Source organism: Vigna umbellata, chromosome 5, assembly GCF_029865625.1.
Source record: "Vigna umbellata cultivar VRB3 chromosome 5, Vumbellata_1.0, whole genome shotgun sequence".
In the NCBI taxonomy this organism is placed as follows: Eukaryota; Viridiplantae; Streptophyta; class Magnoliopsida; order Fabales; family Fabaceae; genus Vigna; species Vigna umbellata.
Window position 1 is genome coordinate 34,235,311 of NC_142169.1, and position 72,089 is coordinate 34,307,399.

General features: G+C 33.0%; 6 protein-coding genes across 7 annotated transcripts; 4 read left to right on the plus strand and 2 right to left on the minus strand.

Annotated features, from left to right (window-relative positions):
- Nucleotides 1-535: 535 nt before the first annotated feature.
- PXN (Mitochondrial substrate carrier family protein) lies at nucleotides 536-5,890 on the minus strand. Of its 2 annotated transcripts, none has more exons than XM_088115000.1 (11): nucleotides 5,482-5,890; nucleotides 5,305-5,382; nucleotides 5,133-5,207; nucleotides 4,095-4,225; nucleotides 3,738-3,792; nucleotides 2,619-2,726; nucleotides 2,249-2,317; nucleotides 2,091-2,183; nucleotides 1,905-1,973; nucleotides 1,167-1,221; nucleotides 536-965 (listed from the first exon to the last, which is right to left on the minus strand). In XM_088115000.1, exons 1-11 carry the CDS (start codon nucleotides 5,482-5,484, stop codon nucleotides 772-774), a joined length of 930 nt encoding a protein of 309 aa, XP_087971126.1. In that variant the 5' UTR covers nucleotides 5,485-5,890; the 3' UTR covers nucleotides 536-771. The 2 variants fall into 2 exon arrangements, with proteins under 2 accessions (XP_087971126.1, XP_047176434.1); XM_047320478.2 differs by having other exon boundaries at nucleotides 5,493-5,889.
- Nucleotides 5,891-9,794: 3,904 nt separating this feature from the next.
- On the plus strand, nucleotides 9,795-11,048 carry LOC124843672 (Calcium-dependent lipid-binding (CaLB domain) family protein). The gene has a single exon (XM_047320475.2). The coding sequence runs from the start codon at nucleotides 9,888-9,890 to the stop codon at nucleotides 10,794-10,796; it is 909 nt and encodes a 302-aa protein (XP_047176431.1). The 5' UTR covers nucleotides 9,795-9,887; the 3' UTR covers nucleotides 10,797-11,048.
- Nucleotides 11,049-13,613: 2,565 nt separating this feature from the next.
- PSY1 (plant peptide containing sulfated tyrosine 1) lies at nucleotides 13,614-15,576 on the minus strand. The gene is made up of 3 exons (XM_047320473.2): nucleotides 15,466-15,576; nucleotides 14,091-14,171; nucleotides 13,614-13,860 (listed from the first exon to the last, which is right to left on the minus strand). The coding sequence occupies exons 1-3, from the start codon at nucleotides 15,548-15,550 to the stop codon at nucleotides 13,802-13,804; spliced, it is 225 nt and encodes a 74-aa protein (XP_047176429.1). The 5' UTR covers nucleotides 15,551-15,576; the 3' UTR covers nucleotides 13,614-13,801.
- Nucleotides 15,577-44,216: 28,640 nt separating this feature from the next.
- Nucleotides 44,217-46,122, plus strand: LOC124828481 (putative acetyltransferase At3g50280). Its single transcript, XM_047301786.2, has 2 exons — nucleotides 44,217-44,974; nucleotides 45,312-46,122. The coding sequence occupies exons 1-2, from the start codon at nucleotides 44,230-44,232 to the stop codon at nucleotides 46,043-46,045; spliced, it is 1,479 nt and encodes a 492-aa protein (XP_047157742.2). The 5' UTR covers nucleotides 44,217-44,229; the 3' UTR covers nucleotides 46,046-46,122.
- An 11,898-nt stretch (nucleotides 46,123-58,020) lies between these two features.
- Nucleotides 58,021-59,977, plus strand: LOC124828482 (putative acetyltransferase At3g50280). Its single transcript, XM_088091664.1, has 2 exons — nucleotides 58,021-58,764; nucleotides 58,983-59,977. The coding sequence occupies exons 1-2, from the start codon at nucleotides 58,038-58,040 to the stop codon at nucleotides 59,774-59,776; spliced, it is 1,521 nt and encodes a 506-aa protein (XP_087947790.1). The 5' UTR covers nucleotides 58,021-58,037; the 3' UTR covers nucleotides 59,777-59,977.
- Nucleotides 59,978-68,904: 8,927 nt separating this feature from the next.
- LOC124843526 (putative acetyltransferase At3g50280) lies at nucleotides 68,905-70,974 on the plus strand. Its single transcript, XM_088091732.1, has 2 exons — nucleotides 68,905-69,567; nucleotides 70,121-70,974. Exons 1-2 carry the CDS (start codon nucleotides 68,931-68,933, stop codon nucleotides 70,882-70,884), a joined length of 1,401 nt encoding a protein of 466 aa, XP_087947858.1. The 5' UTR covers nucleotides 68,905-68,930; the 3' UTR covers nucleotides 70,885-70,974.
- Nucleotides 70,975-72,089: the final 1,115 nt, after the last annotated feature.

Here is a 72,089-nt window from a genome sequence, read left to right on the forward strand (position 1 = left end):
TGCTTACTGGTTAGTATAGTTAAGGTTCTCAAACATTAAATTATATTCAAGAGGAATAGAAAATGTATCCAATTAAAGATTATATAGAATGGTCAGATGTTTCATGTAAAATATGTTACGCGAAGGAAATAATTAGAAAATTTTCATGGTTAAATATTAATGTTAGGATTTTATTTTACATCCCCAAACACAAAATCCCTTTAAGCAATTTCAACAATGTTAATCAATGGCAAAAGTCAAAATTTAAGAATTTGACATTAGAATCAATCACCACACATCTAAAGTATTATTCACTTTAAAACGTAAAACTTCGTCAAAATTTTGTTTTTTAAAACTTGTTGAATCTTAAAAGAAGAGGATATTGATGAACTCAATAAGTTTTAAAGAGGCAGAAATAAAATTGCACTTCAACATTTATTTTCCATCCATAGTGTCAACCATATTGTTATCTGATAATGAAAAAGAATAGTAATTTTGGTTTCAGTTGAATTGAATTTTGAAAAAAAAAAGTTCAAAAACTCAACTACCAAGGAAATCAACAAACGCTGATACTCATTAGTAAAAGGAATACTTGTTCCAGCAGCATACTTCAAACCCACAAGCCTGCTTTGTTCATAAAATGAACCAATGCTTTGTGATAAAAATAATGAAGATGCAGATATTTTAACATACTGTTTGAATCACTTTAGTTCTCCAACTACCATTTTAAAACTAATTTTCTAACTGAAGATGGTAAACGAAATATTGAAGAGGCCAGCGACCTCGAATCAATCAGACAGGCTTTAGCTTTACAGTTTTGGCAGCTTGCTTGGCAAGCAAGAAGTGAACCCCCCTAACCAGTTCTTCTTTCATGGTGAATATAACAGCAGCAGCAAGCACACTCTGTACAATTTTTGTGCCCATACCTTTGTAAAACCCATTCAACCCTTCATAGCGGATCATTTTAATAATAGCATCCCTGGTACCTGAATTCAAACAAAATTATGCAACTTTATACAGGAAGGACCAAGACTAAAATTTCTAAATTTCAAACTTGGTTTTCTATTAACTTGTATCACAACATAGTGGATGTTTTCTTTTTTCACGGATAAAATCCACAATAAATACTATATGTGGATACACGTTCTTGATAAACAAGGTAAAACAAATATCATCACAACTTATACCTTTGTAATGGTGCCTCCTGTCTCCTGTTTTATCCTGCCTAGCCTGGAGCCTCGCCTGGGGGAACAAAATAACATGTAAGAAATTGAGAAAGGCGTTTCTCACTGATAATATTTTCAGTCCTCCCCATTCATTACATCTACTGAATAATATAAATCATTGTGACAGATCAACAACATGCTAACACAATTTTAAAAATAAGGCCTTTAGTATTTGTAACAAATCTTCTGGCATATTTGAAACAAGTTATCTGAATTAAATTTAAAAATAACGTGACAGATTATTACAATGCCAGACAGATTAAATGATCTGAAGCTCATCACCGCTAAAATATGCATACGAATGGCATAAACAACCTCTAACAGCAAAAACTTGCAGATAAAACCATCTATTCACTGAAAATAGATAGTTAAACAGATATCCATTGGATAGTGAGGTGTGCATACCCACGTATAATCACACCTTATAATTACTTAAATGTCATTAATCATATAAAGTAAAGGCCTAAACATACTTTCGGTCCCTAATAAATTACTGAATTTGTTTTCAGTTCATAAAGGCTTAAGAAAGCTAATATAAACATGTCAGATATCCGTTTGCAACAATGCCAACTAAACTATATGATATCTTTGTCATTCACGTTGAAAGCAAGTTTAGATCATTTCAGCTTATAATCAATAACACTATAGGATAATGCTTTCACAATCACAACCAAGAGAGAAAACGCTAGTATGGTATACCTTTACAACAAGGAGTGGATAAGTTACAACAGTAGCTCCAAGCTTAGCCAAAGCCCCAAGAAAAAATATCTAGCGTCATAGGGAAGTTTCAATAACAATATAGCAACAATGCAATATAAGAGAATATATATGGAAAGGACATCATTGAAAAGAGTTTTTATGTAGAGTGGCCAAATGACATAATACCTCTAAAGCAGTTACCCTGTTGCTGTTACGTCTTTTTCTTAACTTTGACAACATGGCTTCATACAGCATGAACTGTATGGAAGGATTGCTTACCTGAGTTAAACAACAACTGATTAGTAATACTCCCTCAGCATGAAAGATATTCACTTTCAACATACCATGATCAGTGATGGTAATACACCTTTCCAGAAACCCCGAATACCAGCTTCATCAAAGATTTCTTGAATCTGCAAAATTGTAAAAATTACACATAAAGGAAACAAGAGGGTTTGAAAAGTATAAAGCATCATCAGAATCCCCAAGCATTATCAGGACTAGTAAAACTCTGCATATTATAGGAGGGGGGAGGGGCGAGAATCATCAATCAATTTGTGTGAATATTTTCAGACAATCTATTCTAACTGGAATATGAAAACCGGTATATGAAACAAGACTGTAAGATGAGTTTTTCAAAGATATCACATCAGAAAAGCCAAGCTGGCATAACTTCTCTAAATTACGTAAGATTCCAATATAGACTTTACTTACCACACGGCTAGTTCCGTAAGGAAGAAGCTCAACTGCAGAAATAGTTTCTTGCTCAGTGGAAACTAACAAACCTTGATCCGGTGCATGGTTCGACTCTTTTCTATGTGCCTGAACAGTAAAAAAGGTTTTTGACATAAAATAGCAAAGTCAGAATCCAAGACTTACTAGCTAACGTTGGCAGGAGAAAATCAAAGGAGAGACAGACAGCTTTTGTTTATCATTTATTATTCTAAATTACAAGAGAACACAATTTTGATTACTATGAGAAATACAAAATAGTAAAACGAAATCAGTGACAGACCATGTATTATATAGGTTTAATGTCTCGGTAGGTCCCTATTTTCGGCGTGAATCTCAAATAGGTCCCTTTTCTTTTCGGCGTCTCAATTGGGTCCCCATTTTTGTAAAATTGTAACAATTAGGGGTCTGCCGTCAAATTGGACAAACGGCCGTTTAATTGTTTCTTACGTGGCATGAACAGTGTTTTCAGTAATGACACGTGGCATGATTCCCATCTGACACGTAAGAAACAATTAAACGGCCGTTTGTCCAATTTGACGGCAGACCCCTAATTGTTACAATTTTACAAAAATGGGGACCCAATTGAGACGCCGAAAAGAAAAGGGACCTATTTGAGATTCACGCCGAAAATAGGGACCTACCGAGACATTAAACCTATTATATATTATATACTGAAACAATTTAAAGCAACAAAATAATCTTTTGTGCGTGATACAATATTCCCAAATAGTTCCCAAATCCATGAAAGCTCTAAACTATGTGAAATCGAGACCAACATTCAAAAGTATCTTTGACAACTGCTTTTCGAAGTTTATCTACTTACAATTTTGATTACTTATGAAAATGTTTTAGCTTACTAGAAAGGAAATAAAATCCTCAATAATAGTCTTAATAATTTATTTACATTCTAATAACCACATGCAAAAAACAAAAAAATTCGGAGAAAAGGAAGTTCTCCCAGGAGTTAATCAGTATTAACTATTTCACTATAATTAGTGTATACCAAGAAACAAGACAAAAAAGGGCTAGGAAAAGCAACAAGAGAAAGGAAAGCATTAAAAACAGAGAACAATAAATGAATAACAAAAAGCAAATTACCTGCATACGAGTAACAACTACCCATATGGGATTTGTCAAGAGCACGTTAACACACCTACACAAAGATTTATCTAGCAATTAGGTAATACCACTAAACATGAGTACGGAGACAGTGAGACAATTCATAATCATTTCTACCAACATAATCGGCATTTAACAGTTTGCTCTTTTATTAGAGAAATGTCAGTTCAGCAGTTCTTTTTGAAAGTCAAATTTGAGAAATGTCGAAATAGAGCCTTCAGAACTAAACGATGATGTTAATATGAAAAATCAACTGCCATAGCTGAAAGAAAAGCTTAACAAGAACGTAGCATAGTAGAACCAAATGGGTTTGTACACTAAGACAAAGTAAACTACCCGGATAAAGCAGCAGTGAGAAGAGAGGAGAGCATCCCAACTGATCCATCACTGACACCCATTTTCTTTTTCTGTAGCGCAGCTGCTTCAGCCATGTTCCTGAATATTTGATAGAAATAATAGTAAACACCCTGTACAATAAAATTGTGAGATATTAAAACATTGAAACCTAAGTCAGAACATTGCAGAAGCAAGTTACCAGAGAGTATATCACGCAGGAACCAAGGATGGAAAACTTCCATCATTTTTTAAAAAGATAGCAAGCAACACTCCAGACCATCAACATCAAACAATAGGATTTTGGTTTACAGCAATAATCAATTTCCCATGCAGTGGCATATGCTTAAATGTAGAATTCGTGGCTGAGATTAATTTGGACGCACGTTTCAATCATATCCAACGGATTAAAATTAATGCTATCAAAATCAATTGTACCATAGATCTGAAACAAATGGGCGTGAATTCTATTAGTCAATATTATACGAGATAGTTGATGGTTGAAGAAATAACTAGTTTTTACGTGCCTGTACTATCAAGCCTCCAAACAATCAAACCCGGTGTTTGACAACTCTATAGAGAGAAAGTCAGAAGAATAAGAACTACAAAAGTATGAATCCTCTGAATCTATGACTGACTCCCCTGTTGGCTTCCCATTACATGATTACATCAAAGTTTCGAACACAATTAAACCGCTTTCAAATTTATTTGTTTGGCATTAACCATCAAGGTTTCAAATTTTGGTCACAATCACAGTTTTGATCATGATCCTTGACATTGCAGCAAATGCAGTCACAATATGGTCGCAAAGAGCTCAAAAACATAAAAAGTTGCAGCCAAAATCAAAGTCAAATACAGATGTTCAAGACCTTGTTAATCTTGCTGTCATCTTGGTTGTAAACACATGTGTTGACGATAACATCCTCAAAATAAATCCACTTCAATCGTTCATAATTTTAGTTTACTCACGAATTCAGCAATCAAATCCAGAACCACAAAAAAAAATAGCAATATTCCAAACACGAACTAAAAGGAGCTCACCTGAGACGCAGCGGTACCCACTAGAGACGGCATCAAGCCTCCATACAACCGTTCCCACCCTTCTTCTTTTACAACCTATACATAAACACCATCACAATGACCTTCTCTCTTTCCATCACAACAGAAAAACCAAAATTAAATTCATCTAAACAATCGTGTGATCCTTGCTAACCTGGCACATTCGTTCGAGGGCACCTTGGCTGCTTGTCTCTCTCTTCGGATCACGCTCGGTTTGTTGACGAGTGTTTACCTATAGATCACGTCAGACAAATTAAATCTTGGGATCCTTACACGACGACCCTGACGAAATTTTTTCAAAGAAAAGGTAAAAAAATCCTATTTTTTACACCATATTCGTACAGTTGAAAGTGGGTACGTGATGAGCTGAGCAATGATCCCGCCTCCAGCTCCGGCCAATCCATTGATCAAAGCGTCCGACATGTTTTTCTTCCTCTCTTTTTTTTTCTGTTTTCCCCACTGGGGGGGAAACGAAAATCTGGGTTTTAGTGTTAAGGGGTTTACACTTTAACTGCGGTCTCAGGGAAGAAGCAGGAAATGCACCCACTCCCTCCTCGTGTTTGCTACTTCTTGTCTGTGTTGTAGTAATGGCGATCTCGCCGTTGGCACATGAAAAATGGTGTTGGATTGGTACCAATCAATGAAAATGAATGTGATGTCCACCACGACACGATTCGACTCAACTACAAAGTTTCACTTTGGTTGTTGCGTCTGGGAAAGAAAATGTCAAAATTGTGAAATATGCACAGACCATTCTACCCTTCACTCACTTAAACCTATTTATTATTACCGGTATATCCACTTCATCTTCTTCAAATGCCTATCATTGCTAGTCTCTTTCGCGCATTTTTCTTATAGTTTATTTAGTTAACAAAATTAAAGTTTTATTATATATAGAGAGAGTAATTTAGTATATTACTTTAAAAAATGTTAAATTACAATAAATTAAATTTAATTATTACTTTTTTGATAGTGTAAAAGGCCACGAGTATCATGTGCTTCGTCATAATATCGTTTGGTCATATTTAAAATGATAAAAAATTATGAATAATTGAATTGGAAATCAAACTAAAAAATAAAATCATAAATTATTAGAAACTAAAACACTTAAATTTGGAGAAATAGATTAAAAACTAAAATTACACATTCTATAAAATTATAAGAAAAATCTTTTTGATCTCAACTTCATTGAAATTACATTTATAGTCTAATTAAATTAAAATCATTCCTAAAACTTGGTATATGAGTATTACAAGCTACTTATATAATAAAATTTATTAAAACTCAAAAATATCTACTTAAATGTTAAATCAAAATCATGTAGCATATTTCATGGATCCAACTCATATAATGTTTACTTAACACCTTAAATTAAAGTTATTGTTAAACCAAAATTATTCGATGACTACGTAAAATATATTAAATCAAAGTTATTTAACGTGTTACATTAATCAAATTAAAGCAACTTAAGTTAAAAATGTAGAGATCATTTTAAAATAGATGGTCTCTTAACTAGGTGAAAGTAATTCTCAAAAGTTATTTTAAAAATACAATTAATTATCTGTGTTGAAACTTTATGCCTAATAAAACTTGATAATTCATTAATTCGAACCACCTGCACCTAATTTATAAATTTCGAACTTATGAAATTATATTTGAGATATTCATAGATATATTTGTGACAAATTATTTGTCAAGTAATTTTAATATATGTGTGTAAAGGATACATATTATAATATAAGATATATTGGTTATAATTAAATGACAGGTACTTAATAATGAATTTATCTCATATTTGTTTTTGATTAATTCTTTACTTTTATTTAAGGATCAAAGAAATTTATTAGCATATATTTTTCTATGTTAGTAAAGGGGAAAATCTAATCAAGTATTCAAAATTGTGATCATCTCCTTTACTTTCAAAATCCTCTTTATCTTAATTATATTGGGTCTCTTCCTCTCCTTTAAACATTGTCTAGTTAAAAGGTAAAGTTTGATTAGCTAAAGCATTCAAAATTATAATTTCCTTCCTTTACTTTCAAACTCCTCTCTATCTTTATTCTCGTGAGTCTCTTAAGTTAACTCCTTCCGTAACCACCAAGACAATGAGTTAATGATATGTAAAACATATACCGTCTCCTCATGAATAATCTAATTTGTATCATCACACAACCCCCAACCTCTAGCTATTCAGAGCACGAGACTAGAAAAATATACGACCAACTTATCTTGTTGGGTATCAAGTCTATCACAATAAAATCAATGGAGAGATTTTCATTACTGGATGATCGTTATATTCCATCAGAAGGCAACCAAACTTTGAACTAGAAATGTTAAAAATATTAATTTTAAGATTTTAGAAACTGCACTTCTTTATAAGATCTTACATGCTCTCAATGTGGTGCTTTTTATAGGAAGTGACGATCGCATAAGGCATCAACATGATGTAATTTGAGAACTGAGTTAGAGAATATGAATCAATGACACGTGATAGTATAAGGCGTGAACTCTACACCTTACAACCTAATTGATTGTGATAATATGTATTGGAAAAGTAAAAATTTGAGTATGGATAAGTGTTTTACCAATATCTTATAGTGAACACTAAAATGTTTTAGCCAAAAGATAAAAAATTGATGAGTTAAAGCATTCAAAGTTACAATCCTCGTCATTTATTTCAAAAGCTCTCTTTATCTTTATTGTCTCTAGATATCTTAAGTTTTTCTCCTCTTTATAAAATGTTATAACCAAAAAGTAAAAATTGAATTAGAATATTCAAAGTTGTGATCCTCATTCTTTACTTCTAAAGTTCTTTTTGTCTTAATGATTACAGGTCGCTTAAGTTTTCTCTCTATAATGTTTTCTTTACTCTTATTTTTGTCTTTAATGTGTTGTTTTTAGGCTTAAATGCTTACTTGATTCCTGAGTTTAAGTATTTTTTTTTAGTTTAGTACCTGGTTTTAAAAGTGCATGCATTGAATCCCAAAGTTATAAAAATTGTATAAATCATGTCCTTTGCGTGGGCAGAAACGGAGTTAACTTCCAGTGATGGAGAAATCTACATTTTTTCTTTTCTTTCCTCTACTTTTTTGTAATGTCCCATCTTTTTCTCTTTCTATATTAGTTATTTTCATAATAGGTATGACATCTCTTTTTCTTTTTCTGTTTTTCATAATTGATTTTTTAGTACAATCTGAAAAAAAAAAATTATTATATTATTTCGGAATGTGACAATATTTATATGTTATTATTATTATCATAAACATAAAGTATTATATTTAATCTATTATGATTATTTATAAGTTATTGTTATCAGTGTAAACATAAATACGAAGAGTATCATCTTTATATATAACTATTTTCTAATTTTACTTCTAATAAGTATTTTTATTTAATTAAAATAATTATTTTTTAAAATTTAAGTATTTTCACTTTAACTGCTTTTTAAGTTAATTATTTTTTTAAACTAAAATAGTTATTTATAATAATAAATATAAAATTTCTATAATAAAATCTTAAATTTATTTATATGTATTTTTATAATTATAAATTATTACTTTTTATAACCATAGTAAGATGTAAATACACCGTTATAATAATAATGAAATAAAAATATAGCTCATTGAAGATTTTTTTTACATCTTGACTAATGAGATTCCATTGTCAAGCAATTTCAAATTATTTAAATGATTTAATATTTTTGTCAGCTGTGAATTTAAATATGTCTGATCTATTTATGGTGAGTTTAAAATATTTCTTCACCTAATCAATCCACAAAGATTCGAGAATTAAATGGATTAACTCATATAGATCTTATGGGAGTATTAGATTTGTAGAAGCTTTAGTGGGTGACTCAAGGGATTGAAAGGAAATAAGAGAGTTCGAGAAAAGGGAGGATGGGTTTGGTGAAAAAAAAGGAGAGAGTAAAAGAAATTCATAAAGATACAGAAAAAAGAAAAAAAATTCCGACATCACAGAAAAAGCAGAGAAGAAAAAATGTATATTCTTTCGACGCATTAAAATTTTGTTTCTGTGATTTTAATAGAAGAGATTTAATTCATATAATTTTTACAATTTTAGAATCCACTTTTAAAATCAGATACTAAACTAAAATACAACTATTTAACTTAAAAATGAATAAATATTTAAGCTTTGTTTTTATCATTTAATCACTTACTTATTCTAAATAGTGTATCAGTGATAATTAACATTTAAACATTCTCTTCATACATATTTATCAATAGGATCTATCGAAATATTTTATCATTCTATATATATATATATATAACACAGGAAAATAAGATACAGATATTTCATTGATTTATCTCAATAATGCTCTAACGCTCTAACATCGTGAAAAGACAATTCAATTATCCAAAGTCTTATATTTAGTTTCGAAAATATTTCTTCTCAATCTTAGAAAACAAAATTAATAAATTAAAAATAACACGTGAAAAATGTCATTTTTTTTACTTTCTCCGTATTAAGAGACGAGATGATTTTTATACTTTAGTCAACAACATAAAAAAATCCTTTAATTTCAAAATTCGTTCGATGGACCGTTTTATTTGTAAACAATTTTTTTATGTCGAGGAAGCAGCAAGTGGATAAGGAAAGATGGATTAAAAGTTAAAAGGAAAATTACATAACCAATATCATATTTCACAAAAATTAAGTTGTGGTTCTTTTCCGAGTACTGAAAGTTGAGCTATTGAGAAGCGCACAGAAGAAAGGAAGATGGCGTCATCGCGTCCCCCACCGTCGAAATCAGTGGATCTGGACCTCACCATCGTGGCGGCGAAGCACCTCAAGAACGTCAACTGGAAGAACGGCGATCTGAAGCCCTACGTCGTTTTTTGGGTGGACCCCGAGCGGCGTCTGGCCACCAAATCCGACGACTCCGGCAACACCTCCCCCGTCTGGAACGAGCGCTTCGCCCTACCCCTCCCTCTCCCCCTCCACGACTCCTTCCTCACCCTGGAGATCTTCCACTCCAAACCCTCTGACACCCTCAAACCCCTCGTCGCCACCCTCCGCCTCCCTCTCAAGGACCTTCACGACCTCCAGGACTCCACTCGCCTCCGCAAGTTCCCCCTTTCCCGCCCCTCCGGCCGTCCCCACGGTAAGATCCACCTCAAACTTGGCCTCCTTGGCCGCCCCCAATTCCAATCCCTCGACTATCTCAACCCTAACCCTAACCCTAACCCCACCCCCAATCCCAGCCCCAACCATAATAACCCTAATTTCGTCTTCTACAGGGGATATTCCCATTCCCCTTCGCCACCACCATCTCCATACCCCTCGTACCCCTCTTACCCCGATTCCTATAGTTCTTCTTACTACCCTGGTTACTATTCTGGTGCTCTTCCTCCTCCTCCTCCTAGACCCTTCATCGACCGTTACGCTGGGCCCAGTGGTCCTTCCGCTCCGCTGGATTATTCCACCTCCTACGATCCCAAACCCAGGCCTTCCAAAATGGGCCTAGGCGCTGGCCTCGCTGTCGGCGCTGTTGCTGGAGCTCTCGGTGGGCTTGCTCTCGAGGAGGGGCTTAAATACGAAGAAGACAAAATCGCGGATAGGGTCGAGAACGACGTCGCTGCTAGTATTGCGCGTGACGATTACAGCGATTATCGAGTGGATTACTGAACCAAACAACTCCTACTGGCTTGTGTTATCGTAAGGTTTCAAAATTCAAAAGCTATCTCGGTTTGGACTCGCTCTAATGCTATTCCAGTATATATAATAGATATATATAACTATTACATCTCTATGTATATAGTTTGACTGGGTGTTGGATTGATGAATGCATCGGTAATGTTTTACTTGCTGTTTGTCGTGATTTGCTAATGTTCTTGCGGCTTTTTATATTTGAAGTGAAATAAAGCTGATTTCGTCTCATGATAGCAACGGGTTTCTTTCGTTTTCATTCAGATATTCGACGCAGTTCTGTGTTAATTACAAATTTAGCGTTGTGGGTAGCGGATAGGCTTGCAAAGTACTAATATGTTTATTTTTGTTGCATTTTAGTCACTGAATTGGTGAATTTGTAATTTTCGTCTGTCTCTGTGGTTATCTGGATTCGAATAGGTGTGTAGAATTATGTTGCTTTGTTTGTTATATATTTGTTGTTTTATGTTTTGATCGTATCGTCTATTACAACTTGCAAGCATTGTCATCGGGGAAGTAAAAAAATATGCTCTTTTCAGGTTTGTACTGAGTTGAATGGTATATAGAGTAATGCGGGATGGCTTTTAACCCTGTCATGTCTTATTTCACGAACTCAGTTAGTTGTTTCCTTCTGGCCTTCTTTGAATTGAACTTACAAGATAATGAAATTTAAAAATATTAAGTTCATCGGATAAGGACAATTTTATTTTAGTTTATGAGAAGAATTTACTTTTTTTCCCTTTTTTATTTCTGTAAGTGTGTGTAGAAACTGCTTATCCAAACATGGCTTTACTCATCATAAACCTAGAAGTGGATTATCTGGGGTTGATGAGCAAATTATCCCACTACAGAGTATCTTTGTTTAGTGCTATTGGATCAATCATTAGGACCGTGTAAGGGTTGTCAGCATGTACTTATGTTCACCTTATCATTTTTTAAGAAAATTAATAACCCTGTACGAGAATACTTATGTGTTCACCCTAGAAACTAGGTTAGAGACCCGTGATTCTCACGGTTTGAGAGAGAATACCAAAAAAAGAGAAAATACAAGAGAAACTGTAGAGGGGAAAGAAAAAACTAGAAAGAAATGTGTGCTCGTCAGAAAATAACACGGAGTGAAAGTTGTACCCTTTTATATATATATATATATATATATATATATATATATATATATATATATATATATATATAAAACTTCACACACTCCTATTCAGCAGGAAATCGTAGCTGTTGTGATTGATAGTGACGAAGATAGTATTCAAGGAATGTTGTTAATTGTTCACTAATCTTTAGTTATAAAATATTTTCTCCATTTTGTTTTAATTAATGTTTAAGTTTTTTTCCCACGAGAAAAAAAGGTTGTTTCTAGACAAGTGGAAAGGGAAGAAGATGATTCTGGAACAGGGTTTTTCTTTAGTGGAAAGTGAAAATAATGGACAATAGCCCCTCAACATGTACAAATGCTACCCTGATTTTAGAGTTAACATATGAAAAAAAGGTTGGTTTGACACTCCATTTAAAAAAATTCATCTGACACTCTTTTTAATAATATAATAATATATAATATAATTTTAAATTAAAAGATAATATAATTATAATTAAAATATTATTATTTGATAGCGTCAAATGGATGTAATTTGTCCTTTCGCAATTTCAAACTATCACTGCTCATCAATATGCTCCAGCTTCAGTTTCAACAGCCGATTTTTTATAGCACTAGTTCGTGGAGTTGTGATTTCTATAGCACTAGTTCAAAACAAATGCAACGCACTGTTACAGTTCTGTCCTATTTTAGTCGATTAAGGAATAAAAGTGTTTATAAAGTACTCTAAACCATAATTTCTAGTTTTTAAGTGAAGTAAAAACTATTTGTCATAATGTAAAAAGTTAAAATTAACTGCACCTTGGATTTGAATTCAAAACTTCATCTTATAGAACTTACTCACCCCACTGAAGTCTCTTATATAAAGCACTTTGGTACAGAACTAAGGCCTTATTAAGTGATTTATATTCTGTAAAATGGAACTTCAAGTCATAGCTCATAGCAAAAGCGACATAGACCTAGGAGGGTGGAAAGTTAAGACTCTTACAGGGATGTGTGAATATCCAACGGGACTTAATACAGGGATGTGGCTTACCATGGGCTGTCATAACTTTCAACGACACGAGTTAGGGTTAGCTCACATAAGTAGTAGCGAGCCAAAATTTAGCTAACCTGGCTGAACCGACAATATGAATGAGGTAAGGGTCCCCTTAACCTTCTATACCTATGTATCATATATAAACTCATAGGTAATTTGGTAACCACTGAAGAGGAACTCAAAACGAATGGTAAATGTGAGCATTGATTGAATTTTAAAGCATTCAAATCCACTTAGATTAATTGGATTTAATATCTAAATTCACATTTTTTTTAGTTTAAAGGTTGAATATCTAAACCGTGTATGGACAATCATGTAATAGTATGTAAAGGGCAATTTGTCAACAAATTTTTTCATTTGATGGAAAATATCATGGCTACTAAAAAGTATAAATCGATCACATACGTTAATATATGTCCTTCGGACACGTGACAAACAATAAAAAAAGTATCTTTATTATTAAAAGGGAAAAGATAAAATCTCCGTTCTTGTACTTTTGATCGTAACAAGACGAATATAAAAAAGTTTACTTGCTAACTAAACACTACAACTAAAAACTTTCTCGTGCGGTCTATTCCAAAATCTAAATATGAAAAAGAAAATCATGGTTTCAAAAGTTCAATGTTTTTAAATATCGAACTCCGCTAGTAAAGTAACTGTTAAAGCTAAGATGATGTTTTAAATTTTGTACTAGTTTTATTATAATCTATAATTACCTAAATCATGAAGTATAGTAATCTGTTCTCATAAAATGGGTTATTCTATATAATCATGGTGATAATTTAATATCACTATCACTTCATGAAACATGATTACAACTGAATGAGAATTTGGATATTTGTATTAGAGGATAGGTTTCGTTACTTCAAAATCGTCTTCATTGATCTGCATCTTTCCAAAACCTGTAAAAGGATCACCCCAGTTACATCACACTTTTATTTCCTTAGACTAATTATACTATAAAAAAAATGAAATAATATAAGTGAAAGAGAGTTTAGTATGTAAAAAGTCGTGTTTCTAATATTTTTTACTTATTTGTTTGTTTAGGAACGTTAATGTTATGTATGTGTACAAGATATTTCAACTGTTGGATTTGATTACAACATAAAAAGGTAAAAAGAAGAGCACCAACTTGGGGGTGGTGGAGGCTCATGCTTAGGATTGGCCCCTGTGCCTGGATAATCGTCTACTTCGTACTGGCTACTTAGGTCCACTGTTAAAATTAACATAAAATATGTAAATAATAACAGTTATGTTAGTCAAATATATAATATACATCAACAATTTAAATATAAAATAAAACAAGTCAATATATTTGTACATATAAATCAACATATCTCATTCTATCCTTTTTTTTTAATCACCAATACCATTTTCCCTAAATTGATCTATTACCGGGATCAACATGTGCTCTCTAATTAATATATAATCGTTACAGAAATACACTCATATATTGATTTAGTTAAACTAAAACTATAAATATAGAAGGCATTAAAACAGCATAAACAAATAATAAAGTGTTAGATTTTTCTTAAGATTTCGTTCAACTAAGTTTGGTCAGTAATGGGCCAATTTTTTTTCAAACTCGATCTATTTAGTGAAATTTTAATTTGTTTAGTGATTTTTAGGTAATTTTTTTTTCTAATTACACACTGGAGATGAAGCAGAACCACCCAGAATGATTGATCATCCTAAGTCCCAAAAGGCAAGATTCATATTTCAAATTGATATAATTTTTTTATTTCTACTCATTTAATAAAAACAAGAAATCAAGGCAGATAGAGACATATAATTTTGAAAGATCTTATTGCATAAAAATTTTCAAAATAAAAACTAATTTGAGACATATAAAAAAATTGAGATTTTCCTATAAAAAATAAATGAATCACATTATTTAATCTAAATTATTATAATCAAGAAAAGATGATTTTATAATTACATTTAGTTTAATTTACAATGACATCATATAAATAATGTTTTTTAATTTGGAATAGATAGGTGAATTCGATCGATATTCACTTACAATTTTACGCAAGATTAGTGATTCAAATCGATACACGATCATAACAAAAAAAAAAAACATTGTTAGAATTGTTGAATAAAATAGTAAATCGACTCAGTTCAAATGAAATGTAAGTCTAATTAAAATTTCACTATTGTTGTCTTGATCTTTCGTACGGGAGAAAAAAATATTAAAAAATTATCTATAAAAATTAATGCAACTGAATTATTATTTATTCTTATCTATAATCTGTACCACGATTCTACGATTCACTATTCTATGAGTTATTCACTACACTAACTATAATTTCGATATTTTAATTACTTTTACGGCTGTGTTTTTATTAGTTCAAAAAATTGGTTTTAAATTTTCTTTAACATGATAATCCAGATCTATCAAACAAAAAAAAACAGTATATTTTCATTGCAAAAATAAAATAAAAGCACTTTAAAAAAAGTGTTATGTTTTCTCTGATTTATGCAAAAAACTATATAAAAAAAATGACCTTTGGGGTTGTGGATTGCAGAACACATGACTGCAGATGTGAGCAAAAGGAAAAGCAAGCACACGCGTGTCCCGAAAGCCATCATTCTCAAACTATAAAAACTCAATTTTTTGTTGTGTTACTGAATGAACGGCTAAACTATTATATAGACCATAAAATGACTTACTGCATTTATTACTTTGTTTTGTGCCATGAATTCTCTAATCAGTTTTCAGCAATTTATTAATAAAACATTGACCTTTTGATTTGTAACCGTTCTCAGCACATTGTTTTGCATTTGGTACAGAAAACAAGAACAAAAATCTTGCTATTCAGGTTAAGGAATTAATCTTTTATTAAAATCATGCCAGAATGTATTAAAAGATCATCTTTAAAAAATGTTAAAATTAACAAAAAAAATGTGAAAATTTTTGTTATCCCATAAAATAAACTTTGTATTCCAACTTGTTCACCTGTTCCAGCTCAGCCACATTTATGATTTTTAAAATTTTTTAAAAGCTACTAAATTATTTTCTATTTTAAATTTATTGAATATATATCAATGCTATAATTTATTTTTATCATTTAAACTGATATAGTTTTTAAAATAACTATTGTAGAAATTAATTTCTCACACATAATATTTAAAATTAAATGATAGCATAGAACTATTTTATATTGTTAGCATATATAGTTTCTTACTGTTATTATTTTTTAATGAACTACCACTGTACTCCTTAAAGTTTAACACAATTATACATGATACTCTTCATATTATTTATTACTTTCTCATCCTTCGTTGGCCAAAATAGTATATAAGAGATTTACGGAATTTTATATATATGTAGTGGGAAATACGATTAATGTCTGTATAGTAGGCACCGGTCGGGTCAAATTCAGTTTTTTATATAAAACATATTCAACCGGGTTTCATGAAAATGACTTGGTCTAGAAATGACAGATATACTATAAGATACTAAAATTAAATATTAAAATATTTAAATAATGAATGATGATTTTAATATTAAATATTTGTAAATTTATAGGAAAAATATAATAATAATATAAATTTTTTATATAATGGTAAGAGAAAAAAGTAAAATAAGAAAGATTTGGATTCGATTTATCAATTTTTTCCATTTTCTTTTTCATTTTTATTTTTTTCATCTTCAAAAAAGAATTATCCAATTTATTGAGAAGTATAATTTTTTTGGATATATTTTGAAGTCAGAGAAACATATATAAAATTATTATTTTTTAAAACTTATTTATTTATATTTATTTTGTTATTTATTGTAATTAGTGAGATGTTTTTTGCTTTATTTGTTATTTATTTGTCATTATTATTTTTTTATATGTATTTTCTTTAGTGGGTGCTTATAACATTGTTTTTATTTATACTCATTTGTATATTTATTTTAGGCTTAATACCCTATTTTGTTCCCAGTTTCGCTCGAAAATGTCAAATTAGTCAATCCTTTAAAAAATGCGTCAATTACGTCCTCACTTAATAAAATTTGCATCAATAAAATCCCTTCCGTTAAATCCGTACAAACGACGTTACTTAATAAGAGAGAAAAATAATTAACGCCGTTGATACGGATTTAACGGAAGAGATTTCATTGATGCAAATTTTATTAAGTGAGGACGTAATTGACGCATTTTTTAAAGGATGGACTAATTTGACATTTTCGACCGAAACTGGGGACAAAATAGGGTATTAAGCCTTTATTTTATGTAGTGAGATATTTTTAATTTGATTTTTTATTTATCTTTATTATTTATATTTATGTTATTTAGTGAGAGGTTTATAATATTTTTTTAATATTTATTTGTCTCTTGACTTTATTTAGTGAGTTATTTTTAATTTATTCGTCTTTATTATTTAAATTTATTTTAATAGGTGAGGTGTTTATAACATTATTTTATTAGTGAGGTGTGCATTACATTATTTTTAATTATATTTATTTTTTATGTTTATTCTATTTAGTGAGATGTTGGTAACCTAATTTATATTTTCAATTTATTTATTTAATGAGGTGTCTATATATTTATTTCATTTCATTTTTTTATGTGTGAAGTTTTTGAACACAAAGTGAATTTTGTTCATTCCTGAAATGAATTAAGAGGATAACTACTATATTCGTTGGAAAGGTGGGAAACCTTTGAATCGATACAAGGCCTTTTAAGTCCATTTCTTGTAGTCGTCATTCATAGTGATATGACGCAACAATGTAAAATACTATGTTCTTGATGATAATACTTTTAACTCGAAAAGAAAAGTTTAGTCTTAGTTTGAAGAATCAGACTAACATAATTTGAAAATTCTGAAACTGTCAAGTGAAAGGGGTAACTTAAAGTAAAGACTATTCGATAAGTGCTAGAAGGCGTAATACTAACTAAAACTTTTTATTTTTAGAAAATAAGATATAGATTAGTTGTTTTGAAATTGAAGTGTGTTGTGTGACTAAAAATAGCAATAACTATTCTATTGATATATGTTGGATGAATTGTATGAATATGAACATTTCTAAGCAGAAATGTCAATATTTTACAGTATAATATATACATTGGTGTATGGATTCCAGTGTTAAGTTATCTTGAATCTACTCAATTCTCATACTCATATAGAAAAGAGAATTTAGGTGGTAAAAGTTCAAACAAGTTCCTAAACTAGGATATCATTACGAAACAATATTGTGACTTAAAGGAAAAAATGGAACTAACCTTGCTATGGTGATTTTGTGATAAGGATGATGATTTTGGGACGAGAATTGTGGTGTTGAGATTGAAAATTGTTGTTGTTGATGATTGAAATTACTATAGAGAAAAGTTTATGACATGTGCAAGACTTTCATGTTGACAACAAGTCTTTTCTTGATAAACACTTTGTAGTACTTGTCCTTTGAAATTTTGAACAGTACATCGACTATTTATAAACTTTTAGTATTCACCTTTCAACCATACGCAATAAATACAACTACTACTAAAATAATATTAATACACAGCTACTCAACTACTACCAAAATAAAATTAATAATCTTCTAGTCTTACATGCAATGATCATATAAATCTATTATACGTTTATATTATACGTGAGCAAATGAATGGTAAGGTGGATAAACCTTTAGGTTGATAGAAATGAGTAGCAGTACAGATTATGAAATTTGAATATTATATTATATTGTGAATATGAAAATAGAATGTATGTTTTATATCAAACATATTTAAATAATGGGGAATTTCCTAAACATACCAGAATGTTTTTTTCTACAAAACTTTCATATGCAGTGTGTTATGAGATTGATATTATGTAAAATAATTAATGACCATTAAATATAAAATAAACTTGTTTGTAATATATTTATAGCTTTTTTGGTTGTTACATATATCTCTAGTATGGTTAGACTTACGTCTAATTATTAGTGCAAATCAACATGATAATTGCAAGTAAGGTGATTGAGCCATAATTATGTTGGTGGTAATTAAAAGTCTATTATAGTTTATATAAATAAAAAGTCTATGTAAAGTAGTTGATGATATTGATTATTACGTTTGATACTCAAACGCTTGAATCCTGTTTTATTTAAACATATATTTTTGCATGTATCATTTTGAAACAACAACAAACTGACAGAGGAGAATAAGAGAAAAAAAAATCAAGTTATTTGAGTTGTGAGGACTTACCTAGTGTAGAAAAAACAATTTTAATATTTTTTAGATAATGAAATTATTAGTTGAATTGTATAACATCTTGATTGTAAGTTTAAAACCTCTTAATAATAAAATTTACTGACAAGAAGTAAAATTTAAGACATTAAGTTATAAATAAAATCACTTATCATAAAAAGAACTTATAAGTATCAAGAATTAAAGGAAAATATTAATAAGTATGTGTTTTATAAGATTTTTATTAAAATAAACGTGATAAAAAAATTGTATAAACGATGTGATATAGTGAAACCAACCAAAATAAATTAGGTTATCATATTTTTTTAATCTTATAATTTTTTTACTTACCTCGAAAATATACTCCTATTTTATTCCCATATAGCTCAATGGAATCTCCGAACCATTTCTCAATGAATTATGTTTTTCGCTCATCCAACCTATAATTTTTTTTTCTATCATCATTTTAATATAACGTATGAATTTTATATATTTTAAAAATTCAACACGTTTCATAAAATTATTTTCATTATAGCCAATTTAGGTTATACATTTGCATTTTTAAGTTTAAGATTACTTTAATGTATTTAAATAGATTTTTTTTTTACAAATGACTGGTTTTAACAAAATAACCGTACAAAATATTTATTTTTATTTGAAATAATTTATTTTCCATTATCGAAATTTCATTGAAAGCAATAGTACGATATATTTTTTAGATGCATATATATATATATATATATATATATATATATATATATATATATATATATATATATATATATATATATATATATAAAACACTCTTCTTTGCGTGTTTTAATAAAATTTGAGGAAATAGATACAATGAAAATATATTTATGTTTGTATTATTAAGAAATGTGTTAGATGAAGAGCTTATGTATCCAGGGGATCATTAAAGGCCTTTTACATCTACTACCAAGCTGCAGGCCTTAATTCACCCATAAATACAAATTAATAATGAATATGAAAATCATAACCCAAAGAATCGAGGAATTAAGCACTAAATTTTCTAATTTTGTAAATTCAAATAATTTAAAAAATGTTACGATGAAATTAACTAAAATAGGGATGAGAATAGTACGGAGCCCGTTGGGCCGAAGAAAGTTTGAATTTTTGGCTAAGGAAATGTTGAAACCAAAAATCAGAATTCATTTGAGGGAAGAGTCCCATATTTATGCCATACAGTCCCTATCTAATTTCTCTTCACATTTCCTATAATATCTGAAAATATGTTATGGACCATATTATTTCTTATATTTCACTCAAAATTAAATATCTGAACTTTATTTCCCAGCCTTCCTCTTAAAATGGAAAAGGCTTGGTCAAGGAAATAACAATTTTTCAATTCCAGTTCTTATTTGAATTCCCCTTCAGCTGCTATTATCATACGCTTCAAATGCTAGATTCGATGTTGGATTCTATAGCTGTAAAAAAGGTTGCACAACAAAAATACTAGTACATGTTTCTCTTAAAAATAAATTTTTTGTCCAATTTCTTAAAACTTATAATAATACAAATTATTTCCGTTCCTCTTTAGAACTGCTACAACTTTTGCTGTTATTTTAAGGAAGTTAAGCTGATTTAGAGTTTCATTAATATCAATAACCCTTGTATTAAAAGTCAGACATTAAATCAAAGGGTTAATAACTTTGTTATTCTGAATAATATGGATGAAACAAAAAGATGAAAATGAAATAGAGATACAAGCATTACAAAAGAATTTATAAATAATGACTAAATATAGTTATTAGTTTAGATATAAATTTATAAACTAAAAATGATTGGTAATTAAAATAGTTTTTTATTATGAATTGATATATATTATTATTGGACGAGTTCTACGAACAATGTTTTCAAATTTAGTTTTAGACTAAACTTAAATCTTGTTGGACGAGACATATGCTTATGATACATTGCCTCTAGTCTATATTTAGCTAAGTAAGGAGAAAACTATTGTTGAGTGCGGAGTAAATTAAGTACCTCTATTATTTTTATGTTCATTTTTTTTCTAAATTTTCGTGTTCATTAAATGCTATCAAAATACTTTTAAAATCTTAATGGTATCAATAAAATAATACATGATTACCTCTCTTTTCTTATAATTATAAAAAATGAAGAGAAACTTAGAAATTATCTAAAAGTGTTTAAAAATAAATGAAATGAGAAAATATTATACTTAATAAATATAAATAATACCTATCAAATATTAATATTAAAATATTAAAAAAATACTTTTTTTATTTAGAAGTTACATTTTTAAAATTGTTTGTACTTTGAAATTGAAATATATATATATATATATATATATATATATATATATATATATATATATATATATATATATATATATATATGTGTGTGTGTGTGTGTGTGTGTGTGTGTGTATATACATATTTATTTATTTATACACATTAAAGTTTGTCATTTATTATTTTGTTATGTGCCTACAAAATGCCATGACCACTCTGGTGCAGTCTATAAAGACAAAAGCGATTTGAGAATCTCAGAAAGAGAATAATGCTAGCTAGCACACATCATCCTTGAAAGTAGTAGATAATATTTTTGTTTTCCCTTTATTTATGTAGATAAGTTTAAGTTAAACAAGCAGATACGAGAATAAGCCAGGAGTTAAGGGGTTGGATCGAATTTTAGATAAGCATTATATGTAATAGTCCATAAATATATTATACATATGATAGTTTATAAATAAAAGACAGCACAAAAACTATTTATATAGATATATATTCTTGAATAATGTTATAGTACTTTTATGAAGTAAAATCTGCATGCATGGTGCACCAGTGGAAGTGAAGAACAACGTGGAATTCCACAGGGTGGTTGTGGTAGGAGCTAGTCTTAAAAGGTTACCGTACATATGATGGTGTAATCTTTCTCCGATACACCATGTTCTGGCAACATCAGTGGTGGAGATCACATGAAATATTATTAATGGTCCACAGCAACATTTCATTATTCCCACCACAAATACACTTTCCACGTTTTGCAGATATTCTCACTTGATCAAATATTTTTCACATGGAAACAAAATACGAGAAACTATATACTATGATAAAAACGGGGTGTCGGTCTATTATTAATAAAATCTTTTGTATACAAAATGAAATTAGATAATAATTAATATTTTTAACATTCTATTATTTGTTAATTTTGTTATTGATTCTGCAGCTCCACAACACTGAAATAACGTGCTATGTCTGTTTGGTGCAGTTTCCTGTAGGAAATCTGCTGATAATGAGCATTTTGGTGTTTTAAAGAGAGTGAAATGCATGCATCTTGACATTTTTTCCTTAAATTTACTGTTATGTTTTTGTCCTATTATTTGTCGAATCGGTTGTATGGCATCTTATCAGAACAATCGCAATAATAAGAAACATAGTTATAGAGCTGCAGTTTCAGCTTCGCACCTATGCTTGACTAGGAGAAGTAGTTAAGCAATTCTCACCAACTTCACATGCTTTGCTCCTAGACCATTAGATAACACCAGGGATCATTATCATGCATGTAAATTCTATTCTCACACTTTTTATACCTTTTTATTGAGTATTATACACTTGGGAGTCACTATATTTGTACAGGATTATCCTATACGTGACACTCCGATAATCATGGATTCTTTCATCAACAAATCATCATAATCATCATTCTATTTTCCTTAAATTTCTTATATTTTAAATTCTTTTATTTTTCTATTAAAGAGCAACACAAATGCATTGACGTTTTGTTCTTATATTTTAGTATTAGAATAATATAGAATGATTTTTTTTTTGGTTATGGATACTTTTTTATAGTATGGCGTAAGAAATATCACAAATTTAGCTGCATATAATCAAACAAAATAAGCGCAAAACATCATTCGTATTCTAATTCTTCTAATATCAATATCAAGTTTAATATTCAACTGTTACTTTCGAGCTATACTATAAAATTTACAATATTTTTTGTTGTTGTATTTAGAGCTAATTAAAGGAAATCTGTAAGATGAAAGGAAAAAGAGAAGGTAAGAATGAAAAATGTACTAATATGCTTTTATATTTCTTTTCTATACAAATACACTAAATTTTACGTTTACTTCCGTATTTTTTTATATTTTAATCCTGATAAATATGTCACCATGATATCTCATATCATCATTGTAAAGTCAAAAAAAAATGTTATCTATTGTAATAAATAATATCAATTATTTTTTTGTAGTAATAATTTTAAAGGTAGAAAATATAATTAATAATAAAACTTATGATAAGAAAAATTAACAATTTAAGATAAAGGATTGGAGTAATTTTAGAGGTTTTTTTTAAAAAAAAAAAATTAAATTGTGGAAGAGATAAACACTCCACGTAGAATTGAATCATCAGAGATAAGAATTTAGTAAATGGTGATTAAAATAATATTTTTGTAATAGTAAATGAATAGTAAAAAAAATGAATAGTAACATTTTTTGGCTATAAATAGTCAAGGGGGAGGCTGAAAATTTGCACCAAAATTCTAGAAAAATTTGTGAGAGAAGAGAGTTGGAAGAAATTCTAGTTGTAGAGGGAAAATTCTGGAAGTTTTCAGAGGAGGAGATTAAGTCTGGAATAGAGGTAAGGGGAGTTACGTTTAAGTTTTTGTTTTGTATTATCTTGAGTCTTGCATATGTACTATTTTGCTTTTGTTTGATCTTAAATCTTGAATATGAAGTATTTTGTTTCTGTATGATCTTGAATTTGAACGAGAACCTGCTTCTGTGTTTAGATCCAAGTGTGATAGTTGTAAAATGTGATGTTGATTATGTTATGCCATATTAGTTGTTTATTTTTGTATTTTTTGATGGATTAGAAGTTGTCTAACCGGCTCTGCCAGATTCAACTTCTTGTTTCCCCAAACTTTTTATTGCTTTCCTTATTTATTTATATTAAATTTTTGGAAGAATGAGGAGTTGTCTAACCGGCTCAGATTCAACTTTTTGTTTTCCCAAACTTTTTATTGTTTTCCTTTTTCGTTTTTTATTTTTGGAAGGATTAGAAGTTGTCTAACCGGCTCTGCCAGATTCAACTTCTTATTTCCCCAGACCTGTTATTGTTCTTATTATTTAATTACATTGTATTTTTGGAAGGATTAGAAGTTGTCTAATGCCAGATTCAACTTCTTGATTCCCCAAGAATTTTTATATTAGGATTATTTTTGATAATTGTCAAATACTTGATTCTTCTCTGACCATTTATAGTAATATTTCATTTGTTTATAATTATCTTGTATGAATTCTACTATGAATGTATATTGTGATGTTTGATATGAAATTATGCATTTGAGATATAGTATGAGTCTCGGGGAGAGACTCTATAATGGTATGGTATTAGTGTATATGTTGATGTTGAGGGTCCTGTTGTTGGTGGTTATCCTAAAATTCTAATAATTGTTCAGTCTCAATTAGAGAAGGATGTGTTATGTGGTGAGAATAGTAGGAGGTCCTAGTCTATGTTCATAGACGTTCATGGACTAACCTTGTGGGTGATGTGATATATTATATTTGGCCATAACTGTGTTGTAGATGTCACCACAAGTGCATGACCACCCGAGACTTCCATCAACATTATATCCGGATAATAGAGTCTAGTATGATAATTGCATCTTACAAGAATTTATGGTGAATGTATTGCGTATAATAATAGTGTAATGCTTTTCTTTGAATTTTGCATGGTAGCTCACCCTTACTTGTTTGTTTGTGCCGGAAAATCTTATTTTTGCAATGATCGTATAACGTTTATGTTATACGGGAGCAGATGACGGAACAACGTCCGAACTAATACTAGTGAAGGAGGAAGCAGCATAAAAAGGAAGAGTAGTTTAAAATAATTAAATAAATAAATAAATTTAGGAGTGTTTTAATGATGAAAAAAAAATATGTATTTCCAGTATGAACTATGTTACTCCTAAATGGATGATTGTAATATTGTACGATGTTTATATTATTAATTTTGTGTGTGAGATGTTTAATTTTTGGGGTGTTACAATCATTTTTGTAAGAAAAAAAGTAACAATAGAAAACTAAAACAATTTTTTTAAAATTACAATTAAAAATATAAAAATAAAAACATGAAAAAAGTTATATAAAATTCCAAACATATTGAACTATCAATTACTAGTAAAGTTAATTATAAAGGACCAACTCATGGATACAAAGTTTTTAATGTTAGCTCAGTTAAGGACAAAAGAAAAATAGGAGAAGTTGATCTCTCTCTTAGTGATGTTCAAAGTGTTTTTTAGTCATCATCATAAAAAGCCTTGTCAAATGGCAATGAAAGATAAGCATGTTTTTATAAATTAAATTGAACTAGATAAAGCCATAAAATCAATCATAGCTTAAAAATATGACATCTTTACGTTTGATCGTACAAGAGAAAATCAAATAGAAGAAGTATTCACATTGAATCGATTATATCTAATCGATTAGGTCTGTGTTTTTTGTGAAAACCATCTTCTCGCATTTACTCAATTGAGTTTCGTATCTAATCGATTAATTTGGTAACATGAGTTTTGAATAAATTAATCGATTATATTTTTTACATGTCGATAAATTCTATTAGTTAAAAAAAATGAATTTGATTACCGGTTTTAAAAAAACAGAAAGACTTTCTTAAATTCAGAAATGAGAAAAACATGTGAGAGGTGTGTTGAGAGTACTGAAATTAAAAATTTTCTACAAATCTTCAAATCCAAGAAATTGAGGTTCTTCAAGGTTCTTAGGTGATCTTTTCATGTAACATCAGTCACAAAAAAAACTTATTTTTTCTGAAAATCAATTAATTCACCCCTTACAGGTCGTGAAACAGTGAATTTCTCCTTTTGAATTTGATTTGAATTAGCTCTAAGTTTAGAATATACAAATTAAGAGTCAAATTCAACGGCTGAATTAGGTCGATCATGAGCATTGAAGACTCCCTTTTTCTTTCTCCCAAAAACAATATACAGCCTTAGATGTATTTTAAATTGAACTCCGATATTTGAACAACTTTTTTTAATAATTTTTTGACAATGTATTACGTGTTACTATTTTATTGATATGTGTATTTGAAACGAATCAATCACAAGCTTTCACATAAACGGTTGTCAAAAAAAGTTGTTAAAAGAAAGTTTTCTTTTAAATTTGTATTATTAGTTTTAGTTTTGTTAGGGTTTCTCCTGTTGTAAGATATTGAATTTTGAAGATATTTTGCTAAATACGGAACGTGTTTGGATGTGATTATTGGTTTTCTATTTAAAGATATTAGATTGGATTTTTCAAAAATTAATATAATATATTTTTAATATATTACGTTGAGGCATATTAGATTCACGAATCTAATATATGTATGTTACATTAGTGTGCAAAATAGAAAAGAATCTCAATTAAGTTCTCAACTAATAAAAACTTCAATCAAGAATAAGTTTATAGAATTGCATCTCAATTTTTTTCTTCTCATCTTGCATTTGATTTATTTTAATTATAATTAGAATTGATAAATTGAACCTAGTTTACGTTTTCAAAGAAAATTTAGTTTAATATTGGCTAAAGTTTTTTATACGTATAAAATTGTGAGTTATAAGTGTAGTGTTTGACTTTGATCACTATTACTTGCAATTGATAAAGTTGTTTGTGGAAGTCTTAATGTAAAAGATATGTACTATATCATTAAAACTTCATGCATAAGATTTTGTCGAAATCTAAATAGCTAGGCTAAAAATTTATATATAATATTAATGATATTAGAGTTACTGCTCATGTTTTAAGAATTCTAGTAGTTGTGATAAGTATTCAGAAGAGATTTGATTATAAATAGCAACAATTAAGATATGGCTTGATTTAAACGAGCTAATCTAGTTGAGATATTACATAGTATACTGAAAATGTATATCATAAGGTTGTTTTCCTAACGTGCATCTAGTGTAAACTCATTAATATTCATTTAAAAAGTAACAATGGATTTATGTTTTCTTTGGAAAATAGATTTACTTTTATATATAACTTCTTACCAAACTACTTAAAAATATTGATATCGCTTTTAATTTATATATATATATATATATATATATATATATATATATATATATATATATATATATATATATATATATGGGTTTGCTAATACGCGTACAGTTGGTACATTTTAGCAATGTGTACCGGGTTTTAGTAGACAAAAATACCCTTATATATCATGAATTCTAAGTTTTAAGGTTAAAGGTATTTTAATAATTTTGATTCTTATCAACCCTTTCTCTTTCATCTCTCTCATTCCAACGTTTTCTCTCTTGTAGCCCGAACTGAAAAAAAAATCAGAAATACTCGCCGTTAAACAATTTCTTACAAAAAAATGATTTTATAATAGAGTTTTCATTTTATAATTTTTGTCTTTTCTAATTTTATCTAATTTTCACAAGCATGACATATGAAAAAGAATTGGTAATTTGGCTTGGAAAAAATCAGAAACATTCATTGTTAAACAATTTCTTACAAAAATGATTTTATAATGAGTTTTCATTTTACAATTTTTGTCTTATCTAATTTTCACAATCATAATCACATCCAAAGAAATTGATAATTGGCTGGAAAAAATCAGAAACACTCGCATTTAAACAATTTCTTAAATAAATGATTTTATAATAAGTTTTCATTTTATAAATGACATATGAAAGATTTGGTAATTGGCCTAGAGGGTTTTTTAGAGATGATGATTCTAAGATGTGCAGATGATTAAATTAGAGAGGTTAGTGAAGATGATGAAATTGAAGTAAATCAACATAAATAATTAATATCACTTTCAATTAATGATTTTGAGATAATAAATTTATAAATTTTTGTATGATATTCAACTTTGTCATTATTACTTAACTACAACACATTTAAGAAAAAAAAATTTCTTAAAAAAAAGTAAAAATAAAAAATAATACATATAAAAATTAATAATATAAATTAAATTAAGGTACACTATAATTACCAAATAAATATTTTCAACTGTGCTTATATCTTTTTCGATTTTCTACAAAATATAAATTTCATATATTAAAGTATATTAAAAATAAAAATAAAAATTAGTGTTTGTTTAAAGGTTAATTAGGACATAAATAACATATATTAAATAAGACGGATGTAAGAAATAATTTAGAGAAATGAATTTGAAGGTAAATAAAATAAAAGTTAAGAATCACAACGTCTATCTTCGGGAACATTTGGGTAAGATATTAAATTTTTTTTCAAGAGAATAAATTCTATTGATTTGATACAAAAGAGATCTTTTTCTCTTGAATTCTGTTACTGTATTTGAGAAAATCTTAGATTTTCAAAAGGAATGCGTGGTATATTTTAAAAAAGTTGGAAAGGAATAATATAAATAGTTAGAGTAATAATAGTGTAGGAAGAAATAATTTCTTTTAATTACATATGAAATAACCAATTATAGGGTATATGTTATAACCAGCAATATCAAATTACAAATTACAACATGCAGACTAAAATATTTTACCACGCTAATATGAATGTCAACGGAACAAACATCAGTTTAAATAGGTATATTTCTCCATCATTGTACCGTTTCGTTTAGCCAAGATTGCTTATGTGGGAATAAAATGTAATTATATTTCTTCGTTTAGGTGGTTTATATATATAATTGTATTAATTGAATGATTTTATTATGTAGTATCTTTATTTCGGATTGTATATTTGAATTTTGTATTTCTTTTTTAGATTGGTGATTTTAAGTGTCAAAATCACTATTTAGGAAGAATTGATGTCCAAGATGTAGAGATACCAGAGAGTTCCACAACTTGTAGAGAGTTTTATAACTGGGTTGTGAAAGTTTTTATAACCTGTAGATTTATCTGGAGAGAAATAGAAAGCAAAAAAGAGAGTTCCAGAAGTGAGTTGTGGCTTTTACCACAACTTGTGAAATTACTTCAGGAAGTACAAAATTGAAACCAGAGAAAAGTACAAACAGATTGTGAATTTTTCCATGAGCTATGAAAATTTTGAGAGTAGTTACTAACTTTTCATATAATGTGAATTTTAAAAAAGTAAAAAATAGATAAATGAAGGACAATTACCTAGTGGGAGTAATCACTATGCTAAAAAGGGGAATGAGTGGAAAAGAGATAAAAACATTTTTGGGACGTGAATTAAAAAAGGAGATGACGCACATCAACGTTCACAAAAGACATTCTACACTTCTTCTTCCTTTAGTTTCCTTTGAATTTTACATTATGCAGAACTAATTTTCCTTTTTGTTAGAAGATTTATGTAATACTTTTTATTATAATTTTTGAACCTTTTCAATTGATATTAGTTCATTTTAATTATCCCAGTGTTGTAAATAGAACCTTTTCAACCGGGGATTGTTTGTGTTAGATGTTGTCACAATTGAGAAATTGGGTATAGCTAATTAGTTTGCTATTGAGTTAATAATTGTTCTTCATGATTTTATTGAACTTTGTAACTGATCTAAGGGATTGGGATTAGAATTCAATGGATAAGTTTGCTTATCTAAGTAATTAAGGATAAACAATCTCTTAATAAACTCAAGTAGATAATTACAATTCAAACATCAATTATCAATTGGAAAGGAGAGAGATTTATATGAAAACGTATGAAATCAATTCTCTAACATTGTTTATATTATTTGAATTTTCATCACTTATTTATGTTCATTATTTACTTGATAACTTTTGTTGTTCAAAATTATGTGAATTAGTTATTTAGTACTCAACTCATTCAATCATAGAGAACGATATTTTATTACTACAATAACGATTGGTATACTTGCCAAATGTTCATAAGTTTCTGGACATACTCACGCATTTTACTAGAAGACGGTAGATGGTTATTTCGACTTTTCGTCTCAAAAATTGAAGGTTCAAGTTTGAAAGGATGTAAATCGTTCCAGTAGTTTGAGATCCAACCACATACTAAAAAATATATATTAAACATCCAAAAGTCAACCTAAAGTCATGAGTCTTTGAACCTAAACCTATTCTATTTTCAGTTTAAATTCTACTCACCGATATAATTATATATGAGATTTGATAAATGATTATTATTTTTATGATATTTATTTTAATTTTATTTTAGGAAGTTATTATATTTATAATTTTTATTTTAATAATTTTTTGTTTTTTAAAAATATAAACGATTTATAGCCATTTTATTCAAAAATAAAACGCTAACTCCTATAATTTTAAGCTAAAAATAATTATAAACAGAATCAAGAGAAATTCTAATAATTTATTGTAGTACTCATCTTTTTACCGAAATAATAATACAATATTATACGTAGACTGATCATATTAAAGAAATAAAGAAAATAAATACTATTTATCTATAATTATAACTGTCTTGTGATAATGAATTTAACAAAAAAAAGAAAATTATGAATAATAAATTTAAAAAATACTTTGAAGAGACCCGAAAATAAAGTCTAATATATTTATAAAATAACTTTTTTTGCCCTATTTATATCCGTATAAAATATTTCTTAAAAGAAGATACGCAGTAAGGAGACAAACAGTATCGATCCTTGCATTATATCAACTATCAGTCAAATCAGGTTAAAGACGAGGGCCCTAAAAGGACACTTCTCTCTTATTCAATTTCCCCAAACAAAAAGCAAATAAAATCTCATAGAGGTTCTTACCAATCTCATCACTGCTATATTCATATAAACACTCCGATGATCATACGTCTAGCATAACAATTTATGTTTATATTATTAATTAATTAAAATTAATTATATTGATATTTAGGATAATATTATAAAAACAATAAATTATGATTAAACCGTGTAAAACGAACTTGTCCCTGTTCACATACAATTTAATTTAATTTGCCTAAAATATCCGGACAAAAGAAGTGCTCCCACATTATTTTACAAAACACAGGGCCATGTAATGTTGCCGAAATATTAATATTCCATTGTATTAAAATAATATAAACTTAAATGTGCTGTGTGGAAATGTAACATAATACAATATTCAACATATATAGTTATATTATTGCTTTATTAAGGAGATGAAGGTATTTTTTAACAACACCTCAATAACGAAAACATTGTTGTGACAAGTTGTTGACATTTTTATTCATTTTTTAATGTACAATATTATCAATAGATATTCTTTTAAAAAGACTTATATATATATATATATATATATATATATATATATATATATATATATATATATATATAACTAACACTTATTTTAGGTCAATATATTTTATACATCTATTTATCCAAATTTTATATATGAACTTTTTTTTTTAATTTTTCATCACCCAATTATTAATCTATGTCATCAAGTCATCAGTGAAGTTATGATATTTTTCTTTTTTAATGAGATAAAATTATTAATACCTTATCATACAAATTGTTATTTTCCCATGTATCCACACAACATATCATATAGATACCATGGTATCTATAAATCTCATACAAGTACTTCAACAATGATCTCACTTTTATTAAACTCATTATATATAAAATCTCAACATATACATATCACACATGATTAATAAATTAATATATACTTCTTTTGTTAACTCATTACAACAAATGTAAAACATCTTGATATACATTTTCATAGCAAAATGTAGGGATGATAACGTGGGGCAGACGAGGCAGGCCAATCCACAGACTTGCAGTGAAAAACACAAGATAGTCGGAGTTTTAAGTCCATTGACCCACATAACTTGTATTTTGTTTGATCCAGTGATGAGCTAAGGTAGGTTGACCCGCAAACAATTCAAACCCCTAATTTTTTTCTCCCAAAATACACTTTAGTCACTTATTCTGTATTTTGTGATTCTCATTCTTCTTTTGCATTTTTCTTTCTTTCTTGTGAAACATAACACAAAGTGTCTCATTCATCATCTATTATCGTCCCATAACAACACACTCATATAACACTTCTAACTACTTCATGCATGACTATTAAGTTTGATGAGAAACTAATAGTATAGAGTTTTAACCACTTAATTTTGTTAAAACTATTGAATCAGATATGAAAATTGTAGAAACCATTCAATCACTACATACAGGTGAAAAAATAATTTTCAAAAAGTATAAAATTTATCATTAATTGAGAAAAAATTTTAAGTCAAGTATGTGAGTCGTCCTACAAACTCACAAACCAATTCAAATGTGGAATGAATTAATATTTTCAGTTTATATATTTTATGTGGGACGAGTCAGCTTGACTTGGATATTATGGTCCAGTGCAGAACAAGCCGACTTACATTGTTACTCTTAATAAAATGTCATTTGAACAATCTTGTCTCACTTAAGTATCTTTTTTAAGTGATTTGGATTAAAAGTAAGATTACTTAATTTTAAGAAAAAACAGCTAATCCACTTCACGATATGTAACTATTAAAAGATTTAGTTTCCTTTATTTCATTTGTTTTAGAGACATGTAACGGAAACTAATCAGAGGGAAGAATTTCAAAAGGAAGGAAGCCTGAATAAAATGTAGAGAAGATAGAAGCTAGGAAGCACTTGGCAAATTATTCTTGAGTTTAGATATTATCTATCCCAACATAGTAAATAATCTTTTCCATTTTGCTGGAATAAAATGCATGAAACAAACTTTTATGTATTGCGCGTATAAATTGTTTTATGCAATCTTTTCATTTCTATTGTATTATTGATTAATTTTGTGACTGATGATTTTTACTTAAAAAATGATTAAAAATAAATAATGTTATGTTAACGCATTTGTTTTACATTATTTTAATACAGTATACGTATTATAATTTTTTATTGAATTTAGAATATGTTAATATAATAACAAATAAATAATAAATTAATAAAATAATGATAGATATATTGTATCACAATATAATCAAAAATCTGTGTCAAAATATTTTTTTTCTTAAAAAATAATCAAACAAATAACAATAGTTAAAGTTGATTGTTGTCAGTACTACTCTGGTGAAATTTGTTCTATGTAATACTTTCATTAACAATTCTGGTACATTTACCAATTTCCAAAATACTTTCATTTGATCCCTACCTAAATACTTTGATTTGTACATTTACTCTTTTATACTCATTTTATTTTTGTATTTCATGTTTGTTTCGGTAGGGATGTGGAGAACGAGATACGAACCTAACAAACTTGCTCTGCGCTGTTTCTCTGTGCTGCTTTCACTGTGTTACCTTTTTTCTGTCTCCTTTGAACAAGGTGGGCTGGGTACCTGCAAAAGTACTCCGACGCTCAAGTCAACAAGGGTGTTGTCTGAAAAATGAGAATATCTATCTTCTTAGGGGAAAAACGTACCTTTTTTCTGGTATGCTGTGTATATTTAAAGGAGTAAAATAAACCGTTTACCTGAAATCTCGGGTGGTTACTGGAGTTGGCTATCTATAAGGTATAACTGCTAGATATTGAGTCAAGTACTTCCATGATTCACGGCGCTTGTTAGCCAATATGCGTAACTGTTTATTTGTAACCGCTAGATCACGATGTCGCATATTGTATGTCGATCATCATGCGTGTCGATCTGGGCGGACGACGTGTCGATTGTCGAGCCTCAACTGGACGACAACGCCACATGGTCGTATGTTATTATAGTCGGTTGTCTAGTGGTCGACCACACTAAGTGGTCGGATGTCATTACGGGCATGAGAATGTCCTGCATTGGTTTAATTGTCGTCGGGTTATTGGTCGACAGTTGGAGGATTAGGTATTCTATAGTACAAGCCCCCCAAGTCCGAGTAAATGGGTGATGACAGAGTTATGAAGGACTTTTAAGTAATGTGTGAAGTGTATGACAGCTGTACGGGGCGTTACGAATTTTGGGTTTTCCCGCTCCTGTAGGGAAGTGAGGGGACGCGTCGTAATAGCCGCTAGATTAGAAAGGATCGGACGGCGCCTGACGATTAAACGGTTTGGCTTCTTCAGCACGATTCAGAAGGAGGTTATTCACTTTTGCGGAGGAACAGAGTTTGACAGTGTGCATCCTGAGCGAGATTGTTTCTCTTCTATCTTCACTGCTTACCCTGTTACGAGACGTTATCAGGTAACCCTAAAATCTCCTTCATCTTAGTTTGTTTAGTGTTGACTATGGAAGGAAAGGGGCAGAACACTGGGGGCGAGACGCCGGGGCCGTCATCTACGGCGGAATGTCGCGGAATTACCACATTGCCTTTTGGGGAGGAGGCTTTTACATATGGAAATGTGTGTGGTGAAGGACCGGGGGGGCGTATAATATCTCCGATTAGTGGAGATGAGTACGCCTGGGCGGCGCGTGAGGTGAAAGAACTTAGAAGCCAGTTTAGGAGTAGGGTTGTGTTAGCAGACTGGATTGAAAATAGCTGCGTGTTGCGAACCCTAGGGTATCAAACTTGTATAAAATTGATAGCTTGCCGGGATGATGAGAGAGTGTGCCATGGGAGGGAGAATGCTTCTGAGGAATTCTTTTATTTTTATTCTGTGTTATTCTACGACTTGTATGTGAGGCTGCCTTTTACCAGCTTCCAAATGGATGTGCTGCGTACCCTAAACGTTGCACCGAGTCAGTTGCACCCCAATAGTTGGGCGTATGTGCAGGCTTTCGCCATAGTGTGTCGGGCACTAGCTATTAGGCCCACTGTAGGTTTGTTTCTGCATTTCTTTAGATGTCGACCAGTAGCCACAAAGGGATGGGTGTCATTGATTTCGGAGCCGGGTAACGCGCTGTTAGAGCTATATTTGCAATCCTATAGGAATTTCAAAGAAAAGTTTTTTAAGGTGTCGATTACCGCTGTCGGTCGACAGTATTTTTTCGATGATGAGGGGAACCCTAGATTTCCCCTGTACTGGACGCAGGACCCGCTGAGGTTCACCTCTTGGTCGGAGGATAAGATGACGGTTGAAGAATTAGAGGCGTTGAGTGTGTTGACTGCGTTGCCACGCCCCCTTTCTTCTCGTCAGCTTATTAATTGCCTCGAGTTCGACGACGCAGGGGCGAGGGTGTTTGGTATGTGTCCTTGCTTATCATTTTTGTAACTTGTTATGTTGTTGCTGACCATGCTGGATGGGTTTTGGTGTTTTGCAGAGATAATGGGGAGGAAAGGAAGTGGTCGCAGTTGGTTTCAGACCATCGACGATGAGAGGGATGAAGGCAATCGTCCAGGGTCATCCGCTGGGCAACAATGTCCTCCGGTGCCACCATCTGGTCCACCTCCTGTCGTGGTGGCAGCGGCTGCGGAGACGACAATAGCTGAGGTGCCTCTCGTGCGCAAAAGGAAATCCAAGACAGGCGACATCAACCGCGAGGCAGCAAAGAAAAGTAAGGAGGTGGTTGAAGAAACTGAACGCCCCCTGCCGCAGGGTATATGGGATCGTGCCTTCATGCCTGGTCATAGGGTAGACCTCAACTTGGATGTTTCAGAGAAGAAGGTGATCGAAAACATGAGCGAACAACAGATTGCTGAAGGCTTACTAGAGATGAACACACGAGCACAAGCGTTGGCTTGGCATCTAGCGTATGCCTCGGATAGGGGTCAGATGCGGTCCGAGTTAGAGAAGGTGCGCGCCCAGCTGAAAGAGCTCGCCGAGATCCATGCAGGCTGTGAGGCCAAGCAGAAGCATACTGAACAACTGCTGAAGGAGGGCGAGATATTGTTGAATAAGGCTCGAGAAGCTGGCGTGGCCCTTCAACAAGAACGTGATCAGATGGGCCGGGATTTGGATCAAGCAAAGAACTCAATGTTGTTAGTGGCCCGAGAGAGAAACGCACTAAAGGTAGAGATCTTTGACAAAAATGAGTTGATCGAGGAGTTGAAGGATGCAATCATGGACGAACATAAGAGAGGTTTCAGGAAGGCCTTGAGACAAGTCGAGCACTTGCTTCAGGTATCAACCAAAGGAGCTGAATTTGACGTCCGGAAGGATGTGCATGAAGGTCATCTGAAGCCCTTGAAGGAAATTCCGGATGACGCTGTCCTGGAGGGGGAAGAGAATGAAGAGGAGGTCGCCGACAATGAGCCTGAGGGAGCAAAGGAAGCTGACGAGCCTGCCAAAGAGACTGCTGAAGCTGTTGAAGGCGACGCACCCCCAATTGTAATAGAGTAGGAAGTAGTAATGATCTGCGTATAAATACTTGAGTATTTGATTGACGACTATGAATGTTTAAACTTTGATAATTTTATGAATGCTCGACTTGTATGTTTGGTGACTTTGCGGTTTGCTTTTTAACTTAGCTGATTCTGCAATGTATTTGCGGTAGTGATGGCTAAGTGTGAGTGTCGAGTGTGTTGATAGCATGTCGTGTGACAGTTGAGAACGATGGTTGAGTGAAGAAAACACTGGGTGTTCGAGGGTGAACCTCTACCAGATATTGGATGTTCAAGGATGAACATCGACTAATGGGAGTGTATTCCACGTGTGTGGGATGTTCAAGGGCGAACATCGATTAATGGGAGTGTATTCCACATGTGTTGAATGTTCAAGGGCGAACATCGAGTAATGGGAGCGTATTCCACGTGTGTTGGATGTTCAAGGGCGAACATCGATTAATGGGAGTGTGTTCCACATGTGTTGGATGTTCAAGGGCGAACATCGATTAATGGGAGTGTGTTCCACATGTGTTGGATGTTCAAGAGCGAACATCGATTAATGGGAGTGTGTTCCACATGTGTTGGATGTTCAAGGGCGAACATCGATTAATGGGTCTGCTCTTAAATCCTTTGTAGGTGGAAGTGTCCTGTACGACAGCCTTGGGACTCGACATCATAACATTGATAAATGAATTAAGACAATAAGCATGATGGAATGTAATCTTTATTTGATAACTGAACTTGATAGAGTTGTGAAAAGAAATGAACAATAAACGGATATTAGCTAAAATAATATTTAAGATGAGTGGCGTTCCAGGTATTGGGAACTGGGTGTCCATCAAGCTGTTGGAGGCGATATGCACCGTTCGACATGTCTTCTGTGACCCGAAAGGGTCCTTCCCAGTTAGCTGCAAGCTTGCCATGGGCTCGATTTTTCCGAGCCTCTCCCCGCTTTCGCCATACCAGATCGCCGCTTTTGAAGGCTCTGGGCTTGACTTTTGTGTTGTATCGTCGAGATAGTATGCGTTTCTGGGCCTCTGCGCGGATGGTGGCAACCTCTCGACGTTCAGGAAGTACGTCGAGGTTTGTCCGTAATTGCTCTTCATTAAGTGACATATCAGTGATTTGTCGTCTTAATGAGGGTTCGCCTATCTCGACCGGGAGCATGGCATCGGTGCCGTATGTTAAGTTGAATGGCGTGTCACCTGTAGATCCGTGGGGTGTGCATCTGTATGCCCACAGGACCTCTGGCAGCTCCTCTACCCATAAACTCTTGGCTTCGCCGAGTCGCTTCTTTAATTCTGTCAGGATGGCTTTATTCGCGGCCTCGGCTTGGCCGTTTGTTTGAGGGTGTTCGACTGATGACGTGACATGCTTAATGCCCAAACTGCTGAGAAAATCCTCTAACTTGCGTTCAATAAATTGGCGACCGTTGTCGGTAATGATCTTTTTAGGGAGACCGAACCGACAGATCAGGCGCCAAATGAATTTCTGCACTCGTTGTGCACTGATGATGGATAATGGCTCCGCCTCGATCCATTTTGTGAAGTAGTCGACCGCCACGAGGAGAAATTTGTTTTGTGCTTTGGCGACTGGCAGTGGTCCCACTATGTCGAGACCCCACTGGGCGAATGGCCAAGGAGAGACAATATTGTGCAAGTCTTCGGGAGGTGCACGGATATCATGGCCATGTGCTTGACAGGAGATGCATTTCTTGACGAATGTCTCACAGTCGTGGTCGAGAGTGGGCCAGTAATATCCAGCACGGAGAACACGGCCTCTCAAGGTCCGCTTGCCAGAGTGAAATCCACATATCCCGGTGTGTAGTTCACGTATCACATAGTCTGCCTCTTCCGCGGATATACACTTCAATAGAGGATAGCTAAAACCACGACGGTATAGGTCGTCGCCTATACATACAAAACGCGCGATTCTCTTGGAGTCGGCTGCCGTAATGCTACCTCCTTTGTCCTGCTGCTCCATAAGATCTTTGACTTTCTGTCGCCAGTCGGTTACGGGCGCCGACACATCGGTGGCTAAAGTTTCCACCCCAGGATGGTCGAGGGTCATTCTAATAACAGATGATAGCTGTGTTCGCTCCTTAGAATGAGTTAACTTAGACAATAGATCAGCCCTTGCGTTTTGTTCCCTGGGTACATGGATGATATTAACTGTGACGAAGCCCTGTAGTAAGGTTTGAACCTTGTGGAAGTATCGCAGCAGTTGGTTATCCTTGACTTGATAGGTGCCGTTGACGTGGCTGACTACTAACTTTGAGTCCATCCGACACTCTAAATGATCGACTGAGAATTCTCGGGCTAAAGATAAGCCTGCAACCAAGGCTTCGTATTCGGCTTGGTTGTTGCTGGCAGGGAATTTAAATATGATGGCTTGCTCTACGACCACACCGTCGGGGCCTTCTAGAACGATCCCGGCTCCACCTCCCCTCTTGTCGGAGGAACCATCGACACTGAGTAGCCATGTGGTAGGGGAGTCGGCCGGTGTAGATGTGAGGTCAGCTGCGAAATCTGCCAGATGCTGACCCTTGATGGATCCGCGTGGCTCGTAACGGAGTCCGAATTCGGATAGTTCCACGGACCAGGCAACCATTCTCCCTGCCAAATCTGGCTTGCGGAGGATCTTGGCTATGGGATGATCCGTACGGACTACCACCTGATGGCTCTGGAGGTACGGGCGAAGTCGTCGAGAGGCGTTGAGAAGGGCCAAGGCGAGCTTCTCGATTCGAGAATATCGTTCCTCCGCCCCCTGCAGTGTACGGCTGATGAAGTAGATCAACTTGAAGGAGGGTGCTTCTTGTATCAGGGCAGCACTGACAGCATGCTGGGAAGCTGAGATATATAGCTGTAAGTCGAATCCCTCGTCTGGTCGAGCCATAATTGGAGGACTAGTGAGGATGCGCTTGACAGTGTTGAATGCAGTCTCACAATCCTCGTCCCAATGTTGAGTGGAACCCTTCTTCAAATTCTTCAGGATGGGTTTGATGTGTTCGGCCAGCTTTGGAATAAACCGTGACAGGGCGGTTAGGCGACCCACAAGACGCTGTACCTCTCTTAGGGTCTTCGGAGCTGTCATGTCGAGTACCGCCCTGCATTTGTCGGGGTTGGCTTCAATGCCTCGACGTGTGAGCAAGAATCCTAAGAATTTTCCGGCTGGGACGCCGAAAGTACATTTGGAAGGGTTGAGGCGCATGCTGTATCGTCTGAGTTGCCCGAAGACCTCCTTCAAATCTTGCAGGTGCTGGTCTATAGAATTGCTGCGAATTACCATGTCGTCCACATACACATCCATGCAACGCCCTATCTGATGATGGAAGACCTTATCCATGAGGCGTTGATAAGTGGCTCCGGCATTTTTTAATCCAAACGGCATTACTTCATAGCAGTAATTGGCGCGTTCAGTGATAAAGGCTGTCTTGCTTTGATCGGGGTGGTACATTGGGATCTGGTTGTACCCCGAGTAAGCGTCCAGAAAACTGAAAATGACATGACCAGAAGCTCCATCTACAAGGCGGTCGATGCTGGGCAAGGGGTATGAGTCTTTGGGGCATGCCTTGTTGAGATCAGTGAAATCGACACACATCCGCCACTGACCGTTTGACTTCTTGACCATAACCACATTCGACAACCATGTGGTATATGTTAACTCTCTGATGAATCGGGCATTTATCAGCTTGTCGATCTCAACTTGAATGGCTTGACGCTTTTCTTCTCCGAACCTACGCTTCTTCTGGGCGACTGGTCGCGCCTCCCTGAAGATGGACAATTTGTGGGACATAACTCCTGGGTGAATTCCTGGCATGTCGGCGGCTGTCCATGCAAATAAGTCTGCATTGTTTCGCAGTATCTGGCTTAGGGCCTGCTCCTCGTTTGAGGTGAGATCCTTGCCGATGCTGGTGGTTTTAGACGTGTCACTCGTCAGGGATAGGAGCTTGACTTCGCCTTGCGGATGAAGGCGCTCGTCCACATTGGTTCGGGGGTCTAGGTCGACTACTGCTGCGTCGACTACTTTTGTTCTCTTTGTTGGAATAAAAGGGGTGACCTTTAACCCCGCCACATAACACTGTCGGGCCGTTCGTTGGTCGGCCCTCACCGTACAAATAGTACCATGATTTGTTGGGAACTTCATGGCGAGGTGGGGAGTAGACACAATTGCTCCAAATGCGTTCAGACAGGGACGCCCTAGCAAGGCGTTGTATGATGCGTTCGCCTCGACCAGCAAGAATCGAACTCGAAGTTCAGGTGCCTCCCGACTGGTTCCGAGTCGAGTTCGCAAATCAAGGTATCCCCTGGTGTCTACTCGCTCTCCTGAGAATCCGACAATCTGCTCATTAAATGGGGCGATGAGATCCTCGGATAGGTCCATTTTCTGAAAAGTGGACCAATATAAAATGTTGACCGAGCTTCCTTGATCAACGAGGACCTTGCTGACATCATACCGAGCTATGTTAGCCGTGATGACCATAGGATCATCATGATCAGGGTCTGGAGCGTGGAAGTCAGCATTCGTGAACGTGATGTCCGGGATCGACCGAGCCTGTCGTTCGACCATATGGACCGATTTCAGCTGTCTCAAATGTCGTTTCCTCGCTGAAGACGACACGCCTCCTCCAGCGAAACCACCAGATATAGTGTCGATGCGGCCCCGGACTGAGCGTTCCCTCTCTATGCGTCGAGGCGGACTGCGTGATCGCCTGCGGTGTCGATCGTCTCTAGGGGGAGATCGCCGGGGACTTCGCCTGGGAGGATCCCTTCGACGAGGAGTTGTTGCTCTTGCGGTAACTCTCTCCTTGATGTAACTCTGGAGATAACCCGCACGGACGAGCCGTTCTAACTCGTCTTTTACCGTATTGCACTCTTCCGTGTCGTGACCCTGGTTCATGTGGAACCGACAAGATTTGCTCCTATCGGCGTTCTTTGGGGTGGTCTTTCGCCGCGCTGTGAGAAGTTCGGTGTGTAAGGCCTCTTCCAGTACCCTCGCCCTGGGGGCGTTGAGGGTCGTGTAGTGATCATATTTAGATATCCACCCCGACTCCTTCCGAGGTGCTCGGTCCGGTCTGTAGTCGTTGGGGGGTCGCTTCGTTTTTTTAGTTTCCTGGTTGGGGATATCTTGGTGGTGCTTCTTTCTGGCATTGGCATTACGGTGGTCTTCAATGCGAATGAATTTGGCCACAGTGGATTGCAATTCTTCCATGGATGATGGGGGATCAGCATATAACTGTTCCGAGAACTCCCCCGGCCTCAAGCAGGATGACAGATTGCTGATGATGAAAGTGGGAGTAATATCCGGCACTCGCCTGGCCGTTTCTATATATCGCTGCATAAAAGCTTTCAAAGTCTCATCCTTCTCCTGCCTGGTATGGACGAGCTCCGTAGCAGTCATTGCCGGCTTTTGATTGGCTGCGTACTGTTTTCGGAATAAGGATTCTATGGTTGCGAAGCAATCTACGGAATTGCGGGGAAGTTTATGGAACCATTCCAAAGCTTCACCCTTAAGGGATAAAGAGAAAGCTCTGCATATAACCGGATCGCTGTCTGTGTAGAATGCCATGGTATCGATAAAATTGCGTAGATGGTCATCAGGATCTTCAGATCCACTATAGCGTTCCAGAGTTGGGGGAGGCTTGTCCGGCATATTCGCTTGCATGATGGCTTCCGTGAATGGAAGCAGGTTGGTGAGGCGCGCAGGAGTAGGCCCCCTCCTTCCTCCAGCAACACGTTCGGAGGGTCCCCCATGATGGCTCGCTTCGTTATCCTCCTGCCTGTTTGAAGCAGATAACTCTGGTGTTGGGATCTGCGCCCTCAATGCCGCCATTTCCTCTGCATGCTTGCGCTGAATCTCCTGCATGGTTTGTGCCTGTGCCTCAACTTGCGCTTGCAGTTGCCTGATCAAATCATGCGTATCTGAATTTTCCATAGCTCCGGTGGTCGTTGTTGGGATAGTAATCTCGGCCCCACGGTGGGCGCCAAAATGTTTCGGTAGGGATGTGGAGAACGAGATACGAACCTAACAAACTTGCTCTGCGCTGTTTCTCTGTGCTGCTTTCACTGTGTTACCTTTTTTCTGTCTCCTTTGAACAAGGTGGGCTGGGTACCTGCAAAAGTACTCCGACGCTCAAGTCAACAAGGGTGTTGTCTGAAAAATGAGAATATCTATCTTCTTAGGGGAAAAACGTACCTTTTTTCTGGTATGCTGTGTATATTTAAAGGAGTAAAATAAACCGTTTACCTGAAATCTCGGGTGGTTACTGGAGTTGGCTATCTATAAGGTATAACTGCTAGATATTGAGTCAAGTACTTCCATGATTCACGGCGCTTGTTAGCCAATATGCGTAACTGTTTATTTGTAACCGCTAGATCACGATGTCGCATATTGTATGTCGATCATCATGCGTGTCGATCTGGGCGGACGACGTGTCGATTGTCGAGCCTCAACTGGACGACAACGCCACATGGTCGTATGTTATTATAGTCGGTTGTCTAGTGGTCGACCACACTAAGTGGTCGGATGTCATTACGGGCATGAGAATGTCCTGCATTGGTTTAATTGTCGTCGGGTTATTGGTCGACAGTTGGAGGATTAGGTATTCTATAGTACAATGTTAAATAGATATACAAGTCACTTTACCATTATTCTACTAAAAAACACAACACTATTTTTTCATTGCCGCTAAGCCTCCAATTGCATGCGCCGCCGTAAAAAATTCAACCAAGATAACGTGGTCTCAAACAAAAAACCTATATACCCTTTGAAAAAAATTAACAGATGAAAACCTCTCTGGTAGTTAATAACCTGCCCGACAAAGTCGACACCATGACGATCATACGTTGAGGACTTTGAGGTAGGTTAACTTACTCCAAAAATTAAGTCAAAAGGGACAATTCAATAACTATATCAAACATTTTTTATTTGAAATTCTTTTATAATATTGATGTTCGTTCAAAGTGTCGTCTGTAGACTTAAAAATAAGTTAACAATATACTTAAAGACTTAAAGGGCATTTGCTGTCTTAATCTAACAACACATCCGTTGTCTGAAGAGCTACATAACTCGCACTTTGGAAAGTACTCGGGACGTCTAAATGCATGCATGTTTCAAACATTTCAATTTTTTTCTTAAATAACCTTTTTAATATTATTCATTTTATATTTTTTGGTGACTAATTTTGTTTTATCCTTTATGGTCACTATCATTTAAAATTTTACTTAGTTGATTTTACACTTGAAGTTTCACCTTTTAAGTGATTAAATGATAAATTTAATGTCCTGTCATCAAGATACATAAAACCAGATGGTATGGTCTTTTATACCATACAGATATACAGCTGATCATGTAAAAACAAAAACAAAAGTCCTAAAGGGTTAAAATAGTGAAGATTCATATATACTATTAGGACAATAAGTAAATATGATGTTTACATTATTTAGTATACCATATCATTTATACATTACAATTTAAAAAAAAAAAATAAAAAATTTCCAATTTTTTATTTTATATTTAACTTCTTGGCTGTTAATAATAGTTAGATCATTAATGTTATTTATTTTGTAATACATACAATGAATTAGTTATTATGATTTTTTTTATAGTCAGTAACAAATATAAAACTATATGTAAAGTCTAGTTTTCAAAATATAAATAGATATAAATATATAGATAGACAGAGAGAACTAAATTAAAAATCACGTCTAGAATAATGTGTTTAACGGAAAATTTAAATATACAATATTTACCTTGATTTAAAGTCAAGATATTATTGGCAAAGGAGGTTCCGCCTATAGTACTGGGATATCAGTGATATAAGAAAATGAAGAAAATACGGAACGTAGTTATGTAAAAGTGTTTAAAAAATCTTTGGAATAGTTGTGAGAACAGTGAAGAATATGGTTCTTGGTAAGCATTATATGGGATATTATCTTCTTTCCACGTATATAAATAGAATAAACGAGAGATAAAGAAAGAAAAGTTAGTCTTATTTCTTAATGGAGGCTGCAGAACCTGAATTTGTGGAGCACGAATGAAGGCACTTGGAGTGGCCTATATAAGTAGGACATATCCTGTGTGCTCTTTTCAAGAGAAGCAACCAAGTGGTACATGGTATATGTTATCTACAACAATGCCTTCTTCTTCTTCTTCTTTCTCTTCCGATGATGCAATCACTGTCCTCTCAAAATGCACTGTTCTGCCTCACCAAAATTCCACTCTAGGTGATCTCAAGCTCTCTATATCTGACCTTAACATGCTTCTCTCTCACTACATTCAAAAGGGCTGTCTCTTCACCACCCCATCTCTCCCCTCTCACACTCTCATCCCTCACCTCATCAACGCGCTTTCTCACACACTCTCCCTTTTCCCTCCCTTCGCTGGCCGCCTCAAAACTGACCATCACGGCTACGTCTACATCGCATGCAACGATGCTGGCGTCGACTTCATCCACGCCACCGCCGATCATATCTCCGTTACCGACCTCCTGCTTCCTTCCCATCTTCATCCAACCCTCAACCACCTCTTTCCTTTCCACCACAAAATTAGTTACACCGCTCATTCCTCCCCTATCATGGCCTTTCAGGTCACCGAGCTCGTTGACGGCCTTTTCATCGGTTGTTCTGTCTGCCACGCTGTCACCGACGGAGCCTCCTTCTGGAACTTCTTTAACACCTTCGCTGCACTTTCTAAAGGAGTAACCATATGCCCCTCCAGGCTTCCGGATTTTCGTCGGGATTCCATCCTCACCTCCAAAATTCTGCTTCGGCTGCCAAAAGGTAATAATTATCACACTAAAAAGAAATTTGTTTCAATTATTCTTTTCGTTCTGGAACTACAAAAATTGACGGCTAACCATCATTCGCTGATATTATTCTTTTAATTATATATATAAGCAGTAAACAGATTAAACATTATTCGCAAAAACTATAATAAAATGTTTTTAATTATCGTGATTAAAAAAATTTATACTCATTAGGAAATAAATAGGTAATTAAACTAAGAAAAAGTAATATATTGTCGATAAAAAATAAATCTTGTGTGAAAGCAAAATTTAGTGGTGGCAACATTTAAAAATTAGAAAAATTGTTTAGTTGCTAATTATTGTTTAAGTAGAAATCAAGGTGACCTTCAACGTTGACGCACCCTTTCGCGAGAGAATCTTCAGCTTCAGCCGTGAGTCAATTCAGAAGCTGAAAGCCGTAGTGAATAATGGTGGGAAAATTTATTGGTTGGAGAATGTTGAGTTGATGGGAAAGCTGAGCCACGATACACAAGCGAAAACGACGGAGATTTCATCGTTTCAATCGTTGTGCGCGCTGATGTGGCGGTCCGTTACAAAGGCGAGGAATCTGGAAGGGAGTAAAGTGACGACGTTTCGAATGGCAGTCAATGTTCGACATCGCATGGAGCCCAAGTTGGGAGACCATTACTTTGGAAACGCGATTCAGAGCATTGCCACGTGTGCAGAAGCGGGTGACGTGGTGTCTAGCGAGCTTGGATGGTGCGCGGAGCAACTGAACAAAAGCGTAAAGGCTTTCGACAGTGCCACAGTGTGCCGCAACGTGGAGAATTGGGAGCGTGAGCCAAAGTGCTTCGAGTTGGGGAACCACGATGGCGCCACTTTGCAGATGGGAAGCTCGCCCAGATTTCCGATGTACGACAATGATTTTGGATGGGGGCGGCCCCTCGCTGTGCGGAGCGGTGGAGCCAACAAGTTTGATGGCAAAATGTCGGCGTTTCCAGGTAGGAATGGCGGTGGTAGCGTTGACTTGGAGGTGGTTTTGGCGCCTCACACCATGGACAAACTTCTCTCTGATCCCGAGTTCATGTCTTATGTCTCCGGTTAGACTGGATAACACTTTTAGAACGTACCATCATTGGTTTCGTTTCGTCAAAATATATAATAAAAATCCGTTTGTCTTTACATTACCTAAAGATCTGAAAGGGAAAAAAGCTACGTTATTTAATATATTCTACTTAGAATTTACTGAAAAATGAATATCTACAAATTTTATTTCCCAACATTCAATTCTTATGTCATCATATTACAAATATTTGAATGTATGAAATATTTGAATTATCAGCTGATATCACCATATATGCTTGAATGCTTGATTCAAGGTTGGACATGTACATTCTAACTGTAAAAAGAAAAGGTTGCAACTTTCTTCTTACTACAAATTACCAGTATATGTTTCTTTTAAACATACTTCTATTCGTGGAATTTATTAAAAATTATGATACAAATTTTAAACATTCTTCTTTCATCAATATCAGTAATCCTTATATTAAAAGTCGACATTAAATCTATGGGTTAATTATAGCGAATAAATTCAATTTTACATTCACAAACATTAAAAATATCTAAAATGTTGTTTGTGTCAAATTTTAATCATCCTACTTCTTATGATTGTTGTGTCCATTTTACATATTTACTAACCGATAAGTAATCACTCCCTTACATATTTACTATTTCATCAGTTTTAATATATGTACACGCGCATTAACCTTTCATTCTAGAATTCTCAGTATTATAAAATATAAAAAATAAATTTAAATTTTAATATGAAATATTGTTTTTTTAAAAGAAAGTGTTAGTTTAAAGCAAAGAAGTATATGACGCATAGCATTACATGTAGGGATACCGAATAATTTTAGCTGTAGGCTAAGTTCAACCGCTGAACTAAACTATTCATAATGCTAGTGAACTTATAAGACATTTTTAATTACTTTTATACCTACACCATGTATTTTATCAAATCAGGGGTATACGCACAATCGTGTAATTTAAAAAAAATAAAAATACTGAAATAAATAAATTAAAAAAAAACATTACAATGAATAAGTTGTACATTTTAAAATGATTTTATTATTTTAATTTATGTAAAGAAGTCAAACTTTTAAGCACTTGGGATAGTGTTGTACTTCTTAAAATATGGTAGAACTCGTGCTTATATATAATTTTAGGACTTTCTCGGTCTTTTTAATTTAAGTAGAAATAGTATGTTTCATAACACAACTTTAAGTTTTTTTTTTATTATATCTCAATTTTATTTGTATAAATTAGTTTATGTATATTAATTTAGACTAAAACAGTACTTATAGACATAAATTTGTTTTTTGATTGTTTTATTTGTGATGTAACTTTTCATTTATTTGTGTATAGTATGAAATATTAACCGAGCGGTTACAAACAACCAACCGGATATTTAGGTAATCTGTTTATATCTTATTCTGTTTATATTTTATTGGGCTTATATTAGCTCAAGATCCATGAGGAAAATAATAAATACAAAGCTAGGGCCAAGAGCCAGGTACATCCCCTCGTCAAGAAGGAGACCGATCGGTTTGCGCCAACACCGATCGGCCAACAGGAGGAGTTTGGAAGCGAGCGAGCGGCCCAGACGCGTCAGCAGGTTAGTCTCTCGGTCCCTAAAAGTATCTACCGAAACAATTTGTTTTAAATTTAATTGAAGTTTATTTTAGTTTATGGTTATGCATATTCATTGCTAGGACTAATATTGTGTCTATATAAACAGTGCTTCTGCTGTTGTAGGTATTGTGAATATGTTTTGGTATTTGTTATTTTTGTCTTAAAAATTAACACTCCCAAATGCTTATTCTATTCGACGAAGTTTATGAATAGTTCTTTGTCTATCATTTTCCATTTTTGGGCTTTAGATGACAAATGCATAGTCCAGATGTTTATGCTGATATTTATCTTTTCATTATGTGGTGTGGTTTGCCTGAACATCTGGCCTTTGCATCTGAAGATTTGGAGGAAGGAAAAAAATATTATACATTAATATGTATTTGGTCGAACTTATTCTTTGCTTATTAGTTATTAATTATACCAATACATGACTGAAGAATCTCAATGTAAAATCATGTTAACAATATTATTAAGTTGTATTTTGTCATAAAAAAAATAAAATAAAGTAGTTATATTTTGTTGTCATATTTTCTTAATTCTAGAATTTTATAAACATATGCCTTGTTAAATTTAGTATACGTTTAAAGTCATTTAGACGTTGGTTAGGGGCGTAAATGTTTAAAGCCATTCGTGAGTGAGTCTTAACTATTAGGTTTAATATCTATTTTGGTCCCTCACTTTGTAGGATGTGTTCAAAGTTGTCCTCTTTTTTTTCAAAAGTTCATAATCGTCCTATATTTTTCAAAAACGATTCACGTTAGTCCTTTTTGCTTACGACATTAAAAAATTAACGGCATAATTTCTTACTTGCCGAAATCTGAAAGAGCTGTACAATTTATTTATTACGTGGCATTCTCGATTTCTTTGCTCTGCATTTCTCTCACTCTTCTACACCTTCCTTCTCCTCCTCTTCTCTCTAGTGGAAATTTTTTTTCTCTCTACTTCCTCAAACTCCATCATTTATTCCTACCTCTGCACCCTCACCCTCCACACTCACCTTGCCGGAACAAATCAAATTCCGAATTTGTGTTTTAAAATATACCAAGGTTATTAAAAGGGATAAACACAACCAGACATTTTTCACTTTTCTGTTTAATTATTCATATACACATAATAGTTCAGGGGTTTGTTCATCATCTGCTAAACCAAAGCATATGAATTCTGCTACTTCATCTTATAAGCCAGGAGCTGCAAATAAAAATCGTGCGGAATGGTGGGGAGATGGGACACGATGTAGTAGTGGAGAGAGCGGAGGCGCACGGGGCGGCGACGATGTTGGTTTACGGCAAGGGTGAGACAATGGGATTGGAAGATAGTGAGGTTTTTTATCCCAGTAAAACAAAATTGAATAAACATAAATAAAAATAGGTTAAATTATGTCTGAAGCAGCATGCAATTAGGGTTTGAGAAAAGGGGATTAGGGTTTAGGAAGCAGCGTGCGATTATGGATTTCACAACGGAGAAGAAGGAATCAGAGAACAACAGCGCCAATAACCCCGAAAATGCTCATCAAACTTTAGATTTTTCTTCTCAATTAGCGTCGACACTTGATTCAAGCCGCAAAAGAAACCAAAGAACAACAATCTCATGAACTCAAAGTTGGTCTTCACCCTTTGAAGGTTTTTCTCCCTCACTTTAATTTGTTGTTTCTTGGCAACTGAAATACAATGTGATTACGATGATTACAGTGATTGAAGAAGATGAAGTGTGATAAAGCTTGTGATTGAAGAAGATGAAGTGTGATAAAGCTTTTGAGTGGAAAGGGGGCTGTCACGTGGCAGTCTCTTATTGGCTGAGCTTGCCAACTAATTGGACTAATTGGACATGTCATTTAATTTTGGTCAGTAGAGCAACTCTGCCATTAGTCTTTTAACGTTGTAAGCAAAAATGATCAATTTAAACTGTTTTTGCAAAATATAGGATGTTTGTGAACTTTTGAAAAAAAAGGAGGATAACTTTGAACACATCCTACAAACCGAAGGAACAAAATAGGTATTAAACCTAACTATTATTAAAAATGTCTTTTTTTTAAGATGTTTCTACTGAGAAGAACTCTCGTATTGTAATTTAATTCAATATTTTTATATTACATTATTATTATTATGTTATTAAATAAAATATATAATATATAAATTAATATAATTATTGATTATAATCTATTTATTAATTTTATCAATTTCTTATAAAAAGGAACTTGTAACATTTAATAAAGCAATTCGTTATGATAAAAGTTTCAAATATGATATAATAAATATAAATATGGAGTGTATATGAGAATATTAAATTAATTCTAATAAAATTCACACTAATTTTTTTTATAATTACTATATATATATATATATATATATATATATATATTGATTATTAAAAATAAATAAATAATTGATAGAATTTAAATATAAATTTAATTTGAAATGTCTTTATTAGTTTTGATTCAGATATAAATGAACTTTTCACCTAATAAAATCAAATGATTATTTTATATATTTTAAAAATATTTTTAGTCAATATAAAAATTAAATATGTTTAACAAGTTAAGAATTTCAACATTCTAAACTATTATATAATTTTTTTATATAAACAAACAATTAAATTTGTTAAACTTTTTTCAAAGTATACGTTAATAACTCAGAATATTTTTAGGTATTTTGGCTCTTTCCAATAGATGTTTTTTGATCATATAAATTTTTTTTACCACAACCTATGCCAATTAAGATCAAAGCATGTGGGAAGGATCAAATTCACATGTGTACGCCTTCCATATAGTTTATACTTGTTTATTTGTTAAATAAGAAAGTTTTTGTTTCATAATTGTTTTATATATATATATATATATATATATATATATATATATATATATATATATGTTTTTTTAAATAGTTAATTTTTTTTTTGTTGTCTAACAATTTTATTATTGAAAATATTTATTTTTTATTTTCTCAATCTATAAATCTATTTTAATAGACATTTTGATTTTCAAAAAATTACATCAAAAACATTTTAATATATTTATCATATAATAACATAATTATTTAATTATTTCTTTAAATTATTAAACTTTTCAAAATCACATCTATTTATTATATAGAACTATAAAAATTATATATATATATATATATATATATATATATATATATATATATATAGAGAGAGAGAGAGAGAGAGAGAGAGAGAGAGAGAGAGAGAGATTTAACACCTATCTGTTTAAATATTATAATAATTATATGATTCAATTAAAAAAAAAAACCGTGTGTATGGACTGGTATAAACACTAGTTTAATTCAAAGCAGGGGTAAAAAAAAAGTCATCAATTTGGCCCAGTGTATTATTGGCATGTTAAAAGTAGATTATGGTGATTTGGTATGTTATATTAAAATAGGACAGAAAATATGATTCATATTTAATTCTATGTTTATTTCTAGTAATAAACTGTTTGGCAGATGAAAGAGGCAGTATTTCTATTTAGGAAAATGACACTTGAACAACCATTTTTTACAACATTTAGACACGCGCACACGTGTCAAAATCTGAGTGGTCCATTTTCATTTAATTTTTCCAACTGAACCACTCAGATTTTGACACGTGTGCGCGTGTCTAAATGTTGTCAAAAATGGTTGTTCAAGTATCATTTTCCTTCTATTTATTAATGACATAGAAATGAAATTAGACAATAGTTAATAGATTTAAGAGATTCTATTATTTGTTAAGTTTGGTATTGGTTCCACTATGCCATAACATTGAAATAACATGTCATGTCTATTATGTGCAATTTCCTGTGTGAAATTCTCCTGATTAGCATTTTCCTGTTTTAATCAGCTTCAAATGCATGCATCTTAACATCTTTTATACTAAATTAAACTATTATAAATGTTTTGTCCCATTCTTTATCCAAACAGTTTATGGTATTTTTATTTTTCTTTCTAAATGCTCTCACCAACCTCACATGTATTGCTCCTGGACATAAGACCAAACATCCTTTTCCAATTAAATCAAACTCCCTTATCAGACGATCTTAACGAGTTAACATTAATTTTCTATTGTATAGTGTCTATTTTATTTTGTTACATGATCATGAGTAAAATCATGAAAATTTATTTTATATTACTACATTATCAAAATTATCTTTTTAATTTTGTAAAATATTAATTATACGCTCACAAAGCATATATAAATCCTCGGCATTTATATTTTTTTTCTGGTTAGATGGGGAAGTTTAACATAAATAAATAAAAAATGAAAGTTTTAAAACTAATTCTTCTTCTTTATTATCTACAAGATTTTATTTTCTTTTTACATTCAATTGTCTTGTTTTTAACTTTCTGGAATTAACTTTTTTGAATAAGTATACACATTTGTCATTGAAAATATATATATATATATATATATATATATATATATATATATATATATATATATATATATATATATAATGAGATTTGATTCGGTATAAGAATTTGTTTAATTACCAATAAAATTTGTCTGACTTGTCGATAAAACAAAATTTATTAACACATTGATGGATTTCACAATTTAGTTATTAATAGATTTTTTTATTAGTAACACGTCTGAGTAAAATTTATTGATAAATTATAATTTTAATTATTGATAAAAGAATTTGGTTGGTGATGGATTTATCACATTTTCGTTGATAAAATAGATGAAAAAGTTTATATCTTGGACTTTCAGAATTTTATGGTTAAATATGTTTGATAATTTAATTATTTTGAAAATGGATATGAAAGTTTCTATTAAATATGAAAAAATATGTTTTTAAATTAATTAAGAATGAATAGCAGTAAGAAGATGAATAAGGAAGAAGACAAAGAAAAAAAATTGAAAACGACAATAGTAGAAGCGATGAACACCCCGAGGATAGCAACATAGCAACATAGCGAGAAGAGAAGAGAAGAAGGAAAAGAAAAAGAAAAATAAATCATTAGTAATAGACAAATATTTCGTTGACAAATTTTTAACTGTATATAATTTTATTTACCTATAAATATGTTTATCATTGATAGTTCTTTTGCATTTTGAAAAAAGTTCTTACATATTTTTCTTTGAAAATTTTGTAGCCTGAAATTCGTTTGGTTTTTCAAATTGTTTCGGTTATATAGTTAAAAATGATATGTTTATTAAGTCTTACTTTTTTTATGCTTGTCTTAGGTATTATTTGTCTTTGTTATTATTTTCCTTCAAATCGTTTAGTTAAATTTGAAGGTTATATAATTCGATGTCAATAGTTAATATATAATTACATATCTCTTTATCTAATTTGTAAATTTTGGAATAAATTTCGAATTATTAACATAAAATCAGGATTCATTAGTATTAATCATATTTTATCGTAACTAATTACTGTCAAACCTGATAATTTTTTATAAGTGATTGTTTGGTACCATTCGATCTCTTAGATTATCGTCGTGGTTATTGTTGACAGTATGAACGGTTCGATACAAAATATATTTAATCATGAAATACTTTGCAAATTTTTCTACATAAAATTAATCGCAAAAAGATATTATAATATTCAATATCGTTTTACCAGGTTAAATTCCCCAGCCTCATTTGAGATGCCAATGGAGGGGTTTTGGGCCATGAGTTGCAGTTATCTCTGGTATTATACTGTTTTCAAAGCACGTTTTTGGAGGGTGCTTCAACGTTTTCTCCTTCTAGAAAACTCTAGGCTTTGTTAGTGTTACGCAGTGAAAGATATTGATCACAATGAGCAATTAATTTGGGTATCAAGGCCACTCAATTTTATAAATGGACTTTAAGTCTAATTCAACCCTACAAAATCAACTTGTAAAATAAGATTTACACTCACTTATAAACTATGAATTGATCTTATCTCCAGTTGAGGTAGGACTTCCCACCTTCAATGTGGATTAGAGACTTTTACACTCTATTTTGTTTGGGAAGAAAAAACCACAATGTTGTCTTTTGTTTTTCCATTCTAATTCAAATTATTTGTCTCACACACTCTTGTACATTGTTAGGTTTCAATCAAGCATGTAAAAAATTATTTGTCAAACTAAGGCTACGAAAGTGTACATTTACCACAGAACTTGCATCTCAAATTAATTATTCTCTATTTTTTTGTCTAGTATGTATTTTCAACTGTTATTGTCAGCTTAAAATTTGCAACACTATTAGCGATAATTCTATTAGTAACTTTTGGTTTGAGGATTTAGAAATAAGAAGGCTGTTCTTTTCTTTTAATTATTGTTTGATGGTTAGAGATCGGATAGATTTTCGTTACATTTGATACGATTAGACAGATATTGATGTATACCTTGTTTAATGTGTTTGTTTTTTAGAAATAATAAATGTTAAAATTAAGGATGATATAAATTTGAGTTAACCTTTATAAAACTAATTAAACATGAGTTATTTATAAGTTGTTTTGTCATTTAAAACTAATATAAAAATAAAAAATTTACATTTTTTAAAATTTATTATTTTTTTCGGAAGTTATTGAAAAAAATAATAATAGTTATGGAAAAAAATAATAATAATAATTATAAATTAAATTTTGTAGGAAAAATTATTTGAGAATTTTATTTTGTAAAAAGTTACTTACAAATTTAAAATACGTAAAAAAAAGTTATTTATGAAATTTAAATTTGCAGGAAAAGTATCTGCTAATTTTTAAATTTATTTTTCCGAAAGAAAAATTGTTATGAATTTTCTTTGCAGAAAATCTTTCTACAAATTCTTTTATAACAGAATTTGCAAAATTTTCTCGGATATTTTTATTTTTCACGAACAAGAATTACCTATCAATATAAATTTGTAGGAATTTTTCCTTCAAATATTTGTAAAATATTTGTAGGAATTTTTTTATGAAATATAAAAAAATTATAGTAGTGTGAGTTTTTTTCATATATTTATTATACTTAATTCAATTCACCTTGAATTACATGTTTTTTTTAAGATTTGTAATTTAAAATTTTTCTGACTAATTTTTTAAGTAAATTACATTATTTAATATTTAAAAATATTATTTCATTAATTGAAACATGAAATGAATTTATTAATAGTAATATTATTTGATAATTTTTGTAGTTGAATTAACTTTTAAATTCAACTTATAAAGCCTGTCTATTTGTAGGAGATAATGGTTGAATTGGTTTAATAAACATAAATAACATTTATCTTATTTTAATTAGCGGTGCAATTCTAATAGAATTTATTTTATTAGAGTATATTTTTTATATACATGCATTAACCTCTTCCTAAAACTACATATTTCAGGGTGTTGTTGTTGCCGCCTGTATTAGTAATTGTGGACAAGTACAATAATGAAAGGACACAACAAGAATAAATTATTTGATACCATAATGAGTACGTGATTAAAAAATGAGAAAACTTTTATAAAAAATATATATAAATAATGCAAAAGAAAAAGTAACAAGTTTTAAAGAAAACTATCAAGTTGTATTTTTGATTGTGTTACAGGTAATAGAATATCATCACTCATTTTTCACTTCTGGAGAATTAATCTTTAAGGTCACTCCATAGACGTTGGTGTCCCAAATAATCAACGTAAATTATTGACCGGTGGCATTTTCGTAAATAAGTGGGCATATAGACATCCGTTAGGAGGGGCACCGACGTCTATAATATTATAGACGTTAGGAGCAAACAACATTATTTGCAAACATGGATGGATAAGTCAAAAAGAGACGTATACTTTGTGTCATACATTGATCGGTATGTGTTGTTATATATAAAAGTTCATTAAAGTTTACTTAATTAGTTAACTAACTATTTGTGATTCGTGATACGTCGCACTGGCAGTTGATGATCATCATTCCCAAACAATGTAAAATTATATGGTTTTGTTCGCTGCACATGAAGAAGAAAACTGACTTGAGAACCATGCTTCAAGGGTAAGTGTTTCTACACCCTTAATGACTTTTAATTTGATGATCACCTTAAACTTTTATGATAAATATAGTTATATTAATTTTACTTTGTGTTTTCAATCTAAATAGAATTATTGGTAAATCTCGAGGTCAACTAGTTCAAATTTTGTATCCAAAGGTTGTAAGTCATTTATACTTCTAATTCATTTTCTATGTTATTATGATCTAAATTCTTGACTATTTAGTTTATCAATGTGGCTTCTATGTCATGTGTTGGATTAAGACCATCATTCGAGCTGTCATTACAGATGACTGGAATGAGGTAATGATGCATACCTTGAATACATTACAACTCAAATTCATTTTTAAACATATATGAAACCATAATGAATCTTTCTTCATTTTGCAGCGCTTCAAGAGTACATCTCCTATACTAGAAGACACAATTAGACAAATAAAGCAGGAGTGAACAACTTATCTTCTGCAGAGATGGAGCTATGACCACTTATATTTCTTGTTGAACATTAGTTTAGTTTAAGTTTATATTTTTATAGTTTTGGTATTGGATTGTTTTTTACATTAAGTAGAACTTTCTTTATATGAAACGCATATATATATATATATATATATATATATATATATATATATATATATATATATATATATATATCTTATAGTATATTGTTCTGGGACAATTTTCTGTTTTTCAAAGTGTTGTTTTATTGCAAAAGTAAATCAATTTAAAAAAAAACACCCAGTAGACGTCGGTTAATGTACTGCCCGACGTCTATAGACGTTTGTCAATGCACACACCGACGTCCAATGAGTTACAGTGAACAAAACATTTCAGGGCCTATAAACGTCCGATATGCCTACATTCGACGTCTCTATAGACGTTGGATATATCCAGTTCGACGTCTATATCGACGTCGTGTATGTCACCTCTGACGTCTGTATAGACGTTGGATATATCCAGTTCGACATCTACATAGACGTCGAGTATACACTGGCCGACGTCTGGTTAACGTCACTGACAAAGACGTCGGATACATATCTCACGTTAAAGGCTAAAATAACATCGTCTAAAGCCCTTTCTGCATTAGTGTCTGAAAAATCTAACATTAGTTTTGAATTTTTTTATTAATTATATATTAAAAGTATAACTATCAAAATAATTCAAATAAAATTAAATCAAAATTTACTAAATTTGAGTTTTATAAATTAAAAGATGATTTAGAATAGTAAAACGTATACTGACAACAAAAATATTTTTTATTTAATTAAAAATTATTATACATAATATCTCTATTCAGTATAATACAATTTATAAAACTTGAAAAACGGAAACAACAAATTAAAGGTATTTTCATTTAAAACCAAAAATAGATTATAATTCATGAGTAAACCTAATTCAATGAATTCGAGTTAGATTAAAAATGTTTAAGTTTTTTAATTGTGATTAAAATAAGTCTGATTCACTTAATCCAGAAATTGAAAAGTGAACAATTAACAACACTTTTTTAGTTTTTTTTTTAATTTTTAATTATTTATTATTTTAATTATATAAAATCATGATTTGATTTTTTTAAAATGATAAAATATTATTGAATATTATTTGAATAACTTATTCTTTTGTCAAGTTATATATTATGATATTTTAGTTTTTAAATATTATATCTATAATAATATTTAAAGAATTACATAAATATTTTAATTTCATTATTATAAACAAAATAAATAAAACCAATAAACTAATAAAAATGTAAAAATAAAATAAAAATATAATATTCATTGAGATAATGTGAACCATTAGTCCCTAGGGTTGACCAAATTTGAGAGTTTAATTATCGGATTCTCAGCCAACAAATTGCCTCAAACTTCGCGGACATGCAGTGGTGCAGACTCTGCGTCAATCACCTCTCATGGACAATTATTGTTATTGGTTTGAAGAACTAGACATAAATTTCGCTTTTAATGCTCTTTTTAATGCTCATTTATATTAGCTGACGTTTGTTTATGTGTTTAAAAATAGAATAATTTTATATCTTCTTATTGTAGATATTTTTTTTTTGCATTTGAAAATATTAAATATATTTTCATTTATATTTGAAAATATTAAATAATTTTATGTCTCTTATTCTTTCTGTAAATCATAATTAAATAATTTTTATGATTAAACAATTAATTAAGTTAGCTAATAACTTTAAAGGATCATTTTCAAATTTGTATTTAATATTAGTTGGACATCATTTTATTTTCAGAATGGTTTAGTAAATGGTAATAATTCAAATACTACAAGTATATATTTTCCAATAAATCAATACACTATGAAAACATATAAATGTAAGTTTATAAGCAGCATGATAAAGTGATTATATTAATTATTTTCATTATGCCACATATATGAATAAACTGCTGTTACTTCTAGATGATCATATTATCTTGTTATTTGTTACTTCTTCTTTTTTCTTTATCTCTTTCCTCCATAATTTATTTTCAGGTTTTCGAACGTATTCTGAAGGGTATGAGCAGCGAGAGATGTTGGTAGTTAATATAAATAGGGGCACCCTTGGTTCTCTTCTCCATCGAAACAAGAGTTGGGAGGAGACTTTCTTTTTGGTGTTTGTTAGGTTCAAAATGTCTTCACCTTGTGATTCAGTGAGTATGATCTCAAAATGCAAAGTCGTTCCTCAGAAGAACTCTACTATGGGAGATCTGAAACTCTCAATCTCAGACCTTAACATGCTCTTATGTCACTACATCCAAAAGGGCTGTCTCTTCACGACCCCATCTCTACCGTCACAAGCTCTCATCCCTCATCTCACCAAAGCACTGTCTCATACCCTCTCGCTTTTTCCTCCCTTTGCAGGTCGCCTCAAAACCGATGTTGACGGCTATGTCTACATCACATGCAACGACGCTGGCGTCGATTTCATCCACGCTACCGCCACTCATATCTCCCTCGCCGACCTCCTCTCACCCTCCGATGTTCATCCAACTACTAAGCACCTCTTTCCTTTCCACCACAAAATTAGTTACACCGCTCATTCCTCCCCTATCATGGCCTTTCAGGTCACCGAGCTTGCCGACGGTGTTTTCATAGGTTGTGCTGTCTGTCACGCCGTCACCGACGGTGCCTCCTTCTGGAACTTCTTTAACACTTTCGCAGCAATTTCTCGAGGAGAAACCGCTTGTCTCTCCAGCCTCCCGGATTTTCGTCGGGATTCCATCCTCACCTCCAAGGTCGTGCTTCAACTTCCGAAAGGTGACCATACTTTAAAAAATTAAAAAGAAAATTACTTTTTTTTTTTAATTCTTCTATTGAAAGTACATTTTTAATTTCTAAATATACCTGCTTTAGAATTATAATGTTTTAAGTAAAAGAAAATTAATTTTTCGAGTCAACCAGAATAAAAAAATCAATAACAACTTTAAAAATTATATATAGAGATTGTTGACTAACTAATTTTGTTGTTTAAGTAGAAATAAAGGCCACCTTCAACGTTGAGGCACCATTTCGCGAGAGAATCTTCAGTTTCAGCCGTGAATCAATTCAGAAGCTGAAAGCCTTAGTGAACAAACGTCCGATCATGTTCACGCCAGAGAACATTGATGTCGCGGATGAGACGATGGCGAAGCTGAGCACTGACACACAACTGAAAACAGCTACAGAAGGCGTAAGGGGTGAAACAACAGAGATTTCTTCATTCCAATCGTTGTGCGCACTGATGTGGAAGTGCGTGACTAGGGCGAGGAATATGGAGAAGACTAAAGTGACGTCGTTTCGAACTGCCGCTAATATTCGGCAACGCATGAAGCCCAAATTGGGGGATTGTTACTTCGGGAATGCGCTTCAGAGCATTACCACGTGTGCAACAGTGGGTGATGTGGTGTTCAAGGACCTTCAATGGTGCGCAGAGCAACTGAATCGGAGCGTGAAGGCGTTTGATAGCGCCACGGTGCAGCGTAATGTGGAGAACTGGGAGCGTGAGCCAAAGTGCTACGAGTTAGGCAACCATGACGGCGCCACTGTGCAGATGGGAAGCTCGCCAAGATTTCCGATGTATGACAACGATTTTGGATGGGGGAGGCCCATAACGGTTCGGAGCGGCGGAGCAAACAAGTTTGACGGTAAAATGTCGGCTTTTCCTGGAAGAATTGGCGATGGCAGCGTCGATGTGGAGGTGGTTTTGGCGCCTGAAACAATGGCGCAACTCGAGTCCGATCCCGAATTCATGCTTTACGTGTCTGCCCAATGCGTAGAGACACGTGTTTGAATGTGAAGGAAACAATAACTTTCATCATGTTGTTGCTGTTAGATTATATTTATGTTCAAGTTTAGTTAAGTTCTGCCTTGTTGTTTGGGTCAACGTCTTTGCATGGATGTCATTGCTATTTATTATTATTGATTTAACTTCTTGAAAATCTCATAATTTTTATGTTTTTTTATAAAAAATAAACATTTAACTAATAATAAATTAATTTATTCTAATTAGTAGCAATCAGTTTCTTACAATCAGTTGAAGTTTTATTCTACAAGTACCCATAAAATTAAATGAACTAATTGCATTTAATGATTCTACAAACACCACACCAAGTATATTAAAAAAATATCAGCTTTTAGTTTCTCACATATCTTTAGTCCTGATAACTAGATTTTAAGAGAGATTAAATTGTAAGGAAAGAGCAAAGTTATTAAATCTCACGAATACCAAATATAAGTAATAGAAATAAATAAAAGACTGAAAGTGAAAAAAAAAAAAGGTATAGAGTTAAAATCTGAAACTCAGTATGTACTAAAAAATTAAAAAACCACTGACCAGTTGCAAATGGAGCTTGAAAAAAGTTTTCCAGTCTTAAAAGGAATTTATATATATATTATATGCATCACTTGACAACCCGATTTTAAAGGTATTTTGATTATTAAAAAAGTTAATTTTTATATTTATGAAAAAAAGATTAAAAGATATAAAATGGATATATAATGTAAAAATTTATTTGGTGTGAAAATAATAATATCTATCTTAAAAAAACAGAGGAGACTACTCTTTCTGTATACATTTAGTAAGATGTTCTTGACTATTAAACTTTTTCCAAAATAATTTAGGAAATTAGGAAAAATTATTTGAATTTTTTATACACTAAATGTTTTAAGAAGGGGAGTTTTTATATAATAGTTAATTTTTTAATAAATTTGAAATTGAATTTTAACTTAGAAATATTTTATTTTTGAATTTTTTCGCTCTGAAGTCAACGATGCCCTTAATATTAAACGCGTGAATTCGTATGGCTAAACATTCCATTATTAGTGTAAGGGCAGAAATGGAAAAAACAGAAAGGGTAAGGGTAAAACTGAGAAAGCAACTGAGCAGATTAGAATTAAGACATCTAATCTGTCGTGGCAAGAGAGAGAAGTCAAGTTTGGAGTGTTACTGAAAGGGAGAGAGATCAGAGAAAGAATGGAGAAGCTCTGCTAGGGCACACTCGCACACCAAACCGAAGATGATCAGAGAGTTGAGAGAAAACAGAAAGCAAGCACACATACAAGGTACTGAGTAACATCTAAAAATTGTATTTCTGTTAAAGTTTGCTTTTATAGCTGTTTTTGGTACACTGAATCTGTTTGTTTTTGTTTATTCTAACACTCCTCCTAAACAAAAACGTTTAATCGAACAAAACCATGATTTTATTGCGAAAAAACACTCGTTTCACCGATTCAATCGGTGAAAATTCTCCTTCTGTGATTCTGAGCACTTTCCACCGATTAAACTCGGAGAAAGCTCTTCCTAGGTTGATCTCCTCCTCTCCGGCAGAAACCCTAGGTTTTCGCCTTTCTCCTGGTGCGATCTTCACTGATCTCAGCTCGCACCATCCCAATCTGCTTTCTAAGTGACTGAAAACGCTCACTTTTGAGTGCTTTGGTGAGTATATCTGCTAGTTGGTCTTCGGATCTGCAGTGTACTACATTCAGTCTACCACTACTAACTTGTTCTCTGATGTAGTGAAATCTGGTCTCGATATGCTTGCTCCTGCCGTGAGATGCAGGGTGCTTAGCAAGATCTATGGCTGACTTGTTGTCAACAAGCAGCTTCACTCTTCCAGTTAGCTCGATCTTCAACCCTTCCAATAGGAATCCTAGCCAAGTTGCTTGGCAAGTAGCTTCACAGGCAGCTATGTACTCTGCCTCACACGATGACAAGGCAACCACTGGTTCCTTTCTTGAACTCCATGAAATTGGTGTTCCTCCCATGAAAAAGATATAACCAGCAGTGCTCTTCCTATCTTCTTTATCACCACACCAGTCTGCATCTGAGTAAGAAGTGATTTGCACTTCTTCCCCAGTCTCTCCTCTTCCCAACAGTACTCCATACGAGTGAGTGCCCTGCAAGTATCTTAGAATGCGTTTGACAGCATTCAAGTGTGACAATCTGGGGCACTCCATATATCTACTCACCACTCCAACACTGTAACTCAAGTCAGGCCTTGTGTTACATAGGTATCTCAAACTCCCAACAATACTCCTGTAAGCTGTTGGATCTACAGCTTCTTCATCTGGTTCCTTCTCTAGCTTCAACCCCACTTCAGCTGGGGTGTTGGCAGCATTGCAGTCAACCATTTCAAACCTTTTTAGTAAGTTTAGAACATATCTGGACTGATGCATCACAATTCCACTTTCAGTCTCAGTAAATTCTATCCCAAGGAAATAGCTGAGCTTTCCCAAGTCACTCATCTCAAACTCACTCAACATTTTAAGTTTGAAATCTGAAATCAACTCCTCACAGCTCCCAGTAACTAATAGGTCATCAACATATAGGCATACAATTAACTTCTCTTGTCTGCCACTGTGTTGGCAGCTCTTCACATACAACCCGTGTTCTGATACAGACTTCTCAAAGCCAATATTGTTCATGAACCCATCAATTCTCTGGTTCCAAGCTCTTGGAGCCTGTTTAAGCCCATAGAGAGCCTTTCTCAGCCTGTACACCTTGTCCTGCTGCCCTTTAACCTCAAAGCCCAGTGGCTGTACAACATACACTTCCTCTTCCAACCTTCCATTTAGAAAAGCTGACTTCACATCCAACTGGTGTAGTGACCAGTGAAATTTAGTAGCTAGTGACACCACCAACCTGATTGTCTCTACCCTGGCCACAGGAGCAAAAACTTCACCATAATCAACTCCAGCCTTTTGTAGAAAACCCTTAGCAACCAGCCTTGCCTTGTGCCTTACAACAACACCTTGTGGATTTATTTTTGACTTATAAACCCACTTTAATGCTATGGGCCTCTTATTAGAGGGTAGATCAACCAACTCCCAGGTCTGATTTCTCTCTATAGAGTCAATCTCTTCCTGCATTGCCTTATACCACCTTTCATCCTTCACTGCATCATCAAATTCAACTGGTTCTGCTTCTGCTATTAGAGCAAAGTGAACAAAGTTACCTTCTGATGTGAGTGTGGCCTCATAGGATAAGTCATAGTCTCTTAGATGTGTTGGCAGTTGTGAAACTCTTGATGACCTTCTCCTGCTGTCATCTCTTCTCTCCCCTGTCTCCACTGTTTCCACTGTTTCCTCTCCAGCAGTGACATCTTCCAGATTAATGGTTGATGACTCCTGCTCATTTGTTTCCCACTGCCATACTCCAACTTCATCAACTATAACATCTCTACTGATGCAAACTGCTCCTCCTATAGGATTATACAGTTTGTAACCTCCAGTGGCATTGTACCCAACCAAAATCAGTGGCACTCCCTTGTCATCTAGCTTTTTTCTCAACTGATCAGGTATATGCTTGTAGCATATAGATCCAAAAATTTTCAGATGCTTAACATCTGGTTTCACCCCTGTCCAAGCTTCCTCGGGTGTCAAGCCATTTAGTCTCTTTGTTGGAGACAAATTAAGGACATATGTGGCTGTCAACACTGTTGAAGTGCAAACAAAGTCCCACATTGAGTGAAATAAGGACTGGTCAAGGGTTTATATACACATAGAAATCTCCAATGATAAGAGGCCTTTTGGAGTGGTACCAAAAAGCAAACCCGTGAGGGCTTGGCCCAAAGCGGACAATATCTTATCATGTGTGGAGTTCTATGTGTGTGTCGAACCTCCCCCAACAGTGGTATCAGAGCCCATGGTTCGGGTCTGGACCGGGCTCAGACGAGTACGCCCCCCCTATGATCAGGTGAGCCAGGCAGGAGGCCAGTGACGGATCACCGGATGAATCTTGAGAGGCGGGGAGAGCAAGAGAAATGCTCATATTGTGACCATGGATCATGAAAGAGGGCAAAAGAGAAATGCTCCGTGTTGACCTTGACCATGGTGTACTCAAGGATGAAAAAAAGACTTCCGCAGCGAGGGAGGAAAGACCACAGTCCTTTGTTTGAGGGAGGATGTTGAAGTGCAAACAAAGTCCCACATTGAGTGAAATAAGGACTGGTCAAGGGTTTATATACACATAGAAATCTCCAATGATAAGAGGCCTTTTGGAGTGGTACCAAAAAGCAAACCCGTGAGGGCTTGGCCCAAAGCGGACAATATCTTATCATGTGTGGAGTTCTATGTGTGTGTCGAACCTCCCCCAACAAACACAGCCTCTCCCCACAGAAAATTAGGCAACTTTTTACTCTTCAGCATGCACCTAACCATATTTAATATGGTTCTGTTTTTCCTCTCTGCTGCACCATTGTGCTGTGGTGTATAAGGAGGGGTAACTTCATGCACTATCCCTTCCTTTTCACACAGCTCTTTAAATTCAGTGGAGGTATACTCTCCTCCTCCATCTGTCCTCAACACCTTGATCTTCTTCTCACACTGCCTCTCAACAAGAGATTTAAATTTCTCAAATGTCTGCAGTACCTCCCCCTTTCTCTTAATCAAATAGACCCAACATTTCCTGGTCCAGTCATCAATAAAAAGTAGAAAATACCTGCTGCCTCCAGGTGTTTCTACTTGGATAGGGCCACACACATCTGAGTACACCACTCCCAATTTCTCTGTTGACTTCTGGGGTAAGATTTTCTGAAAACTGCCCCTAGTCTGCTTGCATTGGACACACTCCTTGCACACTATTTCAGGAATTTCCACTGTAGGCAAGCCATTCACCATATTTTTCTGGCTTAACAGTGATAAATCTCTGAAATTTAGGTGTCCAAATCTGAGATGCCATAGCCATTCTTCTCTGTTTTCTGTTGCAGTAAAACAGTGGTGTTTTACTGCACTCATTACCACCCGAAAAGTCCTGTTTTGTGACAGCTGAGCCTGCACAACCATCTTCTTATGCTGATTGAAAATGCTGAGACAATTATTCTCCATTTTCATCACATATCCCTTCTGTAACAGCTGTCCCAAGCTTAGCAGATTCGTTTTCAGCCCTGGTACATACAGTACCTCTTCAATTATCACTTCTTTCCCCTCTGCATCTCTCAGAACAACTCTCCCAGATCCCTCTGCAGTCAAACTTCTATCATCTGCAAACCGGATCTTCCCTTGTGCAGCTCCTTGCATTTTCACAAACCAGTCCTTCCTCCCTGTCATATGGGTAGAGCAGCCAGAATCCAAGTACCATGTTGTGCTCTCTGGCTGCTCCTCTCCTGTGTTGGCCATCAACATCACAGCCTCTGAATCTGACTCCTCCTCCTGGGCCAGATTAGCCCTCTTCTTGGGCTTGTTTTTAGCACCTTCCCCTTTCCAGCACTCTTTTGCATAATGCCCAAATTTTTGACAATTATAGCATTTCACTTTCTTCTTGTCAAACTTCCAATCTCCACCAGATTTCTGGTTTTTCACTGGTGCAGATTCACTGGAATCTTCACCTTGCTGTTCCTGTGAATCTTTACCTTTCTTGCTGCCCTTATTCCACTTCTTGAACCCCTTTTTCCCTTTAAACTGAGATCTGGCCTGTAGGGCCTGTTCTTGGCACTGCTTGCGCTCATTGATGCGATACTCATGAGCTTCTAATGAGTGCAGCAGCTCCTCAATCTCCATAGACTCCAGATTACGTGCTTCTTCAATAGCCACTACTACATGATCAAATCTGGGGGTTAGAGTTCTTAGGATCTTGTCAACAATGTACTCATCCGAAATTGTATCCTTGCATGCTCTCATTTTATTCACCAGTTCTTGGACTTTGTCAAAGTATTCTGCCACAGTTTCACTCTCATCCATGATCAGAATCTCAAACTGCCTCCTCAGGGCCTGTAATTTCACTTTCTTGTTTTTATCTCCATCACCATACATCTTCACCAGAATGTCCCACACTTCCTTAGCAGTAGAGGCCTTAGAAATCTTGTTAAAGATTTTTGGGCTGACACATTGATACAGCAAAAATCTGGCCTTGCTGTCCAATTTCACCTGCAGTTTATAACTTCTTTTCTCCTCTTCAGTAGCTCTTTCACTCAACTCCGGTAACCCATCTTCTATAATTTCTGACACATCTTGAAAACCAAAGATGGCTTGCATCTTGATGCGCCAGTCATCAAATAGTTTCCCATCAAATACAGGCAGTTGCCCCTGTATCCCTCCAATACCTGCCATCACTTTCTTGCTAGCTTCTTGATTTACCCACACACAAAGGAACCTCCTTTCTCCACTTCCAGTCACCAATCACACACCCACTGCACACCAGAACCAACAAGCACCTATGCTCTTGATACCATATTAGTGTAAGGGCAGAAATGGAAAAAACAGAAAGGGTAAGGGTAAAACTGAGAAAGCAACTGAGCAGATTAGAATTAAGACATCTAATCTGTCGTGGCAAGAGAGAGAAGTCAAGTTTGGAGTGTTACTGAAAGGGAGAGAGATCAGAGAAAGAATGGAGAAGCTCTGCTAGGGCACACTCGCACACCAAACCGAAGATGATCAGAGAGTTGAGAGAAAACAGAAAGCAAGCACACATACAAGGTACTGAGTAACATCTAAAAATTGTATTTCTGTTAAAGTTTGCTTTTATAGCTGTTTTTGGTACACTGAATCTGTTTGTTTTTGTTTATTCTAACATCCATGGACTTAAAATGGATAAGGAATAAGATCTAGCTCCATGCGTGTACATATATTTATACCCTCTCTCCACTTGCATGGATTCCCATCGCCCAATAATAGCGGTGCCATTCCTATGACCAATGACCAAATAAAAGTTGCACAAATAATTCACTATATCAGTCCCATACGTTAAGAGCAATTCATTACCTTAAAAAAAATAATAGCACACGCAATTCATCGAGTTCAAATGGAAATGTGCATGCATGCATGATAAATTGGCAATTCGTAATACAATTGGATTGTTGCCATTGTTGAGAATGCAGTTTTCAACTCTGAAAAACAAGTTATTCGAAAGCGTCTCTTAGATGAATTTGAGCAATGGTTTTGGTCAAGTTTATCTACCTGCAAACACATGCACGGGTCTTCGTAATTAAGGGAAGAAAGGGTTTCAAATCAATTTTAACACTCACACACTATTTATCAGTACCTTGCATTTCAGTCTTTTTTAATTTATACATAATATTTATGAAAAAAACCATAATATATTGCAATTAGTAAAAATAAGTGTACTTTACGGACCCAAAAACGAAATAAAACACGTAAGTGAAATATTTAATACTTATTAATTATATATATATATATATATATATATATATATATATATATGACATATTTTAATATCAAATACTTACTTCACAGTTTGAATACTTTTTAAAAGTAACGGATCAATAAAAACGAGAAGAACGAACGAACACTTAAAAAGGTTGTACAATAAGACACATACAATAAAAAATATTTAAAAATTAAGAGTAATTTCAATAAAAACAATAAATTTTCATATAAGTAAAACATTTTATTTTATATATATATATATATATATATATATATATATATATATATATATATATATATATATATATATATATAGTGATTATAAGTTGTCTAAATTTGAATAATAAATTTCAAAAGCATATGTTAAATTTCAAATTAATAAACTAAAAGTTCATAAATGTAAAAATTTGATATTCACAATAATTCTTTATAAATTCATATACTGACACAATGCTAAAACTTTTTACATCAATTATTTTTTATTTTTTATTATAGATATATCCAATATTGCTAAACACATAAATTTACGTTACATAAAAAGCATTCTAATGTAAATTTATATCGAATAGTTCTACACATTAGATGTAAAAACATAATATTACATCAGACAAGATCAGGTTTGACTAAAAAAACTGATAACAATAAAAAAAACTGCATTAAAATAAACATTTTTTAGTTTAATTTATCATATTGCAGTTCAAATAAAGGACTTTGAAAAAGTCTAAGAAACATTGAAAAACTGATTAGGTTAAACTAAAAGAAGATTGAAAGAGAATTGAATATCCTTAAATATATTCAACTCAATTTTCTTTTAGAATTCCTTAAGCTCTCTTAGAAGTTTGACTTATTTATTCATTAATTCTTTTGAAACCTTCATTGAAAACCATTCATTTGATACCAAATTTATAAATATCTATTTGAATATACACTTTTTATTTGATAATATAAATAAATCGACGTAGAAATCGAGATTTGATTTCAATTTTAAATTTCATAAAAGTAAAAAGAAAAAACAATAAACTTTTTTCATAAATTTATTTTTATAAACACACACTCCAAATAAAACAAAGGAATTTTTATAAAAAAACTTTCCTAAGTTAAATAACTTTAAAGATAAAAAGTTTATGGCTATTATAAAAAAATTAATACAAATTCTCTATCACGTAATATCATATAATTTATATTTAATTTTTTGAAATAAAAAAATTCAACTTATTTATGCAATAAATTTTCCCCAAAAATATAAATTATGAATAACTTATCCATCCTTTAACACTTAAATAAATGAAAGTTTAAATATATTTTTAGTTTGATGTAAAATTCGAATATGATTCAAACTTTTCAAATATTAAGAATAGATTAATATAATTTTAATTTAATTTTATTAGTTAATTAAATTAAATTTTAGAATAATATTTAAATTGATAAGTGTCGAAATGTATAAACAATTCAAACATTATTTTAAAATACGTATAATTTCTTTTTAATATAATTAAATTATGAACATTACATCTATAATTATTTTTTAAGTTTCGAAATCAAATTATACAAAAGTTAAAAAAAAATAACGAATTCCAAATTGAGAAATTAATATTTAAAGACAAAAATATTTAAGCCATAAAAAAATTATGAATTAGTGTAAAAGTTTGTAACTCCCATTGATTGACTAGAATAAAATGAATGTGGATAATTATGATGCGTTACTAATAAACGGTGTAGATATTTAAATATATATATATATATATATATATATATATATATATATATATATATATATATCAGTTTGGTGGAGAGATACTATGTGAGCAATATAAAGAGGACATCCAAAGTACTTTTCCATAGAAATGAGTTCTTCTTATACTTCTGTGTGTGAAGAAATGGCTGTCATATCAAAATGCACTGTTGTGCCTCACCAAAACTCCACTCTCGGAGACCTAAAGCTCTCCATCTCAGACCTTAACATGTTTTTGGCTCACTACATCCAAAAGGGCTGTCTCTTCACCACCCCATCTCACCCCTCTCACACTCTCATCCCTCACCTCACCAACGCGCTTTCTCGCACGCTCTCAATTTTTCCTCCTTTAGCTGGCCGATTCATAACCAATGCCCACGGCCACGTCTATATCGCATGCAACGACGCTGGCGTTGACTTCATCCACGCCACCGCCACCAATCTCTCTGTCACCGACCTCCTGTCGCCGTCCGATGTCCACTCGGCCTTTAAGAAATTCTTCCCTTTCCACCACAAACTCAGTTACACCGCCCATTCCTCCCCCATCATGGCCATTCAGGTCACTGAACTCGCAGACGGTATTTTCATCGGTTGCGCCGTCTGCCATGCTGTTACCGACGGCTCCTCCTTTTGGAACTTCTTCAACACCTTTTCTGCGGTTTCTCGAGGACTCATATGTCCCTCTAGGCTCCCGGATTTTCACCGGGAATCAATCCTCATGTCGAAAGTCGTTCTTCGATTGCCCCAAGGTAATAATCCCAATATCGATTAATTACTTCATCGGTTTCATACTAACAAAAATAATTTATTTTAATTTCAGCGCTTTCTTTTTCTTTTAAATTCCTCTCTAGTTTTTATGGAAAAAATTATTTCAAACCTATAAATAACATTTGACAATGCAAAAGTAAAATAGTCAGTAAAAAAAAGTGAACTTTTTATTTATAAAAAAATAAAAATAATATATATTGTTAAATGAATATAATTTTTTTTTGTGTGTGAGAGCATTATTGTCTCGTGGAATGTTCATTGTGAAGCACGTGTTAAGTTAATTCTCTTCTCACCTGATAATTTTTTTTGTTAGAATAAATTAAATTTAAAGTCAGGTATATATTAGATTATGAAAAATGTGAAAAAGTATTGAATACAAAATTTTAGCTATAGAGATTGAAAGAAAATTTTACACTCACTGAAAACTATAAGAGTAATATTAAAAAATATATATTCAACCGCAAACAAAAATCTTTAACGGAAATGAATTTCAGTATGAGCTTTCATATTAAAATGAATTTTGTGTTTAAGTAGAAATGAAGGTCACCTTCGATGTTGACTCGCCCTTTCGAGAGAGAATCTTCAGTTTCAGCCGTGAATCGATCCAGAAGTTGAAAGGCTCGGTGAACAACAGTAGGAAAATATTTGGAGCAGAGAAGGAGGAGGTGGACGTTGAGTTAATGGCGAAGCTGAGCAATGACACAGCATTGAAAAAGGTCGCAGTGGGCGAAACGACAGAGATCTCTTCGTTTCAGGCCTTATGCGCACTGATGTGGCGTTGCGTGACTAGAGCAAGGAATTTGGAGAAGGGTAAAACGACGACGCTCCGAATGGCAGTTAATGTTCGGCAACGTTTGGAGCCTAAGTTGGGGGATTGTTACTTCGGGAATGCGATTCAAAGCATCGTGACGCATGCAGTAGTTGGTGACGTGGTGTCCATGGACCTTGGCTGGTGTGCGGAACAGGTGCACAAGAGCGTGACGGCGTTCAGTAGTGATACGGTGCGTCGTAACGTGGAGAATTGGGAGCGTGAGCCGAAGTGCTTCGAGTTAGGGAACCATGACGGTGCCACCGTGCAGATGGGAAGCTCTCCAAGATTTCCGATGTACGACAACGATTTCGGGTGGGGACGGCCATTGGCCGTGCGAAGTGGTGGAGCTAACAAGTTCGATGGAAAACTGTCGGCGTTTCCCGGGAGAAATGGCGGTGGCAGCACCGATTTGGAAGTGGTTTTGGCGCCTGAGACGATGGCGCGTCTGGAGTCTGATCCTGAGTTTATGATTTATGTGTGTGGATAATAGGACCACATGTTTGAATCTTATTTCTGTTTTAAATTTATGTTTTGAATTCTAATTTTGGTGTATATCCACATCTCCTCAGCATTGTGACCTTCTATAAGTACTATTAATTGTTGTTTTCTGTTCGGAAAATTATATTTTCTCTTTAATTTCTGAGTGGGCTTTTCTTTTCTTTTGTCATAATACATAAATGTTTGTTTCATAGTATTTTTCTTCATTTTTTAAATTTACTTCCACTGTTTAAAAAAATAATAATTTAATCTTAAATTTATTTTAAATAAGATCCCTATGCTAAGAATCTGTTTTGTGACGTCATGCCAAAATTAGCACCGGGAAAAGGTCTTTTGAATTCTCATGCCAAAAACTAGCATTTCGAAACAATGTCGTGGAAAATAATTATTGGAATGATGCACTTTTTTTTTTTATCTCATTATATCGTGTATAAAAAACTTACGTTCGGATGAGAGAGGAGGAAAAGAAGAGAGAGTGAGTCCATGAAAAAGATAAATAATAGGGTTTTGGAGTTTAATAAAATAAGAGAGATGGTTCTAGAGGAAAATGGGAAAATGTTTGAAAAATTGGACACCAATAACATTAGTGGTTTGCCACATCTTTCTATACTTAAATTGGTAATGAATTTTTTTTATGAATTTAAAATTGGGTTGTCCAGATGTGTGCTCGTGTTCCTGAAATTGCTCTTTATGCCTATTGTATTGGGGTGTTGCTCCCTCCACCATCTCAAGTGCTCTTGCATATCCTCACTATTTTTCTTTTATTCCAAAAATATTTTACACCTCTCCACTATTTTCTTTTATTCCAAAAATACCCTACACCTCCCCACTATATTCAACAATCTTTCTCTTTCTCTCTCCACATTAATGGAGCATTCATATAGCTCAGATTTAAACTTGTGATATATTGCAAAATTTTATTTACACTTTCTCTTAAATAAGTTTGATTTAATCTTATTTTCACTGTTCAATATATTTTTTTCTTCAAATTACTTAATAAATGGTAAAATTTTGTTCTAAATTTCTAGAAAAATGTTTATATATATGTGTTTTTTTTTTACATTTAATATCTATAATTTTTAACATTATATTATGTTTTAACTTATCAACATGTTTGACTCAAATAACTTGAATAAAGTATTTAATTTATTAGATAAATAATATAAAAATATTATTAAATACTTAAAATATAAA

What these genes read in the sequence shown, in the direction of transcription:
- LOC124843672 (XM_047320475.2), top strand. Translation starts at nt 9,888, where the DNA reads ATGGCGTCATCGCGTCCCCCACCGTCGAAATCAGTGGATCTGGACCTC.
- PXN (XM_047320478.2), bottom strand. Translation starts at nt 5,573, where the DNA reads ATGTCGGACGCTTTGATCAATGGATTGGCCGGAGCTGGAGGCGGGATC. An exon ending in CTCACTGCTGCTTTATCCGG is followed by an intron (nt 3,793 to 4,094) that starts GTAGTTTACTTT and finishes ATCTTTGTGTAG; the next exon opens with GTGTGTTAACGTGCTCTTGA. An exon ending in ACAGGGTAACTGCTTTAGAG is followed by an intron (nt 1,974 to 2,090) that starts GTATTATGTCAT and finishes CTATGACGCTAG; the next exon opens with ATATTTTTTCTTGGGGCTTT.
- LOC124828481 (XM_047301786.2), top strand. Translation starts at nt 44,230, where the DNA reads ATGAAGGCACTTGGAGTGGCCTATATAAGTAGGACATATCCTGTGTGC. An exon ending in TCTGCTTCGGCTGCCAAAAG is followed by an intron (nt 44,975 to 45,311) that starts GTAATAATTATC and finishes TTGTTTAAGTAG; the next exon opens with AAATCAAGGTGACCTTCAAC.
- LOC124843526 (XM_088091732.1), top strand. Translation starts at nt 68,931, where the DNA reads ATGAGTTCTTCTTATACTTCTGTGTGTGAAGAAATGGCTGTCATATCA. An exon ending in CGTTCTTCGATTGCCCCAAG is followed by an intron (nt 69,568 to 70,120) that starts GTAATAATCCCA and finishes GTGTTTAAGTAG; the next exon opens with AAATGAAGGTCACCTTCGAT.
- LOC124828482 (XM_088091664.1), top strand. Translation starts at nt 58,038, where the DNA reads ATGTTGGTAGTTAATATAAATAGGGGCACCCTTGGTTCTCTTCTCCAT. An exon ending in CGTGCTTCAACTTCCGAAAG is followed by an intron (nt 58,765 to 58,982) that starts GTGACCATACTT and finishes TTGTTTAAGTAG; the next exon opens with AAATAAAGGCCACCTTCAAC.
- PSY1 (XM_047320473.2), bottom strand. Translation starts at nt 15,550, where the DNA reads ATGATGGCTTTCGGGACACGCGTGTGCTTGCTTTTCCTTTTGCTCACA. An exon ending in TGCAATCCACAACCCCAAAG is followed by an intron (nt 14,172 to 15,465) that starts GTCATTTTTTTT and finishes TAATTTTAACAG; the next exon opens with TGGACCTAAGTAGCCAGTAC. An exon ending in TGAGCCTCCACCACCCCCAA is followed by an intron (nt 13,861 to 14,090) that starts GTTGGTGCTCTT and finishes ATCCTTTTACAG; the next exon opens with GTTTTGGAAAGATGCAGATC.